The sequence below is a fragment of the Amia ocellicauda genome, chromosome 1, assembly GCF_036373705.1.
Source record: "Amia ocellicauda isolate fAmiCal2 chromosome 1, fAmiCal2.hap1, whole genome shotgun sequence".
NCBI lineage: Eukaryota > Metazoa > Chordata > Actinopteri > Amiiformes > Amiidae > Amia > Amia ocellicauda.
In genome coordinates this window covers 54,970,850-55,042,938 of record NC_089850.1, presented here as the reverse complement: position 1 = coordinate 55,042,938, position 72,089 = coordinate 54,970,850, and the positions used below count along the sequence as shown (strand labels likewise).

The window sequence follows — 72,089 nt, the reverse complement described above, 5'->3', positions numbered from 1 at the left end:
GTTCTACACAATCTGGTTTCCTCCTCGGTTTCCCTTTCCTCCCTTAAACAAAGGCAAGAATGCCCTGCTCGCATGACGGGGAGCAGGGGCGTATGAGGAGTATTTGTTTTCCAGCAGATGTGAGAAGTCGTGTGCCTGCAGTCTCGCACAGGAATGTGACCAAACCTGGACTGGAGTCGTGCTATGTCTCCATCAGTCGCAGATGCAGGGGCTGTTGCTTTCTCAGGCACATGGCGGTTTGAGAAAGGCAACCGCAGAAAACTGTCAACCAGAACCTCAAACACTCGCATTATGAGCAAACCAGGGCCTATTGTTAATATCATTAATATTATTTATTTTTGTTTATTCAAATGATTGTAGTATGTGTAGTATTCCACATTGTTTCTGCCCCCAGTACACAATACAGAAGGGCCATATGATTGACAGGGTAGTCCAATACTGGAGGTAAACTACTTCTGCATATATTTAGAGTGAATAGATGCACCAAGGAGACTGCATTGGCTTGAATTGAGCCAATCCTATTTTTAAAACCGAAATTATTATCTTTGAAAGACATGCAACTTGCCAATCATAAATTATGTGGTTCAAGCTGATATGTCACCAAAGTCTTAACGTGTAACAGTCGCAATCCCAGAGCTGAGCTTATCATTAAGAAACTTGTGCTGTTACGTGGCTATCAAAAGCTGGCCAGTTGGTATGGATTCTGGAGATAGTGTGTATAATGTCTGGTGTGCTGCGACAGTGTTTGCTTGACTTTCCTCTAATCAATCTTATGTCTGTCCAAATATGAGTGTGCAGCGGTCAGCTTTAGGAGTAGGCCTACTGTGAAAGTTACTTATCATAAGTTCCTGTAAAATAATACTAAGGACTATTATATTAATTTTAACCTGTAAAGTCGTTAAGTTGTCTGGGTTCCTTTTTGTGGGTTTTCTTCTGAGCTACAATACTGTCATTGAAAACACACCTACAGTTGATACAAATAGTAAAGAAAAAAATCCAGAAAAATGTCAAGAATGGAAATAAAAATGACTCACTGTACTTTATCCATCACCATTTCATTGCACCAGTCATATTTAATAAATGTTTACGTATTACTTTTTAATTTTATAGTCAGAAACTGAATTCAGTCTCTAGTCATTTGCTCTAATCTTCAGGTGTCTGTGAGCAATACCGAAGCAATAATCACCCAAATACAAAAAGGTGTACATCAGAGCAAATATCTGTCTGGGGTTTGCCTTGAACACACATACATTTGCCAGATAAACTTAAATATAGTGTACTATTTGATCATAAAGAACTAAAGCAAACTAGCCTTTCTAAAAAGTTAGGTCACTAAATCATATAATACATAGAATAATTTAATTGATAGAAACATTTATGTCCAGACTACATTTTTGCTCATTGTAGGAGAGACAATCTGGAATATGACAGAATAAAAAATATGAAAGGGTTCGGGAAGACCGTTCCCAGGTTCATTGCAAATCTTTCATTCACCTGTTGGTCTTCAAAGATCTTGTGAGATATCTGACATGATACAAGACTTTTTTTCTCTTTCTTCCTTTCTTTTCTTTTTATTGCCCAGCTGTCTACGTGGGATAAGCTCCATGAAAAACTGGACTTTTTTATACACATAATAAAAGTGCATTTATTAATCTTGAAAATGTACAGTTAAAAGGAAGTTAATGTAGCTGTTACCCATTTCGAGCCCCAAGTTCCACACTAAACCACTTTAATAGAAGGATTAGAAGTCAGGGCAGGGCTTTATATTAAAACTGTATTTCTTGTCTTCTGTCAGACGTTTGCTTCAATTTCCCAAGAGATGTCTCAACACTTTAAGGGGTATTTCTTAAAATTAAAAGCATTTTCTAGTACTTGATGAAAAAGTGTTTTGCATTAAGCATTCAGCACTGACTGGTGGTTAGCTAGTTTATGAATAGATTGAAGAAGCTTCATGTAAACAATGTAATGTGAGTATAGCTGTTTTTTGTTTTTTGAGGTACAGAATGTTTTCAAACATTAACTCTTACCAGAAACAGAAGCAGGATGACCATACCAGTCTATTTAACAAAGAAAGCTGTTGCACAAATATTTCATGTCCCATGTGTGTTCTGGAGATCTCAGATTTTTCCTGTGTTTTTAATTTCCACAGTATTGTTTTCTGCTAATGGCTGTGTGCAATTTGGCCTGTGAGGCTGCTGGAACAAATAGCGGTGCTGCGGTCTCCTTTATCCTGGGTTTTTACAATATAGCAATACTTACAGTAAAGAGGTTGCTTTGTGAAATAGTGAAGTGCAAGATTATCTTGTGAAAGACGGATGCTTGGTGTGGCATCAGTGCTGTGATGGCTCTTCATTTTAATGCTTGATTGTGACATGTTTGTTTTTACATTGGTGATTGATTAATTTGTGTATGTGTTTTAATCTTACATAATATTACAAATAGAAGGTTTAAAGCAAACCTGAATGAGCACAGGGAGAAACTCACAGTGTGTGAGGGCTTGTGGATTTCTAGCCCACTGCCTCATGTGGGGATTTCCAAATAAGATTGATTGTTTTATCTTGACACCATTCAGCTGTTTCCACAGTCAGATCCAAGATGTATATTCTGCAGATGTCTTAAAATCTTAATAATCAGCATATTCCACGAACTGATGTAATATTAAAATTGATGATGCATAATATTAACACGAGTTATAGAAAGGAGTTGACTATATATTTCCTTGTTTTTATTTGTCGGATTGCAGTTTTCACTAGTAAAGCACTTTGTAATGGAAAGCATTGTTATTACTCTAAACAGTATTAGGGAGTTTGTAACAGCTGATATAATTTGACTTCTATTGGTAACGCTTACTTTCTTACATAATTTCCACCAGAGCTGAACGAGTCAATATCGTATGTATCGGTGACGTGTTAAAATGTATTTTTTAACTTGGTTTTGCTCTGTGGTCCTCAGGAGGCGCTGTCGGTGGTGAGTGACGACCAGTCTCTATTTGAGCCGCCATACGCCGCTGCTGCCCCCCTGCCCAAGCCCGACATGACCGCCTCAGGAACACAGGACTACGGGCAGCCCCACAAGATCAACCCCATCCCCCCGCAGCAAGAGTGGATCAACCAGCCCGTCCGCGTCAACGTCAAGAGGGAGTATGACCACATCAACGGCTCCAGGTAGCCACCAACCCTGTAATGTAGACTGAAGGACTCTTCCTCCCTGCCTTTTATTCTAGAAGCAAGTTTTGATCATCCATTTGTTCTTATTTCACTTTTATTAATGTATGTTTCTTTCGTTTCTTCATCATCGTCTTCTTCTCCTTCTTCTCCTCCACTTCTATCACTCAAAAGTCCACTTTACTGCTTTATCTTCAGTAGGCACCATCTTTTCGCACTTCCACACTTGCCTTTAAACATTTAAAACAAATCTCTCAGTTTTACCCAAATTATGATTGTTCCATTCGGAGGCTTTTCATCTTTCGCGGTCATGGATCTGATCAAAACCCAGAGAGCAGCCTACCCCATTTAGTGGAAATTCCCAATCTGTTCTTCACTAAAGTAAGTCTTATTTCCAAGTGGATCTCAGCGTGCATGCGCAGTGCCTCTCACGCCCCCTATGGGTGCAGGTCTCTGTGCTGCTGCTCTCGCATCCCATCACCTGAGCGGCTCAGCTGCCCGGCTCTGCCCCAGCCCCCTCTCCCGGCCCTCCCCCGCCGGTAATGCTCTGCTCCTGCTTGCCCCTTCACAGGGAGTCCCCGGTAGACTGCAGTGTTGGGAAGTGCAATAAGATGGTCGGAGGGACGGAAGCGACTCAGATGAGCTACGGGAGTTACATGGACGAGAAGAATGGACCCCCACCTCCCAACATGACCACGAACGAGAGGAGGGTCATTGTCCCCGCGGGTGAGACTGTCTGTTTACTGGCACTGTGTAAACTTTCCCATTGGATGCGTCCCTTGAAAATATGCATAACATACAGTTACATTGCTGTATTTTTTTAGCTTGCCAAAAGTGTGTTTATTATTATTATTATTATTATTATTATTGGTGGTAGTAGTAGTAGTAGTAGTAGTAGTAGTAGTAGTAGTAGTAGTAGTAGTAGTAGTGGTATTAGTATTAGTATTAGTATTATTTGAACATGTATTTCGTTCTAAGGTATTATTACTGAAACGAATATGAAACGTTCTTAATCTATTCTAGAGGTTCGGAGAAGTCTGTAATCACTTTTGAGCGTATGTGACGGAGTGGTTATGTATTTATTGCATGATCAATATTAAAACATCTAAAACATCTAATAAGGTGAATATCCTTTACTGTGCATCTACACGCTACGTCTTTAAGCATTGTGGACGGAGCGCTTGATGTTAGCTCATATAATTAGATTCTTCCACATGATCAGGACCTGGTAACTGGTACCTTTCGAGCAACCCTCAGTCTCTACCCATCCATGCCAAGACAATAATATCATGGACCCACAGGGCATGTGTGTGGCCAATATATATATATATATATATATATATATATAGTTATTATTTATTATTGTTTTTAACAATGTTGAGGTTAGATTCTGAAAGGTGATATAAAGTGTCAGGTGTTGATGCCAGTGTATTATATGCAATTAAAAGTGTTCATAGTTTTGTTTTTTACTTAGTGAAGTGTATAATACTTAGTTTATGTTATACGTTTGTATAACTAATAACATTTTCAGAGAAAGAAAATGAAAGTAAGGAAGAAAGGATGCATCTTCAGACACATATTGGTCTCTTAAGGTATCAGTTTCATATGGAATATATAACACTTTAGCATATCCATTATGTGTGCTTTCCTGGGGGGCTTCTCTGGGTAACCCTGCTGTTTCATGTCTCTTCGGCAGATCCTTCTTTGTGGTCACAAGACCACGTGAGACAATGGCTGGAGTGGGCAATCAAGGAATATGGGCTGCTGGAGATCGACACGTCATTATTTCAGAGCACAGATGGCAAGGAACTCTGCAAAATGAGCAAGGAGGACTTTATGAGACTCACGTCGGTGTACAACGCCGAAGTTTTGCTGTCACATCTCAATTACCTCAGGGAGAGTAAGTGTCCACTATTTCAGTCTCGGCACTTACAGACATGAGAGGGGGACATAATGCCTCTTAATGCAATTGAATAGGAGTTGGTATTCATTTGGTATTAAACGGACCTTCTGAAGAATGTAATTAAGAGTTCACAGTGCTTTATCCCGTCTACACACACACATTGAATGCACAGGATGCAAAACTTGCTGTAATTTTGGAGGGTTCTGTGATCTCACCGCTTGTCACAACCCTGCTTTGTGACGGACGCCTCAGTCAGCAGATGCTTACCTTTGAATCCAGAAATACGTGGTCCAGTGGAGGTCATCATCACCTTCCTTGATGTTGCCTTGTCTTATTAAGCTCTTCGTTATTGTGTGTTTTGTTGAAAATTTGTCACTTTTCTTTGCTTTAGCTGTGGGAATAGGGCCCGCAGTGGGGGAATGTCCTCAGTGTAGTTGTCCACATAACATCTTTCTAAGCTGTGGCAGGGTCGCCTCTCCCCTCCCTGTTCTGTGATTGTAGACATTTGCCTTGTGGAAAAAACTTGTGTCCGATTGCAAGCTGCCATCCTGAAATTGAAAGAGTTGTGCTGTAATTTTAGTGCTTTAAGTGTTGTTTAAAGTTATTTTGTCTGTCTACACAAATATATCTGTACCATGTGAAATTTTATTTTAAAGTCTTATTGGCTATAACAAGGTAGGATTCTGATAGGAATGTTTTTTTGTGTATCCAAACTCTTTCACACTGGGCTCAAAAGTTAATTTTGTCTTGTGTTGGCTAAATAAGCACATTGCTTGAAATGGCCACGTCAAGGGCTGGGTTTTCCTTCTACCATCTTGCTAATAATGTTCTGATCTCATTAACTGTTCATGGGTTGATTATTAAGAGAACCTTTTTGAAAAGGAGTTCCACACGTTGACCTCGACTTCATCAAGCTGTTATACTCATGTAATCTGTGTTGTATGTGAGGAGAGGAGCATTGATTTGAAAGCTGTGAGCCAGTTTTTATAGCCAATGTTTCAGAGAGTGTCAAGCAGTCAGACCTCTCATATGGCAGTGGAGAGCTTTTGTTGACAGTATTTACGATGTAGTTATAGTATGTTTTGGAAAAAGAAACAATATTTCTGAAGCCTCAGTTCGACACGCTAAATTGTTTTGGAGTTTGGCCCATGCAAAAGGTTATTGTGCTTTGGCTGCCAAGTACAGTAAGCTCAGTCTTAAAGAAATACGTTGTGTAGACTAACTGAGACCTCTACCCTAGAAAAGACTTGGATCTCAGTGAGACCTTTAGAAAGATTGCAGGGTGTTCTGAAACCTCTGAGCGGAGAGCTGCGGAGCTGGAAATGTGAAACTTAAGCTGATTTCACTCGAAATAAAAACAAACACAATCGTGGGCTGCCAGGAGAAGAAAAATCTCTGAATAAAGGAATCTGCCTTTTCTCATGTGGGCTGGACTGACTTTTAGCTTCCCATTCAGAAAGAAAGCCAAACACTGGAGACCAGGCCCTGGAAGTATTTAGTGATTACAAGCTTTGTGGTGTCCATCACAGGGTCCCCTGTGCTGATAGATTGCTAAAATTGTGCAGCAATAATCCTCTGTATTTTATACGAATATGTCGTTAATGTCATTAATCCTATACAATATAGAACAGGTGTTGTAAACCCCATTTTAAGCCCAAAGTAAGTTTTCTTGTGGTTTGGAATATATATCCCTATATGCCTATACCTATATATGACTGTACCAGACTATTATGTTCTAATCAAAACGTTTCGTACTCCAGTGTTTAAATAGCAATGGGAAATCAAACCCGCCCTTTCCCAATAATCATTACATTACAGTAGACAACCATTGATTCTTTTAAGTGTCAACAGGGTAATTTAAAGCAGGTTTGCACAATGTGCAATAAAAAAGGGACAATAACTTGCAGTAAGCACAATACAATAAAGAAAATAATATATTTCTAGTTTTTACTTAATTATGTAAATTGCGTAAAAGCCATGATTCAACATTGACATTTCTTTCTTGATATATTAATCACATTAGTTAAATACTGGATAACATTTGTGGTAACAATTACATGCTGACATAACTAAAGTAACATTTAGAACAATACATTAATTTAATATCACTATAGACATACTAACCCATTTTATTCCAAAATATAACTGCATGAAATCATCCAGTCAAGAAAGTTCAATCCCCAGAAGAGCCTCATTGGCCACATTTAACATCCAATTAACACACAGGTTACAGATAAGCACTCAGATCAAGCGTTTCATTTGGGCCAGGTGGTCCCATTGTTTTTAAAGTAAAAATCCAAATGCTTCTCTTTTTAGCATGTTTGATCGTATTGCCTCGCCTTTGTGGAACAGATACTTTTCTATGAAAGACTATTGCCTTTGTTGGGACGCACCTCATGAAGGACTGAAAACACTGGATGCACAAATGTCCTTTCTTTACATTTATATATGTGTGCATAGAACTCTTCAATAGTATTATTGAAGGCTATTAACATGAAGGTGAAGAATGTTTATCAATGCAGTATTTCACTTAAACCTTTGGAAAGATCTCTATCCCTGGCCAAATCTGCTTTCAATTTGTGTGCAATTTCAGTCTTATTAAAAATTAGCCTGTCAGTTTAAGTCTGAGTACCATTTTAGTTATCAGGCCCCTGTTTATCAGTTTGATTCCACATGTTCTCTCATACCCCTGCACCGTGGGACTCCCGCCGCTAACTTTAATCCGAGAAAAGTGGTGCTTTATTGAGCGGTGTGGATTAGGGGCTTCGGACTCTGTTAGTGAGACAAATTATATATTAGTTTTCAGAATTCAGAGCATTCAGAATTGGCGTGCATTGAATTCTACCCAAACTCGTGATAATGCAACACTAATGTGAGCCAAATCTGGCCCCACTGCATGTACTGTTGCATGCAATCGGAAATCCAGCCCGGCAGCATCTCCTGTTATGAATTTCATTTTCAGGTTGTCTGTAACCCTCCTGAAAACTCCTTCAAAAATCTGTAACAATCCAGCCCTTTGGTAATTAAATGCTTCATTACAGAGGACTGAACCGACGGGACTAAAGAGAATGGTTAAAAAAATAAAAGATCCTGCTTTCAGCCATTTCCCTAAGCTGTGGTATTCTTAGCTCCTGAATGATTTGGACAGACCATAAATGTCTGTGTTAAATGTTTCTAGAGAGTGTCTGGCTTTTTTGTTTCCCTTTAAATTCCGTGTGTGCATAATTTATATTGCCAGATTAAGACTGCAGTGTAGGGACCGAGGGCTGGCCGGCTGCCCTGACTCCTGCCAGCGGAGCAGGTGAGGGGGCGGCCGCCGGGCTCTCCTGGGCTCGGCCGGACCTGCGACGCTGCGTCGGGGGCGCTGCAGCTCTGTGGAGTCCCTGGCCTTCAAGAGAATGGCATTGTGGGTTCACTGAAATAACACTGCGGCTTCAACCAGAAGCTAAGGAGATCTTTTTGTAAATATTTGTATGTTCATGTGTGGGGCAAAGCCAAGGCTTCCTCCATAATCTAAAAAACACATTGCTGATTTATTTAGGGAGTATATATAGTGCAGTAGGATTAAGGAATAGTTGTGGCTTGAGAAACAAACACACTGTGAAGGCTTTTCTTGTGTCGTTGCATGGGATAGCAGTGGAGTTTATACAAAAGTGGGTGCCATTATATATTATAGATAACTAATTATATATATATATATATATATATATATATATATATATATATATATATATATATATATACACACACATATAATTGTATAATGGTGTGTATAAATGTGTGTGAAATGTATAGTTGTAGCCAAAAACATTTCCATTCTTATTCCTATGAAACAATTTGGTGAGGTGTTTAGATTTAGTTTAATGCATATTATAAATTAAACTACACATATTTTTCTATGATCTTGTATTTTTAGAGTTTTTTGAATACTTTGTGAAGATTCTCTATTCAAAGTCAGAACAGAAGGTGTTTATACTTTTGAGGGCTACTCCTTGATTTATTTAAAGGGAAGGTTGTAATAACTGTGAGTTCATATATATATATATCTCCTGTTCCAATCTGCCCTCTACACATTACAGCACATTAGCTTTCTTTGCGCTGCGTACCTGTCTGGTGAATTTAGCAGTCTTTAATGTGGTTCCTCCGGGTTTACAGCAAGTTCTATAACATTGCATACCTCAGCGTTGTGGTTTCAGCTCCTCGGCAGGTGGGGAAGGGTTAAGGTCTCATGCAGGATGTGTCTCTGGCCCGTGCGCTCGGTATAAGTATGGAATTATTTTTGTGGAGAGTTGGGTTTGATTGCTGGACTGGGACTCTGCCTCACACAATGGCTGCCCTGTTCTGCCGTTGCAGGCTGGGGAGAGGGCTGCTGCTCTTTGGGGCTTTAAAAACCAGAGCAGAACTACACAGCCCCCCAATATAAACACCGGCTCAAACGCTGCCATAGACCCTTTTTCCAGTGCAAATTAACAAAAGACATACTGCTTTAGTAAAGAGCATCAAGTCAAATCTCATTCTTCATAGGATAGCCTTCTCCCCCTCAACTCCCCGAGTCCCTTTTGTGTTCAGTCCTGCCTTTCCATGTCATTTCCAAGTTTTCTTTTCGAGTGTTTCCTTACACGATGATTTATGCTTCAGCGCGACTTAAACTAAGATTTAGCTCCGATTCAAAGTGAATAACTAAACATGCTTCAAGAACTGCTACAGATGCTGATTTCAATGTTCATTTTATGCCTGTATTGATAAGTAACAAACATTTGAAGTTGACACCTAATATCTGTTATTACACTGCAAACTAAAACCTAAATTCGTTGTTCTCACTGTGGAAGACCAAATAAAAACTTTGCCCTGCCAACAAATTGCAAATTGAAGGTGTGCAAGGTTGTAATTGGTTGTTTTAAGGGTCGGTTAAAGTTTTGTAATGGTTTTGGGTCTTATTTGGAATGCAACAGATTGATTCCTAAAGGGAAACGAGAGTCTAATCATATTTCATATAGTATGTAGATGAAGTGAATGTTTACACTCAAAATCTTACAAAGAGTAGGCATGGTCTGACTCAAACTGTTCAGCATGTTAAAGTGTATTTTTATTGACATGGTTTGTTCTGTCTTGCAGGTAGCTCGTCATTATCATATAACACACCATCTCATACGGACCAGTCCCCTCGCATAGCTACTAAAGAAGGTAAGAGGACACCTGAGCATCTTTTCATCTTTTCATTTGCCTTGTTAAGTTGGTCACTACTGTATAAAAATAATGTACCGCTCTCTGTACTCAAACGTTTCTTACCGGACGTAAAGTGAATATGTCTCGTTTCCAGTATTGTTTAGGTGAGATCTTCAACGTTTGAGGTTTGTGGAAAGATATGTCTCTGCAGACAGGATAGATAGATAGGAGAGACTCTGGTGATAGGATAGATGGCTGATGTCATTCAGCGACTTTTGTCTACATACATTTGGCTTTGGTGATGTGAATGGGCAGTCGCTGGATTCACAGTAGAAATATTTTGCTACAAGTTGGTGTTTCTGAAGGTACTATGAAGCTTTTCAGTAGAGAGCTTTTTAATTGTTTTGCTGCTCCCAAAGTAAGCAATAGGTAGACATAGTATGGTTAAAAATCCATTATTTTAGATGTTCTCTACAGAACAAACATGTTTGCTGTTTGCAGTATTGTTCTATAGAATATATTTGACATCTAAGCTCAAGCTAAAAGCATTTTAATATAGATCTATAGCACCAGCTCACTGTGTGAATACATTGATTCTCTAGTGCAGTAAAACGTACATATATTATCATATAAGTACGACACATCATTTGAGAGATACAGAATCCATGGAGTCACAATTAAAATGTATACAGTCTGACGTGGTGGCTTATGAAAACCAAATGCTATATAAATGATACGATTACAAAAGGAGGGTTGCAGTGTTGTTCCAGGTGGAGGGATGTAAATAATTATTAAAACACATTTAGTTAAAATAATACAGGATGGTCTAATATTGAGAGCCCCTGCACTGCATCCAAAATCTTTAAGCGCTGCCAATACCTTTTTTCCCTCCCTCTCTCTCTCTCTCTCTCTTTCTCTCTCTCTCCTGGGAAGTGGATGCAGATATTGGTTTAAACAGAGCAATTGGCAGGTGCATCCTTTGTACGGGCAATAATAGCCCGGCCACTCCAGTCTCCTATTCAGGGCTCTCGTGCTCCTACCTGAACACGGGCCACCAATAACGCAGGCACAATGCTGGGGTATTAGCAAGACAAAAGATGAACAGAACCCTCTTCTTTTCTTCTCTAATGGTCGACTACATAGAAAAATAAAAAAAGATGGAAGTTTATTTGAACAGGGGCTAGAGCAAGCAGGCGGATCTCATTGCCAGGCTGTTTCCAGAGCCCCTTCGCCGGGTCCACAGAGGAGACAGGTGGTGTCTCTCACAAAAGGAGAAAGACACACTTCATTGTTTCTGTAAATTAATTCCGGGCTGCAGAAGAGTCGGGTGGGGTCGGGGGGGCGTTGAGAGTGATGTTAAGTGGTCAGTAATGTGCAAGGCTCTTGCTAATGCAGTCCGGCGCCTTGCGAATAAATAGGTAGCCTTTTAAAAATAATGTTAAACTGCGGAGATACCAGATTATTACTTTTTCAAAATATGATTTTCTTGGATGTATTTGATCAGCTATTAAGCGGTATGTCTTTGACAGGTCTGTACAAACGAAAATCTTGATTTCTTTACAGTATGAAGTGGAAATTGTGGTGTGTTGAGTAACACTTGCATGGTTGTTGGTCAGTGTGTCTTTTGCCATGATTTTGTCAGCGTAGAGAACAAACTGTGGAAGGATCTGAGAAAGTATATTAACGGACATGCAGTGTCTAATCAAACCCTCAGAGCTATGTTTTGCCTTATATTAAGGTAGGGATTGTAATTTAAAAGCCTGTTCTCATGTGAAGCTCTCTCGAATGTTTGTCGTGAACTGAACACTCAACACTTGGCACGTTTAGGGTACTTTTTGCGACGGAAGCGTGCTTATCTCCCCCACGCATAGTAGATACAATTGCCTGTCGATGTGGCGCTCAGTCCTCAATCAGAGCTGTGCATTGCAGTTGAAGGGGGACGAGGGTGTGGGTCTGTGCAGCGGCGGAGTACAGCGCGGAGGGCTGCAATAACAATGATAGGCCTTGGCTCTGGGAGTGTACGCACGAAGGGTGTCTATCTAGGTGGGGCCAGAGGACAGGAAGCCCTGATAAGAGGAAAAAGAGTTGATTATCGTCCCCAGACCACAGAGGCTTTCGAAGGGCCTGATATTTTCCCTTATTAATTCAATTAACCTAATGGGCACACTGGATAAGATTACACTGTGGATCCAATCTTTTTTCTTTCATTTTTTTTTTTTTTCACAAAACGGTGGGATACTTCCACTGATTTAATCGCCTCCCCTTCCCTTGAGCACAAACAGATTCGAAAAGGGAAAGAAATTGAGAAGGAAAGAAAAAGAGTCCCACTTAATTCCAACAACAAAAAACACCCCAGAACAAAATTCTGTTGCCTCTTTAACGAGAACCAGTCAGTACTAGAGTTCATTAATAAAAACATCACTTGCTTAATTGGAATAGGACTCAAAGAGGCACTCATTTCTGCATTGTTGTGGATGCTGTGGATTAACTACACACAGTGGGCTTCGTTACCTGTGTAATTATCAGGTTATGTTCTAATTATTGAGTTAGTATTGAGATAATAAGAAGAGATAGTTAAAATTATTAAATAATGCTCCCTGTTGAGATCCAACATTGTAAATGCAAACTATAGACCTATGTGTGTTAAGGTCCACTCTTCCTAATATACAGAGCATAGATGGAGGGGACTTAAAGATGCTGTAACTCTTTAATATCAACAGTTATTGTGCTTTGTAATAGCCCTGCTGCGGGATGGAGATTGAATGTGACTTTCTTGCCTGTGTCTCTTAGCTGCTTAGAGCCCACAGCTACAGAAAGAATAAAAAGATCTGTGAAGTGTTCAGAGATGGACTCTGGGACTCTTTCATTCTTGTTATGGCTAGTTGTCCCTCGCCGCCGTCTCAAAGGAGTGAGCTTTAATGTTTCGAGTCAAGGTTTATGATTTCAAAAGTACAATCGTAATCCGTGGCAGATTTGCATGCTTGTGATATCCAAACAATGAGTTGTTCAGCACGTTTGAGCTGTATTATTCGCTTCCAGTGTTGCGCAAAAGCGAAACTTCATTAGATTTGTCAGGGTTCATATTATCTTAAGGGCTGCGTTCTCTGGTATGTAGATCTTCTTCCACTCGAGATGTTGTAATGAAAGTCTAGCATCAGACAGTAGCAGGATGTATTGTAATTGTTTTCTTTCCAAATTCCGAAGTTCTGTTTGTGTCTGCTTGAGGTTTCTTTTTTTTCTCTTTTTCTTTTCATGACCCTTCACTCCTCTTGGAAGGAGGAGGCCTTGTGTGTGTGTGTGTGTGTGTGTGTGTGTGTTTTCTTTACGCAAAAAAGAAAAAAAGCCCAATGAAACAAAGAGAGGTTGTCTGCAGGCGAGGCAGGCAGGAAACGCAACTCTCCGAGGACCTCCGTTCAGCCATTGCACTGTGGCCTTCCCCCGGCCCACTCTGAATTAGAGCTGACAGGTTCGGCTGAGCTCAAACTGGGGGCTCGTTATTGCCCCCTCCTCCCTCACGCCCAGCCGCCGTTTTCTGAGGAAGGAAGAAGGAAAGAAAGAAAGAGAGGAAGAAAGATAGAAAAAGAAAGAAAGGAAGAAAGACGATAAAAATTTAACATAATATAGATAACAGCCCAATTCAGAAATGCTCATAGAAAGAAAGAAAGAAAGAAAGAAAGAAAGAAAGAAAGAAAGAAAGAAAGAGAAAGGTAGAAATATGGATGTTTTTTTTTTTGTGCTTTCCTCAATTTTATATTTCATTTATTTAAATTTGTTAAAAACACTGAAGGAAATGTACACCATCCAGTTGAGATGCTAGGTATGAGCCAGTGTGCCAAAACGGGACAGTAGACTATTGACACAAATCTATTTATTGTTTCTGTACCTTTTTCAATGTTTTTCTTAGACTGGGTTTATTTGTGAATGAAACAACATGTTTTGGGAGGGCCTGCAATTAGGTGGGGACTAATTATATACACTTCAGAGGGGTAGAGGTAATAATACTCAACCTTCAGTGCTGGAAAGCTTTTGAAAACCTAAAACAAGGTTCCTTCATTTCTTAATCTCTGTCCCCTGTGAGGGTGCAGTTATGGAATCTGTGGCAGATTGTGTGCAAATAGCACCACAGTCTGTGTGGTGTAACTTATAACGTCAGAATAAAATAAACCTGTAACAAGTAAGCTTTTAACTGTAGGTAAGGCTTGTGTATTGCAGAAACAAACAAAGATGTTCATAGTCTTTCTTCTATATTGTATGATTGATACACTGTTTTTAATTATTATTATTTTAATTCATTTCCACTGGAGGGCAGTATAGCCTTCTGATCTCAAGCAGTTAGGGGGCTGCTCAAAGCAAATAACAGGAGAAGTCCCACAGTAGTCAGTCTATCGTCCTTTTTTCCTTTTGTTTAATTATGATTTGTATTTTATTTTAATTGAACATTGCTGAAAAAAAATACTTTCAGAACATAGTTTTAAAAATGGGCTTGTAGCTAAAATAATCAGAATCAAACAAGAATAAAAATAAAGCTTTCTGTCCAAATCTAAACAGTCTGACACATTTTACCCACCCAATTTTTTGCAGTGTTTTCATTATATATTCCCCCTCATCTATCAAATTTAGCTTATGGGTTTCATACAGACTCTGGAGGTATACTTAAATATTCACTACATACATATGTATTTTCCCTCCCCATAAGCTAATTTCACATTCAAATTGTTTCACATTATAGTGCTGTTATTATTATTGACCAGGACTGTCTTCAAATCTTTCATTGACAAAGCCTAGTGATTGTAGATGTCCATCTCTGGACTGTGCGCATAGTGATTCAAATTGGGACGTGCGTCAACTTTATTTTTGTTTCTCTGAATCACGGAAATGAAGAAATGATCTTCAGAAGTAGAAGGGAGTGAAGTGGATGTTAGGGGTGATGTTGCAACCTGTACAAATATAGAAAACAATACGACTCGCACATGTCTTGCAGGAAAGCAATAAAAACAAAAGAAATGATCCGTCCCGACCCCGTCGTTTTGTGTTTTGTTTTGCTTTGCGTCCGGGTGCATGCCAGTTCAAACCACCGTGCCCAAGCCAGCAACTGAGAAGGCTTTTGGACGATGTTGACTGAGGATTTTTTATAGACAGCTTTTGGCCTTGACTCTGCGTGCGTTTTCCATAACAATCTGGTTACTCACAAAACCCAGAGAATGCTGCCGAGGGTGGGAGAGGAGGAGGGGGGTAAAAATAGAAAAAATTGAGAGAAAAAACAGAAAGGATTGCGACAAGCCATCATTTTTGTGGTGCTTGTTTGCTTACTTTCTCTCCTCCCCCACCACTAAGATACACGTCAAAACTATGAGCAAGCACACAGCTAACCCACTGATAGAGGCAGAATGTGCTTCACGGCACATTTATGTTTACCTAACATATACGGCTTGCCAAAAAAATGATTGTCTCAGTTTTGAGTAAATATGGAAACAGGGAAACTGTGTTTGTTGTCTTCTGGTGGAGAGCTCATTTTTATTTCCACGGAAATAAGATAAGAACATAAGAAAGTGTCCAATCGAGAGGAGGCCATTCGCCCCATCATGCTCGTTTGGTGTCCATTAATAAGTGATCCAAGGATCCTATCCAGTCTGTTTTTGAATGTTACCACATTGTCTCTTCAGCCACATCGCTGGGGAGTTTGTTCAGATTGTGACGCCTCTCTGTGTGAAGAAGTGTCTCCTGTGTGAAGAATTGTAATGCTTGATTACTTTCATGATAATTGGCCATGAACAGAGACCAGGTAGTAACCAGCTTTTCTCCTTCCTTTCTAGACCCTTCCTATGAAGCCGTTCGAAGGACAGGATGGCAAAACAGTATGCACAGTGGAAAAGGTGAGGGAGGGCAGTGTTGTAGTCATAGCTTGGAGAAGTGCGTCAGCATCCTTTGTTGATTGTGACTGAAGTTCCTGAGAACTGGACCACCATCTGCAGTTCAAAACAGCAAAGGGTTCTTAGAGGGAAACAAGATTCAACGGTTCACTTTTGAATGTTACATGTCACGAACCAGTCAGAGCAGCTCAGTGGGATGTACGGTATACAGTTATACAGCGCCTCTGTTATACAATCTGTGTGTTTGCAGTACAAACTTGATTTGGAAGTCATACATGTAAGAACAGTACAAATGTGACATCCAGTGTTTAGAGATCGACTGTTTGGACAGTCTTGGTTTGCACATTGTGTTTTAACATCCATTCATAGGTCTTACTATATCAAACAACAATTATAAACATAATCACAGTAAGACGTCTTCCACAGCAGGTTCATTTGTTATTTTTTATGTATGTTTTTAATTTGTCATAGGAAATCAGTACTTACACATCAAAACATCTGCCATGGAATAAAAACAACAGCCTGTTTCGTGTAAATAAAAGTTACTTGATATGACTTTCAGTTGTTTTGGTGTGTGAAGGGTTTTCTAATTGATCAGAATCAGAAATGTAATGTTTTCGTTATGCGCCGCACCAGCTGACGGTGAAATTTTAAAAACAAAAGCAAATCTCCAATATATCTGAATAATGCTGTCGTGAAGACTGAATGAATGCTGAATCCTGGAGCTTTTTTTCATACGTTTTGAGACCAAAGTGGTGTAGCTTTCACTGCCGTGTTTTCTTTGGTATGACGCTCTATTTTACAAGGGTTTTTTGTGGTTTTCGGCCTCTGCCTGACTTTCAAAAACGTTTCTCCACAGGCTCACCAGCAGTCACGCAAAATGTGTCCAAGACCTCAGAACAACAACGACCCCAGCCAGGTAAACGAACAGACCCAATCTTACAGCAGTGTTCATGTTGCTGTGCATGTGGATTGATGTAAAGTAATTAGGGTTGGTCCTATGGAGAGTACAGGCAATATCATTGACATTGAGTAGTGTCTTCCCTGGTACACTGGCTCGCCCATTGGAGCTGGATCCACTTTGGGTAGCATGAGGTCCTATTCCTGACTCAGGAGGGGTGTGTGGTCTTCTCTGCCTCGCAATGAGAACAACATCATGTTAACTGGACTACTTCTGTTTCCTCAGATCCTTACCAAGTTTTGGGACCCACCAGCAGTCGACTAGCTAACCCAGGTAAGACCATAAAAGTGTTATGTCTTCAGCAAGTGTCATGAATGGAAGTAGTGCGAAAGGAAGGGTACATATTTGGGAGACCATCGTCAGAGCCCTAAAATGTCACCATAATAAAGTTACAATGACGCCAACTTGACGTGTGTCTGTCTCTCCGCTGCCTCACCCGCAGGCTCGGGCCAGATCCAGCTGTGGCAGTTCCTGCTGGAGCTGCTGTCAGACAGCGCCAACGCGGGCTGCATCACCTGGGAGGGCACCAACGGCGAGTTCAAGATGACCGACCCGGACGAGGTGGCGCGGCGCTGGGGCGAGCGGAAGAGTAAGCCCAACATGAACTATGACAAGCTGAGCCGGGCTCTGCGCTACTACTATGACAAGAACATCATGACCAAGGTGCACGGGAAGCGCTACGCCTACAAGTTCGATTTCCATGGCATCGCCCAGGCCCTGCAGCCCCACCCCACCGAGTCCTCCATGTACAAATATCCGGCCGACCTGGCCTACGTGCCCTCCTACCACGCCCACCAGCAGAAGGTGAACTTTGTGTCGCCCCACCCACCTTCCATGCCCGTTACCTCCTCCAATTTCTTCGGAGCTGCCGGCCCTTATTGGAGTTCCCCAGCAGGAGGCATCTACCCCAATCCCAGCGTCCCCCGCCACCCCAACACTCACGTGCCTTCCCATTTAGGCAGCTACTACTAAAGGCTGCCCCAGCGCCGATATCTCCCCACCCCACCCCACCCCCACTGTCTTTGACCTGCACTCACCTACCCGGGATCTTTGACTCCTGGAAATCTCTCCGGAGCTTGTGAGAAAAATGCATAAATTAATAAAATGAAAAGGTGAAAAAGGATGTAAAGGAAAAGAAAACAAATTTAAAAACAGATGTATTATCCACTTATCAATGGAGTACTACTTACTGTCCTGTAAAGTGACAATTGGTTGGTTCTGTTCTGTTTTTTAATGTGTTTTCTTCGGCCTTAAAGAAAGAATACACCACAGGCCTGTAGGGATGGTCTTCAGACTCTTCTACTTGAAGATCACGCAGGCCTTCTTTCACCGCATTGAGCATCACCAGACATGGGCCCAAACCTAGCGGGTCTCAAGCAAGTCCACTTACAAACGCCAGCAATAGCTTGACCTCTCCAGTCGAAACCCTTCGGTCGCTGGGAACGCTGTACACCTCTCTCCTCTCCTTGCTCCCCGCTCTGTCTGTGTGCTTCTGTTTTCTGGAGAGCGATCTGGAATCCTTTGGGAACTCATACAAAATAAAAAGAGAAAAAAGACATCTCAGCTATGGAGAATTTTGGCAAACTGGAAGACTTAATGTCGTCAATTCTTTAAGTTATTCTCCCAACTGGAATTACCAGAAGCCAGCCTATGCCGAGCATTTCAGGAGACTTTTAAATGTCTACGTTGTTTTATTTGATTTGATTTTTGTTGCAGAAACTCCCAATAATGTTGCTTGTATTTCGTCGCTGCCCCTGATGTTAAAGTTGTAGACCAGTATAAATGTGAATGCTCTGTGTATCGTGGGACATCTTCCTCCTTCCAGTCGCTGTTCTGGTGGCCTGTCCTGGAGTTCCATCTTCATTTGAACTTGGCGCTGAAACCCTCACAGAAAAGCCACGAGTGATTCGAGGTCCAAGAGCAGTTGTGGTGGAGTTGTAGAGCCTCCGAGTGTCAGTGTGGGAATGTCTGCGCAGCTCACAGCTGAAGGAAACGCTGGATGGATTTTTACTGTGTTGGATATCTTAGTTCAAATAAATCTCCGGTTTTTTTTTCTACATTTATACAGATTTTCTTTCTTCTTCAAAGCGGTTTGATGTTCTCCACACCAGAGTGGGCATAACAACATTTTTTTTATATTTTTTTATATATCAGAGGATTTTTAAATGACTCTGGGGCCGAGTGTGGACATGGGGCCAAGCTTCTTTTTTTCCTTCAAAGTTAAGATATAACTAAATAAATGCAAAGAAAGAAATAAGGATTAAAAACAGAAAAGTCCTCGGATTCGCGAACGCTGTGCGTTTGTCAGACCTTTTTTTATTTTGTTTTGTTGGTGTTGTTTTTTAAAACATTGGTCAACTAGGCGTTAAAGCAACTTACTGTATAAATTATGCAGAGTTATTTTCATATGTGACACAGTATTAAAAAGATCAATAGAATACAAAACGAGTAGACCTCGGTCAAAAATGCATTTTTTTTTTACACAAAAAAAGGAGAAATGAGTTTCTGATTTGTAATTTGTACATCTTTTATGAAGTGTTTTGTATCTGTACATTTGGGCAATAAGTTTTTACTGAATTATTTTAATATTGATATTACAGGTTGAAAAACTCTCAGTGTTTTACAGTGCCACCCAAATATATAATCCCAAATACCTTTGTTACTTGCCTTCCCTACCCAGACCAAAAATGTCTGTTTGAGCCATGATTCTGAATGTTATGACAATCATTCGTTCTCCTTCTTCGTTCTGCTGTCTCAGTTTATAAAGGGAGATCGCTTCTTGTGCCTCAACAAATTCATCAGCCCTCCTTAATGATTGGCATCTTTCCCCCTGGTTTCTACTTAGAGGAAATACACTAAGGGTAACATACAGTGTCCTTAAGCAACAGCACACCTTCTTAAATAGTGTAAAGACATCAAAGCAATCTGTATTTGGTCACTTCTTGTTACTTAAAAAACAAAGATATATGTAGCATTACAGCCATAATCAGAAATCTCTACATCCCAACTCCCCCCCCCGCCATCCCCTACCGAAAGGAGGACTTTGCTACTTATATATGCAATGTACTTTTTGGATATTAAATATATATAATTTTGCAAGTAATCTTTTTTGTTTGTTTGTTTGTTTGTTATCAATGTTGTTCCTGCAATGTATGAAGTATTAAGCCAAACGTGTGTAAAAGGGCTGTTGTATAGGTGAAAGAAGGTGTCAAAATAAATGTGTTTTTTTCTTCTAAAATGACCTACTTTGCTTTATCCCTTGGTGTTGCTGAAATAGATGTTTAGCTTTAGTTGTGATTGTGCTAAAAGGCGCAACATGAAAGAAATGCATACATCTACTTTTGAAGTGGTATTTCATGTGATGTTATGAAAGAAAAAATAAGTGCCAGCATCGTATAACACAAACACAACAGCAGCTACGGACTGGTATGTGAAATGCCTTGAACTCCGAGTCTCGGGGTCTTTCACCAAACAGGAATGTTTTTCCCATTACTGTATCATAAAGAAGGGGGAATTGGGGAGGGTTAACGAGGATGGTATTCCTTTCCATGAATTAGCCAAGAGCAGTTTGTTTTAGGCTGGTTTTCAAAGTTTGGATTTCAGTTGGAGGTCTTAAAAATAAAAAAGGGAATATTGTTTTCAGCCCCAGACAGCACTTCAGACTTTGCGTAGAAACCTTTTTTTTTAACTGAGTGGAAACAGATTTCCAACACAAAACAGGAGGCCTTTTTTTTACACAGGCAGCACTATGGGGTATGAAGAAAGTTAACAAGTGTGTGGCTGTGGGATCTTTGTGCACCAGGCTGGATGTGATGTCATTTTTGGAAGAGGAATCTGATGACCGTCCAGGGCCTTTCCTGATATGCTTGTATTTTCCCACTGAAACTCAAAGCAAGATGCTGATTGAAGAGGGATGGAAGGATTTATTCAGCCCAGTTTTCGCAATCCCAGTAATAAGTGTATAAAACATAAAAACAATCAGGGTTCATCAACACAAGGGATTTAAGTTCATTTGTTTCAGGCAAGTCTCTCTTTGAGTTGCAGGTAAGACTTTGTCACAGGGATTCAATCTATACCTTGATAGGAAAACCATGCATTCATAGTTTTTAAATCCTTTTGTTCCTCTGTGTGCAAACATCTAATTTATTTCACTCAAATGGGAGGTACTAACTTGTCCTTCACAAGGATAACTGCTGAACCTTGGGATGTTCGAGTTTTCAAGGCAGAGTCACAACTTGTGTTAGTAGGTACCCGAACTACCGATACAAAATTCGAGTGACAAGTCATGAGAGGAATTGGTTTTGTTGTGCGCTGGAGGTTTTCTTTGCCCCGCTGCCTTGTGGGGATTATGCTGCTGTGGCGTCCTGCTCCTGCCTTCTCTCTCTGTCCAGCCGCTGGCACTGTCAGGTCTCCCTGCTTTGGGAACTATCCTCTCCCTCTCACGGTATGCGAGTCAGAGAGAGAGGTAGGTGGCAGGATGTGGGGTCAGCAGGGGCGTCCTGCACAAGTGGCACCATGACTCATGCACGCTCTGGTGCACTTCCTGCTGGGAGTGGCTTCCCCCATTTCCACCGCTTATTTCTTTTCTGATACCTGTTTATAATGTTTCTTTTCACATCACTAAAAATAAGTTATTTTGGGAGGGAATGGCTGCCCAGAAGTCCTGTGAAACCTGCCGGGAGGGCTTGTAACCATCCGCTGGTCTGTGGGTGTATGGGCTGAGCCTGTCATACACTGTGGATCTGCCTAATAAAATATCTGGCTTATTATGAAGTCATCAAAGAGGTGCAGTTTATGTGTAAATTGTGAAGCGCTTGCTAGAAGAGAGAGCAAACAGCTGGTATGTTTTCAAAATCATGTCGATAGAATACAAAACAAGACTTTACATTTACATTTCTTTTTTAATTATTCTTTGTAAAGAGGGTGATTCAGGAATTCTTCATAAAAAATAATAAAAATGCAAAAGACAAGATTATTTCTCACCAAAACAGCATGCATGTTTTGCAGATTTTCTTCTTAAACTGCACAGCATCACGGTGTTGTAGTGGTAGCACCTCCCGGACCGGGGGACGCCTGCCCGCGGCTGGTGTGGAGGGGTGAGGGAGTGAGGGCACAGGAGAGGGATTGATTTGTAAAACGGTAATGGACATTTTGGATGGGAACTTTGACTACGGCATTACTTGTGTGCTCTTCGTGGTAAATGGTAGAAGCCCCTCTGTCCCAGTTTCATCTTTCTTGCAGAGGGCAGCAGGATTTACCTCAAGGACTTCTCTGTACTTTTCTCCATTCATTTCCTCTTTTATCCTGAAATCATGTGAATCACTGCACTTAAATACAGGTGGGGGCCACATAACTTGGTGTGTGGTTTTGAAGGTTACTGGTTACACCTGAGTTAATTTAGGATTGCTGTTGCAAGGGGGTGGACTCGTATCCAACCAAGCTATTTCAGTTTTTAGTGACATTTTCTGCACATTTGTAGGTATTTTGTTTTCACTGGGAATTTGGGGGTAGGATGTCTACATAATGGGGGATACATTTAAATATATTTACATTGCAGGTTATGAAGCAAAAAAAGATGGTTGTTGAAGGGCGGTGTAGACTTTCTATGGGGACTTTTTGCTTCTTTTTTGTTTGTATGTTTGTTAGTTTTTTTGGCAGGCCGATAGAATATATTTCTGAATAAAGGGGAAAGGGCGCTCTCTGCGGGAAAAGAAGGGGAAACGCACCTTCTTGACTCAAAGGCCGATACTTCCCTTTATGTTGCGCTTTTAGGGAAGTCGGAATTTTATTTTTTGTCGGAAAACAATAATTTGAGTACATACAGGATGTGTGCATTGGAAGGAACCAGATCTCTGATGATGATGATGATGATGATGATGCGGTTCATCAGGTGAAAGAGGCAGGCAGTGGCCGGTACACAGACTGGATGCGCCCTCTTCTGTGCTAAATGCGTGAGAAAGCGTGATGTTTTCCTAAAGAGGTAAATCCATAGTCTTTACTGAACAGTACTGGTGCATGATTATTGTATGCAGCCTCTTCACTAACAAGTATTACTGGTATAATTGCCACTACTGAGCAGATTAAATGATCAGATTTGTAATCATTTTTTTCCCAAGCATTGTTTCACTAGACCGGCTGTAGTGTAGTCCCATTACCCTGCTTGTGTAGACCAGGCTTCATCTCAAGGACTGACACAAGTTATGAGGACTTCCCTTTTGATCTCCCCGGATCCCAATAGATACGTGATTAATTAATAATAATAGTTTCATCCTCCATTTAGACTGTGTCAAACCAGTCGTGCAGATCTAATGCTGCTCTCATCCTGTCAACAGTGACCTCCAGGCTAGGATTTGAGCAACACATCCCTGGTCAGATTATATGACTTTTGGCAATGCATGACAGCCTTCCTCCATTCAATGTCTAAGATCTAGTTTTTTGAGTCCCATGTTTTAAGGGCAGTTAGCGATGTGTCTTTGCTTCAGTGAGGGTGCGCTTTTAGAGACAGCAGAGTTTGCAGGGAAGACGTGATTGTTTATGGGTGAGAGAGAAGATGAAGTTTTAGCCTTCAAACATTGTCAGTGGTTTGTTTATTTATTTATTTGTATATATTCATGTAGAATTTAAAGATTTGTTTTTCACAATATTATGCTCTTCACTTTGTGTGTGTACAGTAAAAGTTGTAACTTTGTGGCAGTGTTGGCCATTGTTTGTGTTAGTATGTAATAGCAGAGTTGTGTGGCTGTTCCTTTTCATTTAGCATGACGTCAACTTCAGCCTTGTGGTAGACTTTAAGTCATTTACACTTCTTACACCTTTACGCTCCTAAACACTCTTTGGGGGAGACAAGATGCATTAACACACCATTGTCCTTCTCTCTCCCTCTCTCTTTTTGAAATTCTTCAAAATAGAGGACTAGAAAAAGTACTTTAAATGCTTCTAAAAGAATACAGAGTAAGCCCCATTATAATATAAATAGTGGACAGTCCTCCGTTGTGTGTACAGTCATACTGCCAAATCTGTTGGAGATATTGAAATGAAAACACTGCAAAGTTATATGATGGTGAAATAACCAGGACTTTAGGTTGTACCAGCATTGTGTCGATTCCGTTTAAACATCCCTCTTTGTTGACATTACATCTCTTCATTGATGGTTCAATATTGGCATCGCAAGATTTCACCCACTGTAGACACTGGAGATTGCTTGGTTTAAAGACAAGTTTTTATTATTATTATGATTATTATTATGTGTCTTCCACGGCACTTCATACTTTAATCTTTTCACAGACGTACCCAAATAAAGAGCAGAATTATATTACAAGCATTTGTTCTGTACAGCTTAAGCTTCACACCGCAGCCCACAAGCCAAAACAAGCACTTCCTTTGAATGTGTACTCCAAAACAAGCAACCGAGCAGTCTCTGATTTCGGGAGTCAATAAATAATGATACTTATAAAGGCCAAACAGGAGCACAGAAGAGCAATGGCAGCAGGTACCGCTTTATTTACCCGTAATCATCCAAAATAAATGGGATACTTTCCTAATTTTCTGCTGACAAAACAAGACTAATTCAATAAATCACCATTTCCTGCACAGAGGTAGAAAATCAAGCTCCTATGATATATCATTTGCAAAAATAGAAATGTATATGGATCAAATGGAAAGCTGTACATAACAGTCCACAGCAGTATTGTTTTATCATTATGATTGTGATCATTATCACTAATATCATTTAATGAATTGTTTAAGCTTTTATATTCATACCAGTGAAAAAAGGGTGTTCCATTTCAGCACCCAGCTGTGTCAGAATAAATCTTTCTTAATCAAACCCTTTGTTATTTTTCTGCAGTCCTGTCTTGAATATTTAATAAAAAAGGTCTTAAATCATAATCCTCTCCAAATTAATCTTCAAATTTATTGTACTCTGAAAGCCTTGAATCAGTTAACTGTGTCGTTTTTTTTTCCTTCTCTCTCCTGCGTCAAGTTTATGCCAATTGTCAAGGAGACTTAGCAACTTTTCTGTTTGTTTGTTTTGTGTTTTCAGGTTTGGGAATATAGAAACATCAAAGCTTTTCTCACTGTCTTCCCGGCAGAACCTGGTCTTTACATGCAAATAACGGTTCTGAAAATCAACTCAAACTGTTCTCACTTTTTTGAATGTATTGTTTTGGTGCTCGTGTGTGTGTGTGTGTGTGTGTGACAAAAAAAAAAAATGACCTGCACTTTGCTTCCTGGTTAACAATAATCTCACGCTGCACATTAACGAAGAGAAACGGTTGTGTCTTATATTCGGATCATGGCTCACAGCGCTACTGTTTAGTGACTTCTATAAAAGTAATGCAAAATTCTAAAGCACTACCATATTTAAAGATCTGTATTCCTGTATTTGTTCAGATATTGTATATAGTTTAGTATCCCCTTCAAAGTCAGTGGTTTATCTCGGTTTGGTAATTCCGTGTCTGTTATAATTACTTATAAATACACATATTCCCACAACAGGCCACCTCCAGCCTCTTCTGCCCAGCATCTCTGACATCGAATTCAGTACCTGAGATCTCTGAAATTCCCAGACTCTTACAAAAGACCTCTTAGGTTCAGTTCCTGTGGTGAACCCAAGCCCAAGCCTTGAATAGTTCAGTTAGTTATTGTCCCAGTGCTATGTTCTACTGCAGTACCCATCCACCAGAGCCACCACTACAGACTACAGTCCTTTAGATCCCGGGCTTCACATTTTTGTCATGTCGGCTGCGTCGTTGATTTCAATCACCTCAAAACCCAGGTTGTCCCTCCCTCTCTTTTCGCCCGGCAGGTGTTCGTCGACGTTGTAGAAGCAGTAGGCGCAGTGCGGAGTGGTCACCGGCGTGGTCTTGTTGAAGTTGGAGAAGTCCACCCCGTACTTGCCCTCCTTGGTCCGAGAGATGATGGGCAGGAAGGTGTAGCCCCACTGGATCTCCCGCGGGATGTAGGAAGTCCGTACTTGGCAGCTTGAGCTGGTGGACTCGGCCGTACCGTCCAAGAAGACCACCAGCTCGAAGTCCTGCATGTGCATCGTGTCCACGGACATCTCGAAGAAGGGACTGCTCTTGTCGATGACATGGTACAGAGTCAGGGGGCAAATGAAGAATAGGTTGTCCTTACCCGCATCTACCGTGAAGTCTATGTTCACCTGGTCCAAGATGATGATTTCCCCATCGGGAGTCACGGAGGTCCTAAGGAGCTTGCCGTAAATCTGACTCCCGATGAGAAGAGTCTTCCGCAGGTTGGCCACCCGGAGGAGCAGGCACAGCTTGTTTCCCTGTTTGGTGATGACCGCCGTGTGGCTGAAGGAGATCGTCTTGGCTCGTTTCTTGGGCAGGGAGATCTTGCACAAGAAGACTCCGCACATGAAGCAGTTGATGACAGCCCCGACGATGGACTGGGTAATGAGCAGGGTGACCGCGGTGCCACAGGTCTCTGTCAGGGCCCTGTAGCCGTAGCCAATGGTCGTCTGGGTCTCCAGAGAGTAGAGGAATGCTGAGGTGAGTCCGTGGACGTTGCTCACGCAGGGGGTGTGATTCTCAGGAGGGTTCTGCTCTGTGAGGTCCCCGTTGTTCTTCGCCACGGAGTACCAGAGCAACCCGAAGATGAACCAGCTGCCCATGAAGGAGGCGGTGAAGATGAACAGGAAGTAGCGCCAGCGGATCTCCACAAACGTGGTCCAGAAGTCCATCAAGAAGGCGAACTGCCTGTGGTACTCCACGTTGCCGAACTCGATGTTGCAGTGCCCATCCTTGGACACCAGCCTGGTCCTCCTGATCCGGCGCTCTTCCAGGTGTTCACGTAGGCGTTTCTGGAAGTACTGGATCATTCTCGGGTCAGGTCCGGGTCTAAGAAAGGAGAAACCAGAACAGGTAAGGTTGTGTGTCATGAATCGCATTTTAAGAATCCTAAGTGGGAAGGAACACAATTGTTGCCATTGCCAGTGACGTCTTAAAATTTCATCTCAGTCTGTCATGATCACTTCAATCACGTCAATGAAACATTCAGGTTATGTGAAGAGTTCAGAAGATGCCTTCACTAACATTGAGAGCATCACCTGATGATTTGCTTGCTTTGAATCACCTCGTTATTTTAATAGTGTAGGAATTTTAGGGAGTCCCACACTAAATGAATGTATTGCAAGGTATGAATTACATGTACATGAACTACAGGATAATCCATTTTAAATGCGTTTCTTGCTACTGTTTAATCATAGACATACAACTTATATTCACGGGTGTCGAGTAATTTAATCTATCACACCATGCTAAAGAATGCTTGTTAATACTTTTGGGGGGTCAATGACACTGAGCTTTATTTTAGTAATGACAACAGTTAGCGTAATCTATTTTAATTGTGATTTAGATGGCAAATTGTGCTGTATTAAAGAACTAAAAGTGTACCGTTTCAGAGTGATAATACCTAAAATCAAAAGGTGTCCTTTAGCATTAATAGCATGAGCTTAAATAAAAATGAAAAACCTTAGCAAATGTTTAGCACAGGTCACTGCTCTGGAAATAAAACTAATGAGGCAAAACCCTTTATAGAATTAAACGGCTCTGCTTTTCTGGCCTGGGAAAGAGGGATTGAACACTAGACGTGCTTTAGGGCAGCATTAGCTTAAAACCACAAACAAATGCTAGCAGGGTTAAGCAACTTCAATAAGTTGCAAATACACAAGAAAAAACTCAGTGTTATTTTGTCAACATGCTAAAAGTTAGTGAAAATCAAGGTTTTTCACATACCTGGTATTTGAGAACCCTCAGCCACTGTCTTCAGCGACTGATTTATTTAGACGTTTCGGATTCTTTGCCCTACCAAGTTTGCACTGCATGTGCAGCATGTTTTAATCCCCAGTGAAATTCTCTAATCCTGGGCACATGCAGCAGTTTAAACTCCCCGTTACAGAAAGACAGGCCTTGTTTAAAATGTGTCACTCCGTGGCCCAGATCTCAAACCCAGAAGCCACCCAACTCCACCACAAACAAGCCAGAGAAACAACACTTGCCCACAGACAGAAGCCAGCTCCTCATTCGTCCCTCGAGTCCGATGCCTAAACCGCGACACGTTTCTGTTAATACGCGGGTGATTAATGATTGCTGGGGAGATAAGCAGTGGCAATGCTTCTGTATTTTTCTCAAAGTTAGAACATTGAGCCGGAAGGTTGCGCAGCTATTAACTATGCAAAGGGACAATGTGACCGGTGGTGCGTTGTGCTGTTTTATCTGGGAACACCACCTGTTCTAGAATGCAGTGGAACTGCGAATTCCTCACACTGCCCTCAGTAAAATGTAACACTTTGGTTTCAAACACATGCCCTTTCATATTGATTCTGTGCTGGAAAGGCAAGTATGGCACAATTTCTAAATAGTGTTTCAATTAATTAATACTGCTGAGTTTGATGACTTTACTAAATATAACCCCCAAAACACCATCTATACATATGCTTGCATACGCACAAAATATATAAGGTTTCTTCTGGACTAAGGTAGCAACACAAAAACACAAAAACCAATGCATTAAATAAGAGGTTCACCTGAGAATATTCATCACTTATTTCAATCATTTGTGAAGTTCTTAACCAGCTTCATCAAATTGATTTGACTGACTTCCTTCAACAATTTCAGATTTATTGTTTTTCTGTTTAATGTGTATTTTCTGCTATAAGAATCCCCCCCACCAGTGATAACTAATTGTTTTAGACTAGTGGTGGACAGCATCAGTCTTGGAGGACTATACTCCAGCAGGATGCTGGAAGAGGGTTTATGTTGGTTAATTAGCAAGGAATTAAATTGTGCCATTTAAAACTCCAGTTGTAGAAGAAAAAAAATGAAATCGGAAATATTGTAATGATTATACATTGATAAAAACTAACAATAATTACCATATCTCCCTCTAAAATCATATTTCATGAGTAAGGAAAGGTACACACACATACACCTTTGCCTAGGCATCCATTCAACTGCTGCAGTTTCAAGAGACCAGAGTTTTCTCTTATATGTTTTACAATGAATATCCTTCTATGTTATAGAGTTTTGAATACAAACTATCTTTGTAACATTTTTAAAAGTAGCATTTTTCTTTGGGAGGTATTTGTTCTAAAATTGTCACTTTTTATGTACGCGTTACAGGTTTTAGAAAAGTTGTCTAACTTCTCAGTGTAGCAGCAGTTGGGAAACTAAATGTTGGCTCCAGTTCCCTGGAAATGAAAGGTGCCAGTAAGCACCTGTAAGTTGGGTATTGAATTGGTGTTCAGATTAATAAGTATAACCTTCTATTGTGTCCTTCCAGCCAGAGTCATTAATGAAATGGGAGTCACGCGAAAAGGTACGTGGAAAAACACCAGACTGGGGCGAGAGTGTGAATCTAAAGATTGGGAGATATGAACTGCTGATACTGTAAAGAGTTTTTGTCTCGAGGCTAAAGCTGCAGCCCTGCCATGCTTTCACACGGACAGGAAGACTTTACTGCTGCCATGAAAGAGCGGGACCACTGCGATGCTCATGGGTCAGTGACATATAAAACTAAAAACACATTCGATCCATCCCATTTCTCTGAGTCACCATTATATCTAAGCATATACCTTGTACATTTGAAATCATTATTTTACTTATTGGTTCTTGGATTTTGTAAACTTATACTTGCATTTGTTTTTTGTGTTTTGATTACTGGTTATGTGATATTTTAGCACATTTACAGTCAACTCACAAATCAATTTAAAAGAGAGTGCAGCAGAAAGGAGGCAAAATAATCTGAGAATCTAACCATTTCATTTCTGTTTATGATTCAAATATGATATTTATTTTGTATAAAAGCATCACTTCTGATGAAGAGATTGTTTTTATTGTCATATAAATAAAATATTTAAATGTAACAACATTATCTGGGGGCGGGGGGGGGATCCTACAAACTCAATTCTTATAACCTGAAATTAAATGTATAATTAATTCTCACTAATCTTGGACAATTAGTAAGTTGCCTTTATAACACTGCATTGCTCTTCTCAACTGCTTTATTATGTCAAACCACCACACATTAAATCAGCTTAGAGGATCTGCTATCAGTTACATTAGTTACTGACAGTATTCACAGAACTTGCAAGAATAAATTGTCATTTAAGTTGTATGATAAAACGGTTCTCCGAATCTGACAAGCAATGATCCAGCAATAACCGGCAGCCATTCAAATTAATATGTTGGTTTTACCTTTCTTTTCAGAAGAACGTCCCAAGAATCGAGAAGCTGACGGCTGCAAAAGGTGAGTTCTGGAGCTGTCCGGTGTGAGTCTTCTGGCTTGGGCTGCTCAGTAGGTCTTTTTGCCTCACGGACAAGTGAAAGGTGTTTTCACTTGCAGTTTTCAGAGGAGCTTTGGCACAGAGCAGGTAACCTGGGGCTTTTATACACCTATGAGGATGGTTTGGAGACAGTTTGGGCAATATTGTGTGCACATCACTGCCCCCCTTGCATCACCTTGATGTTTACACCACAAGCTAGGACTTCAGGAACAGGTACTCCTCTCAGAACCCTTGTGTCTCCTCGTGTTTTTGTAAAAATGTTGAGATTAAACTACAGGTAGCAGTCTGTTTACATTACAGTCATAACCTGTGGAACAATTAAATAAAGACTTTGAAAAGTGGCCAGCTTTTCCCTTCCACCTCAGGCTATAGCTTTAATGGAATTTCTAAATGGGTCTCCAAGCTGCATTATGTTAATGTTACAGGATGCAAATTAGCCAGAGCCCAGAGAAATCCATCTTGTGTAAAGTGCACAGAGGGGATACCGAGAGCGTTGCTGTGTTTGAAGAAGAGGGACAGACCTCTCGGAAGGCACAGTGCAAGGTTTATTTCCCCTCAGTGCGAGGGTTGGCAAAGTTACGTGTTGTTTTTTTAAATGCACTCTAAAACTGAGTGAGGGGAATGAAGGTATGAATATCGATGCGATGACAGAAGTGTATTCCAGTAGTAGCTTCCCTCTCCATTTCCCCTCAGCGCTTTGTTCCCCCATGCCTGGCACAGAACGAACTCTCGATCGACTGCAGTTGTTTGGCCTGAAAGCAAAATGTCTTTGTCTTTGTGCCATCTGGCCCTCCAGAACCGCTCTCCGGTATTTCTCTGGCAGAACTGTCCACAGTATTTTTAATTGCAGTTACATCTTACTAGACGAGACGTGGACTGTTAGTCACTTAGACACAATATGTCCTTGGAAGACGGCCCAAAATTCATTCTTGCAGAATTTTGCTCTTACACAATCACAATCTTTACAAATATTTATATTCTGAGGGGGGTTACATAATTGTTATGTTAAAATATGGTAAAATGGGTGACATGGTTTTCATTCCAATTTGTTCAAATGAAATTATTGAACCCGGAATTTGTAGCTTGTCCTCAAAAGGGGAAAAATATGAAGCTGGTCACAAGGTGATTTTTAAAGCATGATTTATGTAACTTTTTAACTGTAATTTTTATTTTTATTATTGTTAATATTATTATATATTTGTTGTTTGTTTGTTTATTGACAGACACCCTTATCCTGGCATAGTATTTTGTACTTGTTTTCGGATCTTATCTAAACTGTATATTGATGTACATTTAGCATTTATTGTAATTTACTGTATTATGTACATTTTTCGAAAAGTGTATTTTGAAGCAACTGTAAGTCACCTTGACTAACGATGTCTGCCAAATAAATAAATAAGCTAAATAAATAAAGGCGAAGTCTCCCCTGATGGAAATAGTTGCAAATAGTGAACAGCTGATCAGTATGCTGCCTCTACCATCGTTACCATAATAATAATAATAATAATAATAATAATAATAATAATAATAATAGTGGAGAAGTATTGCGTTTTATTATTGTTTATGTTTAAAATGTACAATCAACCCAACTCATGCACTAAAAACACCTTGGTAGTGAAAATTTGCTTTTATTTATTGAATAATTAAGTTGTGATTATATATATTATATAATTATGAAATCAATGATCAGTTCGATTGTTTTCGATTAGAAGAAAACAAACAGATACACATTTTTTTTACTGTTGGCATAAAATATGATCTGTAAAACCAGATATGATAGAAAACACAAAACTTGGTGTTAAACATGCCCCATCTGTCTCTCAACGACCAATTTATTTCTCTGATTGTGTGAAACAAGTTGTTATAACTGACCAGTTATTCACTGGCAATCCCTTTCAGAGAGCAGAGACACTGGGCAGTGTGGACACCAATTGAGCACTTTAAATTGCTACCAGTATATGTAGGTTCAGATAAAGAAGTAAAGGAACATAAATCTGAACAGTTGGAGAGATACCTTAATAGTTTTGGTGCTTAATTTCAGAGCTCAGTCGACAGGAAACACTGACCTGTTCATTATTTACACAACGCTTCTGATTTCATGAGGAGAGACTAACCCTTTAGTTAGTTAGTAAGGTAGCTAATTAGCACACACCCTTACCCAGGGCCACTTACTAAATCATCACAAAATAAACAATGTCACATAAATAATTTTCAAGACATGTACGTGTAAGGAATAAAACAGTCTGAGACTAGGTAAGTCAATTCCACTCCAGTAAAATTCCCGTTTGTGACAAGTCCAGTCTCCCCCCACATGTTCTTGTGTTGTCCCGATTCACGGGGGGGGGGGACACAGATGGCTGAGAGCGGGGGGTCTCTGGTATCTATAGCATAACACAAGGTTGATGAGGAGACGGTCTGTCTACCAGTCCTGTATCGCGGAAGCCATTAATAAAGACAACCTATCTAACTTGTTTTGGGGAGGGATGATTTAATCACCTTCGAGGTATGGGTGTGAGGAATCGGAGTCACTACCATGGAATAGGGAGAGGGGGGGAGGTCTCTATTGTCATGTTTTATTTTATGCTAATAGGCAGCTGCCATTAGCTACTCTGATGGGTAGGGTGGTAAGACTGGAAGGTTGGGCGCAGGTTGAACTTATGAAAGACTGAGTTGTCCATCAAGTCTTTGTACTAGCGTTGCCTTGCTGTACCCAGTGTACATGTATACTGTGCTCTATATTATTACTCTATATACTGAAAAATATGTATAAACACAACATGTAAAGTGTTGGTCCCAGGTTTCATGAGCTGAAATGAAAGATCGCAGAAATTGTCCATACGCACAAAAAGCTTATTTCTCTCAAATGATGTGCACAAATTTGTTTAGATCCCTGTTAGCGAGTATTTCTCCTTTGCTAAGACAGTCCATCCACCTGATAGGTGTGGCAGATCAGGAAGCTGATTAAACAGCAGGATCATTACACAGGTGCACCTTGTGCTGGGGACAATAAAAGCCCACTCTAAAACGCCACCGATGTCTCAAGTTTTGAAGGAGTATAATTGGCATGCTGACCCTAGGAATGTCCACCAGAACTGTTGCCAATTCTCTACCATGAGCCGCCTCCAACATCGTTTTAGAGATTTTGGAAGGACGTCCAAGTGGCCTCACAACCGCAGAGCACGTGTGACCACACCAGCAACACACGTGTTCCACTTCCCGCCAATATCCAACAACTTTGCACAGCCATTGAAGAGCAACAGCCTGATCAACCCCATGCAAAGGAGATGTGTTGCATGCATGATGCAGGTATCTGTGACCAACAGATGCTGATCTGTGTTCCCAGTCATGTGAAATCCGTAGATTAGGGCCTAATGAATTTATATCAATTGAATGATTTCCTTATTTGAACTGTAACTCAGTAAAATCTTTGAAATTGTTGCATTTCTATTTTTGTTCAGTGTATATATGGGAGACTTATACATTCTACACCAGTGTATCAAGAAGCACTTATTATGTAGATCATTTGCTTGTGTTCTGGATTATTTTAAAACTACATTCTTCTTTTTAGCATATTATTCATTCTGTCTTTGCACTTACGGTTCCCACTGGTATGAGCATTTAATGGGTTAACTTAAGTGTTACACGTAGGCTAATCCATGGAGTAAGTAATAGCTTGACACCAGGAACGGTAAAATATTAGTTTATCTTTATACCGAATGAAGGGCATTCCAGCAGTTTAAGTGTGCTATTAAGCATGCAAATGAGGAGCTCTTGTTGCGGTTCAAAGGGTTTTGGAAAACAGGGCACAGAGGTGATACTGAGAAACTTACTATGTTTGAAAAGGAAGAGAGAGAGAAAAGAAATCCAACAAAGGTTATAAAACAGACATTACTGCCATGGAATGCCTGATGCACACCAACACCCTGGGGTGACTCAGGAGACCTTTGACAGAGTTCGAATTGTGTTTAATGTTGTTCAAAATGTAACCATGGCCCTTTCCGGCGTTAGAGCTTCTGATCTGCGACTTCTGCTGCCTGGGCTAATTTCGAGTGCCGGAGAAAACGGGCCAGGCTTCTTTTCACAAGAGGTAGATGGAAATATTGTGCTGAGCTTCCATTTCTGCAGGACCACACCAGTTTCTGAATCACAGGATTATTCTCAACCCAGAAGGCTGCTGCAGATAGGGCATGCTTTCAGATCAGATATTTAACTCCGCCATTCCCTCTGTTGCAAAAGATGCCACTCTCTCTCTTCGTAGGGAAACATACAGAGCTTACAATTTAAGGGAACTGTCTGTGGGCTTTTTCAAAAGGTATATTGTTGCACTGTAATTTAAAATTTCTGTATGCATCTGTAGGAGCATTTGAGCTCATCGTGAGTTAGATGGCAGGGAGTTATGGAAAACATCAAACTGAATAATCTTTTTTTTTTAATCTTCTTAAAGAAAAATACAGTTTTACATTTCTTTACATGTTTGTTTAATCTCCCAAATATGTGCAGAGACTGTGACTTGAATGCATCATTTGTAAATTCACATCAAATTTACTTTAAAAGAAATGGGGACCACGTTATATTGCAGTACATGAAATAATGTAATGGTAATGTATTTTCCCCCCCTAAAATATAGATCTATTAAGTTCACACATAGTTCTTATTTGAAAATAGACACTTGGGGCAAATTAGTTAATAGTGTACTAATTGTGCTAATTATTAATAGTGTGAGGCAATCAGTGGGAAGTGTGACTGATGGAGAGTTTGAAATGGTCTATAGAGAGCACAGAAACAGTTATTCACAACTTTAATGAATCATAGTCAAAAATACCCCCAAATGAATAACGAAACAGTAGTGCATAAAGAGAATTTTAATGAAATTGTGCACAGTGAAATTATCTGTGTGTATCTTTGCAAAAAAATATGTTTTAAATAGAGAGAGAAAAGTCAAGGAGGTTTGGAAGTTACACTGTATGTGATTGCAACTGAATGCATCCAAGAAAACATACAGGCGTAATGTGTAACTATTAGGGCTGGTTTAACAGACATAAATTATCTCAAGTCACTAACCAGTGTTGTTTTAGGTAGAGGAATCAAAAAATAGTGCTAAGCAAATTCTGTGAAACCAACTGATAGTGTTTATATATTGGAATGTGAAATGGAACTTTAAAATAGTGTTAAAAACATGTCCAGGAATACTGAAGATAATCCAATGTTTGCTATTTTTCTTCCCACTCCAGGAATCACTTAGCACAAGAATATCCCTTCCCTCCACCTCCTTCCCCATTGCTAAATGTTATACCAGCTCTGTCCAGAAAGTGTCACTCTCCAGTCTTTAGTACAGGGACGTTGCAAAAGACGTGGCGCTGAATTAAAGCAGTTTCTCTCCATCAATCTGTCCCCAAGGTCAGGTAGAGTCCAAGAGTGAAGGCACCCCACGATGAGTGATGGCCCATGAATGTTTTCTTATAGTCTTGACACGCTGTCAGTGTTTCGAGTGTACGAACACGTCACCTTTCTTAACTATGCATTTAATTTCATCTGGGCTCTCTTATTCACTTATTAAATAGCAACTCCTGCTTGTAAAGTAGGTTAGCTGTCAATGATTAAAAGTAATGCGCATCTGACATCAGTGCAAACAATGGCATCCCCTGGGACAGAAGTCTGAAACTGTCGTCATTTTCTGAATTATTTGAGTTATTTTTTCTCTATTATTATTATTCGATTTACTTATCTAATTATGTATCTTTGTCAATTTGTCATATTCCTTTCAATACATAAATATTAAGTTACATATCAGTTAGATGTAGTTACAGAAAATACTGCAGATTACATTTACTGAGGAGGTTCATACTGAAAACTTTAAAACTTAAATGTTGTGGTGAAATGGCAATAATTCAGGTATCCATCCTGTGTGTAAAAATCAATTTAAAAAAATAAATAAATAAATGTCAGAACAATCCATCAAGTGAAATGCGTACCTGTTTATAATTATACTGATTATAAGGCTCAAGATAACTTTAAATTACTTTCACAAGAGCTGTTTATTCCAGGAATCTGTGAACATGCAGTGATCTTATCCTGTCGGTCATGTTTGGATAGTTTCACTTGACGGTCTCCCTTTTCTTTCGGCACATTTTGGTTAATTTTGAGGCTCTGCAATGGGAAACGCGTGGCTGAAGATAAGGCAAGACAGTGAGCAGTCTTTTGCTGCTCTTTTGAAATGAAAATCAGTTTTAAATGATATTTTTAAAAAGATGTGGTAAGAACAGCAATGTTTATTAGGCTGGGGATTCAGGTGACTGTCTCAAGCATCATGGAGCGATAGTTTTAGGCACGGGGTTGGACGTTTTTTGGACATTTTGGTGTTCTTTAGTATATCTTGATACCCACTTCTCAACGCCCTTTAAATGGGGCATGCATCTTCTACACCCTTTGGGGTGATAAAAGACAGATTTAACACTTTCTCTACAGACACACAAGACATCGTTGCTTTCATTCACACCAATCGATCCAAGACTTTACACCCATGGATTGACTATAGGCTATTGCTCTATGAAGGTGAGAAAAGCACTGTTACGACTGAGGTGTTCTAATTAGCTGTTTGTGCTCAGCAGGCATGACTTGTCTGTTAGCAGTAAGACTGGATGGGTCCACCTCCTTACTTCCCAGAGTCTGATAATCAATACACGGACTCAAGAACATAATTACTACAGGGTGCTCAGGGAATACCCAAGCTGGAGGAGAGCTATTTTGTTGTAGTTTCCCTCCTCGGGTCATTATGGGCACCTCTTTTACAAGTAGATAGCATTTTAACATTCAATTCGTTTCTCCATGAGCCACTTCGATGCATGTCTTGGCCTCGTGGTATAGAGGGGAAACCAATTCAGGCACAAGGATGCCAAAGTCATCAATTAGACCTCTTTGACCTGTGAAGTGGTGCTCGTGTATATTAAGACTGCTGCCATGCAATGTTAGATTTGCTGTACAGTCTATTATATAACGAAGTGTTGCCATTGTGTCTATTCAGCAGATAATGTTGAAGTGATTGATGATTCCACTATCTGAAATGATCTCTTTCAAACCGAAGATACCCTCAGCTCAGCCTGGCTTTGACTATTCCCCTCTCCAACTAAAAGACATGCACGCTCATCTTTTATTTTGATTTTTGATTTCATTTTTTGTGGTTGTTTCCATAAACCACTGCAGCCTTACAGCAAATTGATTACAATATTGCACCTCCTCTCTCTTGCTCTCAAACCCCCCCATCTTCCCTCTCTCTCTCTCTCTCCCTCTCTCCATCTACTTTTTTCTTTCTCCCTGCGGATCAAGACAATTCCTCACTTAAGCACGCAAAACGCACACGCACAAGGCTGCCGTGCTCACAGAGATGCACACACACACACAGACCAGCCCTGAGAAAGAGAGAGAGGAGAGAGGAAAGCCCGGTTTGAGAGCTAGATCTCTACGGGCAGCAGTGTGCGCAGAAGAAGGGGGGTGCGGGGGGGGCTGCTGTTTCACAATCCCAGCCCAGGATCGCTGAAGCTCGCTCAGCAGCCCGGCGATGCAACGACGAATGCCTGGAGGCTACATCTGCTGGAAACTGAAGGTAAGTGAGGGCATCTAAACTGCCTCAGTCAGGAGTGACTACAAAACGGGGATTGCTGTGCTCCCCATCCGATGTGGGATTATTTGCCCATTCATGTTTTTGTTTGTTTGAGTGTGTAGCTGCAGAGTTATCACTGCATAGTAGTAGCATTATCTGAAGGCAAAAGAGAAACGAACACACACAAGGTTCATATCTGTGCATGCGCTTAATGACAGTTTCTCTGATACAATGTTGCTTTTCGCCATGGTGGAACACTCTGCACTTCTCCACAAGCGTTCAGTCTTAAACTGCAATATCTGTAAGCTCTTTGTTGCAAACTTTCACGTCGTGCACTAGTTTCAGTGGTTGCTGTATCACGGAGGGGCTTACAATAAACCGCCTGCTCTAACTTAATACAGACCAGGGAGCAGAGGATGCATTTATCAAAGTAACTCTTCTAGATAACATGGGAGCCAGCTCTTGTTCTTTTGCAGGGCCGTGAACGAAAGAGCAGGAAAAAGGACGGAGAAAGATTATTATATCTTCATTTTGTTTTTCTCTGTTCACGTTGGAACTTTGACTGAATTTCTTCATGTTTATGAGGTTAATGATTAACGATACTTTGGGAAACAAAAATCTAATTATGAGTGCTAATAGAATCATATGAATAGTTTGTCACCCCTCACCCGTCATTGCATTGACATTAATATTCTGCTCTTGCTGTCATCGTTGGTTGGGACACATTTCCTAAACAATTTCAACTTCATATTTGACCAGGGGAATGCATGTGTTGTCTGTGGTATTGCCTAACCCAAAGAAAACAACCTAAAAACCTTTTTCTGGGATGGTAAAAAATAACCTAAGAAACCCACATCTCATTTGCTTTGAATGTGTGCTTTCTTTCCTGCTTTGCCGGTGTGTGTTTGTGTAACTGCTGGACATTAACTGCTGCAATTAACATGCAATCAGCAAATTGTAGCCAGACCCCCCTGTAAAAGAAGCACAATTGCATTTTTGCAGTGTAATTGCTGTTAGACAGCAGTGTGGTGTGGTGCTCAGGGCTCAAAACTCCTGAGCGGACAGTTGTGGGTTAAATCTCAGGTGGAGGATGCTGCTGTTGTACCTTTGAGTGAGGTACATTCCCTACGTTGCCCCAGTAGAAAATCCAGCTCTACAAATGAGTAATAATATGATATATTGTAATAATTGTGAGTGGCCCTGGATGAGGGCATCTGCTAAGAAAAATATGATAATAATAGACTGATATTCCTTTGATCTGAAATTATATTACCGTTAAAGCAACTTCATTTAAAAAGCCATTAATCTTGCCCTGGACCTGGAGCTCTGTGTTGTGGAGAGAGAGCATTTGCACATTTTTCCAGTCTGGTCTCAGGGAAGGCAAGGCAGTCCATGATTTTTAAGTAAATAGGGGGGGGGGGGACTCTAAATAGGAACTGAAATCAGATTATTTCCTGAATTATTAATTGCAGATATTTATTTGACAAGCCTGAAGCTCTGGGGATCACATTCCTCATTTTAAAAGTGGTCTGGGCTTTTTTTTTCCTGTTCTTTTTTCTTTTTCTATTTTGCAGCAGTGCAATTTTTCTGTCAGATGTTCAGCCATCCATGCAGACCTCTTTATAAAAGTAGTTTAGTTAAAATTACCAACATAGATCTTTTACTGCTGCTTACATTACCGTTGTTCATCTGTAGGGATTTTATTTTTATCATTATCACTGTTTAACCAGGCATTAGAACCGATGAAACGAGGAAGATTTGCTTTGACTTTCAGTGAAACTGTAACATGAAATGTTGTCTGTTTAAAACCACCAGTCATAGAGGTGGCAGAATGGCAGTATAGTGGAACAAAATGTAAAAGGTCAGCATCTAAATTCAATGTTTCAAATGCTTGAGGATAATATATTTCAACACTGTGCTTTTATAATTTTGTGGTGTCTTACAGCTTTTGTTTAAGTGTCCACTACAGTAATATTGTAGATTTGCCATACCAGCGGATGTTTCAAAAGATCATCATCTGCATGATTAGCATGGAAAATTAAGCATTCGAATAGAAATTGTGTTAATCCTGCTTCAGCTTTCACAGGCTTCAGAGAAAAGTTTGGATAGCCTTTAAAATTACCATTATTTACCAGCATTTAAAAACTACCACATCTGCTTGTCATCTTGAGTTTTTAAATACTTTATGCACTTGTTATACAGCAATAATTTATTTTCATACCAGGAATAAAAATACAAGTTTACTTGTGACCATTCCAGCAAGATTCACATGTATGGGATGTGTATGACAGGATTAAATCTGCGTCCCTCATTTGATTTGCAAAAATAAAAAAGATTTGCGTTGCAGTCCTTAGGTTTCTGTTTGGAGCTGTTGTTGGTTGAGAAGCTGCTAACACTTTAATTCAGCAGGCTCATGTTTGTCACCGTCTCTAGTGCAGTGTTGTGTTTGTAAATAAATAAACGCTGGACCTCACCAAATGAAACTGCAAAAACAATCTATCTGTTCTTGGTCTTTTGTAACCACAAGAGTCCGGTAAGTACTTAATGGGGAACCTACATTACTAAGGTTTGACTCGGACGCAATGAAGGGCAGTTAAAAGGCAGAGGCACAGCTGGGGACGATCCCTGAAAGGTGGGCTTAGCAAAGACTTTCAAATCCACCTGAGACTTTCCATTTCTCTCATGCTGGCGTCACGACTCTCTTGTGCCGGGAGCTGACACAGTGTATGTAAAAGGATTAACTATGCAAGTGCTCTGGGGTTTCAAAAATGATCCCAGCTGAACTGAGTAGTCAATGGCTGTGATTCATTCATCTCAGTTTGATATCAATAGTAAAACTCCACACTTAAGAACATAAGAAAGTGTACAGACGAGAGGAGGCCATTCGCCCCATCGTGCTCGTTTGGTGTCCATTCATAACTAAGTGATCCAAGGATCCTATCCAGTCTGTTTTTGAATGTTCCCAAATTGTCTCTTCAGCCACATCGCTGGGGAGTTTGTTCAGATTGTGACACCTCTCTGTGTGAAGAAGTGTCTCCTGTTTTCGGTCTTGAATGCCTTGAAGCCCAATTTCCATTTGTGTCCTCGGGTGCGTGTGTCCCTGCAGATCTGGAAAAGCTCCTCTGGTTTGATGACAGTGCCTTTCATGATTAGCAAGTTTGTTTCGTTAAAGGAGCTTTCCAATTTCCGTTATCATCTTTAAAATACTGTAACTGACTTGATTGTCCTCACAGGAGAACTTTGTAGTTAAGAGTTTTCCTTGGGTTTGTTTTGAGGGTAAAAAGCATTTGAAGGAAGATCCACCAGCAAATCTGGTGCCAATCAAATGTCGTTCAGTTTTGTCGCAATACAACAAATGAGTATTGTTCTGTTAACCTGAAAGATTCCTTTCTCTCTTTAATACTACTATTAAGAAAGCTGCATTGAGTTATTCGGTTGCTTTGCAAAATCCCTACTTTTGTACTTTTGTACTTTTGCACCAGTGCTAAACCGTTCTGAATCTGTTTGCATTGTTCTCTGGAAGATCCTACCATACTTTGGCCTGTCGCTCATCTGAGACGCAGTCCTTACTGTACAGCTACACCCAGGCAGACAGTAATTGAACAGTGAGACCTGGCCTCCTAATGTTGATGTATTGCTTTTAACTACCAATCATAAATCATGATAATAAGCGAATAGGAGCTCGATAAGGACTGCGAAGTTTCAGTCCTCAGTCTTCATGAGGCCATATTGTAATGAACTAAAAACACCAGTGAGGGCTTATTGAGATTCCATTACCTCTCAATCAATCTTCCCTGAAGCTGCTAAATTAGCCGTGAATCTGGCACTGAGATTTAAACTGTCCACTCAGCGTTCGGTAAAAAGGACGGCCTGGGAGGAATCGAGGACTGAAATGCAGGGAACGCCGTTGCTAATTATAACAGTTTTGACAGTATTTGATGGCGTGATCATTTCATCTGCATTACTAATTGGAATGTGATGGAGAAGCCTCGCGGAGTGACATTACACAGTCCAGATGATCTTTCACGGTGTGCCATTTTCCCATTGGCGGAGGAAACCGGAGGACTTTACTATTAGTTGGTAGACTAGAAGAATCCTCAGTAAGGGGGCCAAGCTTGGTGTTTACTCCAAAAAATGTTAAGTAATTTGCACTGTGACCTTAGAGTGTTGTTACCGAGTCACAGATAAGACTGAAGCGCAACTATGCCGGACACTTGCAGAGGAGAGATATGGTCGGGAGAAGCAGGTGGTGACAGTGACATTTGTTCTGTTTAGTGAAGGGGGTGGCGGGGATAGATGGGTCCAGCTATGAGATTGCAATGTGGGCAAAGCCAACAACATATATCAGATCAACCCAATAAAAAAGATCTACAGCACTCAACGCACTGGGAACCATAGAACACTTCTCTGTCTCAGTCGGGGAAGTTTAAAATCCATTTTTAACACTTTCTCCAAGATATTGCTTCTTGTCTGAAAGCAGCTCGTTGGGGTAGAAAGGAAACAATGGAAATGAGATGTTATATTCTCTGTGATTTATAGAACTAAATGAAAATGTGGTTGTTGTGATTACTACTACTATTTATTTATTTTTAATTGTATTGTTATTGACAATGTCAACACAATTAGCTTTTGACTTCAATTCTAGCAGTTAATTGTTTAAAATCACGGCAGATGATAACGAGGATTTTGCTGCATTAGTGAAAAAACTTTAACAAAAGCTGCACACACTCTCGCACATTTATTTAATATTGTGTAATACAAACTGTACAATGTAATCTGGAAAAGCAGCGACTGTTTGTTAGTGAATTTAGCCAGTAACTTAGCGCACTCGACACGCCCTGTCTGCAATCAGAAGCGTTACACTATGTAGGCTGTGATTATTTAGCATTTGTTTAACATTACTACGAGCTATTGTTCAGTGTAACTGCGTGTATCTGGCACTGTGTATGTCTGTATTCAGATATTAAGCGGCCAGTAATTGTGCTATTAGCAGTCCTGCGTGGGAGGGAGGGCCATCTTGACCAGCCTTGTGTCATTCAACGCAACACAGGTGTGCACTGTCCTCGTTAGTTACAGGTGAAGTATTTAACAGCCCCCCACCCATCTGCGCCAGCAGTCAGCGCCAGCAGCCTTCAGTGCCCCCCTGTCTGAAGGGCCCCATCTCCAAAGGGCAGGGACTCTAGCTGCGGGGACTCAAAAGGGACCCATCTCCAAAGGGCAGGGACTCTTGCTGCGGGGACTCTAGCGAGGAGAAGACTGCGAGGAGACGCTGCACAGCAACAGCAACAACAGGCAACCATGACGATCTCTCCGATTGCTTTCCTGCTCTCTCCTTCCTCTCTGCATGCACCTGCGCGTGCACCTGCCCGTCCCTCCCCTCCTCAGCCTTGGCTCTCTGCTGTTCTCCGCGCAACCTGAACTAGTCTGCGTGCCGCTGAACAGAAGTGGAAAAGGACCAAACTCCCAGCTGCCTTTGAACTCTACCGCTCTCTACTGTCCACATTCTCGTCCTCTCTCACCTCAGCCAAGAAATCATACTTCCAATCTCTCTTCGAATCCACTGTCAACAACCCTCGCAAACTCTTCTCCACCTTCTCCTCCCTCCTTGCCCCCCCTCCCCCATCTCTCACTGCTGATGATTTCACCTCCTTCTTCTCCTCCAAGATTGCAGACATCCGCAGGCTCTTCAATACTCCACCCTCATCTCCCATCACACCGAAACCTCCCACCAACCAAGCTTCCATTTCTTCATTCTCACCTCTCTCAGATGCTGAAGTTTCTGCTCTCCTCCTACGTCACAAACGTGTGACCTGGACCCTCTCCCTTCTTGTCTCTTCCAAGCAACCGCTCCTGATCTTCTCCCCTTCATCTCCTCCCTCCTCAACTCCTCACTCCTCTCTGGCTGCTTCCCCTCTGCATTTAAACAAGCTGCTGTCATCCCACTGCTCAAGAAACCAACCCTTGATGCCACCTCTCCTCAGAACTACCGCCCTGTCTCCCTACTTCCCTTCCTCTCCAAGACTCTCGAGCGGGCGGTCCACCGTCAGCTCTTGGACTTTCTGTCCCAACACTCACTCCTTGATCCAGCTTCCTCACAGCTCACTCCACTGAGACGGCTCTCCTGGCTGTCACTGACTCCCTCAGCCGTGCTCGGGCGGCCTCCCTCTCCTCAGTCCTCATCCTCCTTGACCTCTCCGCAGCATTTGACACCGTTGATCACTCCATCCTCCTCTCCTGCCTCACTGACCTTGGGATCTCTGGGACTGCTCTCACCTGGTTCTCCTCCTACCTCAGTGACCGGTCCTACCAAGTGACATGGCGAAGCTCCTCATCCACCCCCCAACCTCTCCTCACAGGCGTTCCCCAAGGCTCCGTTCTGGGCCCCCTCCTGTTCTTTCTCTACACTTGCTCCCTGGGCCCCCTCATCGCTTCCCATGGTTTCTCCTACCACTTCTACGCTGATGATGCCCAGATCTTCCTGTCTTTCCCTCTTCTGACCCTCTCATCCCCTCACGCATCTCTTCCTGCTTGTCTGCTATTTCCGCCTGGATGCACTCGCACCACCTCAAGCTCAACCTCTCCAAATCGGATCTCCTCTTTTTCCCCTACTCTTCCTCACCTTCTGCTGACCTCCCCATCTCGATCCCCTTGGAATCCACCACACTCTCTCCTTATTCTTCCGCTAAAAATCTAGGAGTCACCCTCGATCCTGCGCTCTCCTACACCCAGCACATCACCACGCTGACACGCACCTGCAGATTCTTCCTGAGCAACGTATGCCAGATCCGTCCCTTCCTCACCGACTACTTGACTCAGCTGCTCGTCCAATCACTGGTCCTTTCCCGCCTGGACTACTGCAACTCCCTCCTGGCCGGCCTGCCTGCATCTACTACCCGCCCACTCCAGCTCATCCAGAACTCTGTGGCTCGTCTGGTGTCTCTCTGCCACGATTCACACACGCTACTCCACTGCTCCGCTCCCTCCACTGGCTCCCGATAGCGGCACGCATTCAGTTCAAGACTTTGACCCTCACCTACCGCTGTCTTGACCACACTGCACCAAGCTACCTTCAGTCCCTCGTCTCTCCATACATCCCCTCCAGACCACTGCGTTCCTCCAGTGCCAGAAGGCTAACTCTGCCTCCTCTCCACTCTCCTTCCTCCAGAGCCGCTCCTTCTCATCCCTGGCCCCTAAATGGTGGAATGACCTGCCCACCGAAGTCAAAACAGCAGAGTCCTTGACCTCATTCCGGCGCTTACTCAAGACGCATCTCTTCCGACAGCACTTGTAATATTAGTCCTCTATTCCTGCTAGATAGCACTTCACAGTTTTTATTATGCTTCTTGCGTTCTTGATTGTTTTCCTCCTTGCTCCCATTCCCGTAGCCCTTGTCTGTGACCCTACATCTTGACAGCACTTAGCTTTCACCGTCCAGGATGTAGGAAGTCTCTTACTGTACTTGTGTAAATTGTAAATTGGAATTTGTAAAATGTATTTTGAATTGCTGTTTTACCCAAATTGAATTTGTAATGATTGATGCCTTGTACTTCTCTGTATTTTTGCACTTTGTTTGCACTTATGTTGTAAGTTGCCCTGGATAAGGGCGTCTGCCAAGAAAATAAAATAAAAAATAATAAAATAAAAAAAATAATAAAAAAAAAAAATAATAATAATAATAATAATAATAATAATAATAATAATAATAATAATAATAATCTACTGTTTTTGTTTGTTGAGATTTTTTAAAAGGGAAGTGACTAGAAAAACTAGATGGAGGTTTTTTTTATTAGCACCATCAGCTGAACAGTAGCAGTACAGAAATATTGCACAAGAATCCTAGTGATTTGGAGAGGTATCTTTGTTGTCACACTTGTTTCAAGCCTGGTACAGCAAGTTAAGTAGATTAGCTTTGTTATCAAGGAACCACAACACTCGACTGCTGCAACATCCCGTGTCTCAATGACACGATAAACACTGTTTGTTTCCTTTGGTTCTGGTTTCTTTATAACAAATAACCTTTTCTTTTCCCCAACTCTTGCAGCCAGATAATATTTCATAACAGCACGAAATTATGAATCTGCTGTCATATTTTTATTTGAGATCTCCAGCGTGTGCGTATGTGCGTGTGTGCGTGCGTGAGTGTGCGTGTGCGTGTGTGCATGTATGAGTGTGCCCCAAAACCCCCCAAAAAGGAATGAACAGTAACATCACTCCTTCCAGGTCACAAGATCACCAAAACTAAATTAGTATGATTTATAAATGAGAGCGCAAAATCCATTTGTGAAAACAAGGGCAGGTGATGGTGTATTACATTTCTATAGATTTTTGAGGCCCTGTTCATTTGACATTTTGGTTCCTTGTAAACTTTTTTTTTGTATTCTAGGGGGACAATCAGTTCATGTTATGAAGCTGACCAACACATACTAACAAAACAACAGCTTTCATTTGTAACATTAATGCAATTCCTTCAACAAAGACCACAAAGTCATGTGTTACAAACCATGCCAACTCTGTTTTCTTAAAAATCACGAGAGAAAGTGATTCCTCTTTCAAATATTGTGATTTTGTAAAGGATCAAAAGGTGCTGTATCTCAAAATGAAAAAGAGGAAGAACCAGATTCCTTATCAAGTCTGACGTGCTCTTCCATAGGTAAAGATTGTATTTGTTTGTGTTTTGTAAATACTTACTGAAATGACATAATTTAGATATAACAGCAACATTTGCAATTGCATCTGTTTGTCTATACGAGTTTGTCTATATGAGAGCTCAGTAATATAAGTGCAATGTCACTCAATAGCAATTCAATTATATTAAATATATAAGAGATGTTTTGCAAAGCATCATTGGCAAAATCTCAAATTTACATCCTTCTCTAAGGTAGATATTACCAGATGGTTTCCTCTGCCCCATTTGGTTTTATTGCTAAATTACCGCAGATTTAATTTGCACTGTTGTTTGTCGGGGGATGGGGGTGGGGGGGTGTAATTAAATGGCTTTGACTGCAAGACTGTTCATGACGGGACTGATTTGCACTTTCTGTTCATGTGGCATCTCCCCGAGGAAAATGATAAGGTGAGCTGTGAAGATGGGCCAGCTGAAGCTTAGTGTTTGAAAAGCAAATACGAAACTAAATCAGGGGGGTAGAAGAGCTTTTCATTTTCAAGTCAGGCATCTTTCTTCCCCCCCATAATTAGTCATCTATTCTTCCTGCTCTTTTTCTCATTTCATAACCAAGATCATGCATTCTTTCAAAGTGGTGCACTGTCCTAGTAAACAGTAACAGGGGAACTGGTAATTGGTTGGTCTGTCTCTTCCCTCAGGTGTTGATTGATTGATTGGTTGTCTGTCTGTCTGTCTGTGTCTACCCCAGGTGTCCATCTCTAGATGAAGATGGCTGGAGACTCGCGAGTTCACATGGACCATGACATGGAGATAAGGGTGACCCCCAGAGAGGTGAGTTTCTATGCTCATCAGAGGGAGAACGCACGGCACAGAGAAGGGCCTGTTCACTCAGACTTGCTAAAGACTTTCTCTGAAGGGCACGCATGCATACTGGATACAGCAATGTGAATATTGAAGTCAGAACTCAATTTCAAGCTCTAAATCAGCTGGTAAACTTATGGAAAGATATGGTTACGTCACCTCAATCTTTATTTTGAAGTTGGTTGGTGCCCCGTATTCAGCATTAACATACAAGTGTACAAAGCTTGTAAAAGTTGATGTGGCTCACTACTGTTTATCAGTGCCAACCAAAAAATATGAATTATATTGTAATAGAAGTGAAGATGCCCTGAATTCCTTTCATGGTTGAACGTGTTCATCTTGAGTTTTCTGTTGTTCCTGTGTTTATTTGTTCCCTTGAAAATTGGGAAAATATGGGTGCTTTACAGATCATGGGAAGAACTATGTTACCAGCACACATTTCTGAGAAGTTTTGAGAGAAAACCACAGCTGCCTTGACCATACGCCTGCATGTGCACGGTCTGCTGCTTTGGCCAGCCAGGCATGTCAGTCCCCCACTGGGAACTGAATACGTGAAGGGTACAGCTGCCGATGCAGGGGAAGGCTGCCAATCTGTGACTTTGGGGATCCAGCTCTCCCCTCGTATTCATGGATTCTCAGGGGAACCAAATCATAGGAATAGCAGAAAAGTTTTGTGCTGTTATCATCTTGGGACTCATTTGAGGTCTCATTTATTCCCTAAAAAAAAAGAAATAAAGATGTCTACCTGTGTTGAATGCAAACATGAAAAGGTTTATTTTTCTTGTCACTAGGGTATAGGAATTTGTCTTCATGGTAACTCTTGAAGAAGACAAATGTGACGCTGGCAAACATGCTACTTTTCCTTGCAGTCTATATTTTTCATGGTGTTCGGATGATCAATGAGGGTTGTCCTGGAGAGCACTTGATTGTAACGAACGTATGTTTCAGTAGCCTCTCTCCAGTTTTGTTTCTAGAAGTTAGTATCAGTACCACGAAAAGACCGGCAGAAAAATCCCTTGGGATGTCTATTATTTTCTAGGCCAATCCCATACTTCTGAGTAGGGAGCAGCTCAAGCCTATTTGAACTTAATTCTTGAGTCTTAAGCATCTCGGTCATTGCTGTCCTTAATATTGACTACAGGTGAAGAAGCTCCCAAAGCAAGCTAGGGAAAACCTGGGCCACATCTCCACAGACAGAACCCGTCTGATTTCCGATCCGGTTAAGAAACCCAGGCAGCGCTATGTCCAGAAAGATGGCAAGTGCAACGTCCACCACGGTAATGTCCAGGAGACCTACCGGTACTTCAGTGACCTCTTCACCACGCTGGTGGACCTCAAGTGGCGCTTCAGCCTCTTCATCTTCACCCTGGTCTACTGCGTCACCTGGCTCTTCTTCGGTTTTATCTGGTGGCTCATTGCCTACATCCGGGGAGACCTGGAGCATAGTGATGAGGAGGAATGGACTCCCTGTGTGGAGAACCTCAACAGCTTTGTCTCTGCCTTCCTCTTCTCCATAGAGACTGAGACCACCATCGGTTATGGCTACAGGGTGATCACTGAGCACTGCCCGGAGGGGATTATCCTCCTGCTGATCCAAGCCATCCTGGGCTCCATCGTCAATGCGCTGATGGTGGGTTGTATGTTTGTAAAGATCTCCCAGCCCAAGAAGAGGGCAGAAACCCTCATGTTCTCCCACAAGGCCGTCATCTCGGTCAGGGACGACAAGCTGTGCCTCATGTTCCGGGTGGGGGACCTCAGGAACTCGCACATTGTGGAGGCCTCCATCAGGGCGAAGCTCATCAAGTCCAAGCAAACGAAGGAAGGGGAGTTCATCCCCCTCAACCAGACGGACATCAACGTGGGCTTCGACACGGGCGACGACCGCCTCTTCCTGGTCTCACCACTCATCATCTCGCACGAGATCAACGAGAAGAGCCCCTTCTGGGAGCTGTCCCGGGCCCAGATGGAGAAGGAGGAGTTCGAGATTGTCGTCATCCTGGAAGGCATGGTGGAGGCCACAGGTAAGCGTTGATGTTTAAAAGGTACTGATCACATTGGAAGTCTCATTGGTCAAAAGAGAAGTTGGCATTAGAATGTCTGTCCTCTCTGTCTCTTGGTGGGCCACAGAAATTTGATTTATTTCATTATATGTTTGAACAATCAGTGTACAGGGCCTCACTGTAGCCTCAATACAGGGGACAAGGAACACAATGCATTAACCTGAAACTTTCAGGAATGATTAAAACCTTGGTAAGCTAGTGTTATGTTGTGACTGCAGATTGAGCAGTACACACTGGACATGAATGCACTTCCGTTCATTTTTGTATGCTTGTGGGAGCCACTGTGTATATGCATTGGTTTTGGCAACAGTTCATATGATATTTGTCAGTTAAATGACCTGACAGGAAAACTCCAGGTCGGCTTAAAATCTAATTTGAAGTTGTGATTTAAGATGAGCATCTCTGTATGCCTAATTTAGCAAGAAAATATGGACTTTAATTTTCTGCACAACGATAAAAATTTTTTTGCTAATACATTTTCCTTAATAGAGCATTTTTTTATATTGATAGATAGCCCATGGTTACATATCAGGAAAAGCAAAATTGTGTGTTTAATCTTAATGAAAAGCTATGTCTGTATTACTGGATAAGCACTGACTTATAAACCCCCATTTTTCCCCTGCTATGCATTCTAAACATCTAGAGCTATATACTTCACCTTAATTGCCATTAAATGTTGTATTAAACATTTGAATACCCTTTTTATTTATTTTATTTGAAGGCTCCTCATATCATTATGTGCTCCTCCATTACATTTGTTCAAATAAATGTTCTGTTAGAAATGTTTGGTGTTTAAATTATTGTGAATTTCCCCCTAGTATTAGATATAATGAGAGATTATTTTTATTTTGTGTTTGTTTCTATAGAATTTTATTAAATATGTTTAACTTTGACTCTGTATTTACTTTATTCATACAAAGATTAAGAAAGAGATTCCCTGGCTACATAAAAATGTGACACACTGTACAGAAACAGGCTGTTCCTTTAAAATGTGCCAAATATATCAAATCAATTGGTTGGAGTTTCCCCGCTGCAGGGTAATATAATGGTACCTGTTTTGAGATTCACTTCATGAAAAATAATGTATCATACCAGACTGTATTCATTTGACTTAATTGGTCATGAAATTTGTAGCAATCGGTGGTATTGTATTGCTTAAATACAGCCGTGTGCAATTAGGGTAATGAATACACGTCAAAGTACATACTTGTCCTTGAAGTGTCATTGTCAGGTGCTTATCTGTGAATGGGTGCTTCTTTATTGGCTGCCCTGTTCTTCTTTTAGACATCACGTGCTCTTGTGACAGTTTGGTATCAAATCCCAGCCCTTATTTAGTATCTGTATACAGCTGAGATTGCCATGGCTTCGTTTGGCCTGGCGTTTTGCTCGTTTTACAAATCCTGTCTATGCTTATATCTTGTAAGAGCAGTCTTTTGTTTCATGGTTGACCAAACCCCGTTGTTGGCTTTACCTCGGCACTTTCAACCTTTTCCAGATGTATGTTTAAAGGGATAGGAGCTCCGCGTTATTTTTAATTAACCGTAGGCAATCCTAAACGAAATCTTTACAGCTTCGTTAAAAAGTCGATTGAAGGGACAGTTCAGTTTAAATGGTGCACTTGTGTGGACTCTTGTTTAGCTCATTTCTGTTTTGCATTGATGAAAATACACTTTTGTCCAATTATGATTGTCCCTAACAGAAAGTGCGGCTATAGAGATTTTAACTCAAGTGCCCCAAGTGACTTTGTGAAGACCTAATATGCAAGTCTAAGAGAGAACTAGTAAACATAATTCAAGACTTACAGGCTCAGTGAAAGCATGTACATTTAGGAAACATTGGATGTGTATTTTGTTCTTTTTTATTTGTCTTTTTAACTGTAACTTACAAAAGCAAGCTTCAAATAATTATGATAGTCCCAACTGCCAACACACTTGACAATCATCACAAATTCCCCATCCAAGATACAAATAATTTCAGTGTTCGGTAACTAACGGTCAGGGACAGATCTGTAAACAGATCATCCACAAGGCATGGCCTATGATTGTAATTCCTTTTTATTTTGTGCATAATATTGTCATGTAAATGAAAGACTTCATGTTTATCTGTATTTAGCCATCGCATTGAAGACAGCCTGAGGCAAAGTGGATTTCTTTATTTTCTCAATATACATCTGTCGAATGGGGATTTAACTTACATCCCAATCAAATCACTGATTAATGAAGAAACAACAGGTTTAACACCCTAGGAAACAGATTTCAAGGACCCCAATTGATTATGAACATCTCCGGCCGGGGCTAAGGCAGCTTTGGAATGGCCTGGACAAGATATTGATTGGAAAATCTGTATATTTATAGCTGAGGGGCCTAGAGAATAAAAACACATTCACAGTCTTAACCCTCAGAGTTAATTGCTTTTTATTCCTATTTATTTTTCTTTTTAACCAACGCTACACTGTGCTGTTAGCGTGTCCAGCAACAGTATAAACAGATCAGGGTTCAACAAAATTAGGGTCATATTATTCTTTTATCACTTCCATCATTTTCCATCAAACATACAGGATAAAAATAATCAAGTCAGTCAGGCTGAGAGCAACAGCAAACACTTATAATTATATTTGCTTGTGTTTTACAGAGAAAGATTTGGAGTACGTGTATATGGATGTGGTCAAACATATGCCTGTCCTTCATTTGAAACCGTTATTCGGTGATTCATTAAGTTTAATTGATTGAGTGGGAGTCCAGAGGCTACAGACTGCCTGATTCATCTCAGTCCAATCAACTGGAATCATTACAGTTTTCTCGAGCTTGAGCGAGTGTTCAAAAGTCCCTGAAAAGACGTTGACATAGAAGCACAGAATGAAAAATATTTGTTGAACAACATTGTAAGCATGTGGGAAACATTCAACTACAACTCTATGAAACCAAATCTGTACTACTACACTGAAGAAGTCATAATAAAAATATAAAACACAGAGTAAAGTAACTGAAACTGCGCTACTGTTCACTCCTGGACTCCTGGCTCTGTACCTATACTTCTCTCTATCCATTACTGAGAAAGCAGATTGTGAGAACATTGTTGTCACAGTACATTAACTCTTTTTTCAAGCAGGAAGTAAAAACTCCTAATTTTAGGAATAATGTCTTACATAAACTGCACAGGGAACAAAATCGCACCCTGAGCTGTTCACAGTGGGATACAAAATGGAGCATCGCTGTATACTGTTCTGAGTACAAATTATTACATTCATTAATTAAGAACAGTGATGAATGCTTTGGCCGTGTAGCTCATGAAGAAAGGTTGCCTTGAGTGTACATTTTAAGTGATGATGCTTGTGTTCTCATGCTAAATCTGCTGGAACACAATTAATCTCACACAGCAAATTATGCCTTTGCAAACATTCATGCATCAGCAGGCTTTATTTTTATTTTTTTGAAGACCTCCTTCACCTTTTCCTATGGAGATGGGATCATACCGTGAAATTGCATTACACTATGCTTGACCAGTGGAGACGCGACAGAAAACACTTTGCTGCTGTGGCACTGGGCCGTCACCCAACCCACTCTGATTCCCTACGTCAGTCACGGCCGGGCAACAGGGCTCTTGTCAGCCTTTGTAAACGGGACTCGGTGTGGCCATGTGCCGGTGAAAGCAGGGAGATTTTGAGTTGTGCCTTTCCTTTTGTGGAATCCATTGTGTAGTGAACAAGAATGAAGCCGGAGAAGTAGACGTAGAAGAAGAAGATATTCCATTAATCAAAAGCCATGTTTGTGCAACAGACTGTGGAAGACAGGACTGTTGCAAGTGACATAATAATTACTAGGCCTTCGCCCCAGGGCCCTGCCGTTTGTCATAACAGGTTTGTGTGCTTCCCTGCCAAAGCACTCGGAGGCATCAAACAGGCGAGCTGAAACACCGCAGATCTGAGCCGAGGGTGGGGAGGTGTCGCTAACACGCAGACGAGAGACGAGGCCATCGCAGCCTATTTTTACTGCTCATAATCTGAAACAGAGATGCCAGGAGCCGCAGGTCAAGGCACAGATAGACGTAATGCAATTGAGAAGTGGAGCAAGCGGAGTTATGAACTGCGTATCCTCGTTCCGAAACTGGTGTCCTCTGTTAGCTTGGTTATACAATGCACTACAATACAATATAGATTCCTGAAGCCCAACCAATGGAGGTCATCTCAAAGGACTGTTTAGAAAACAAGTTTTGGGGAAAAACACCGGAACCAGGACCGGACAATTGATGGGTTATGAAAAGAGTTCAGGAGGATTTTGGACTTCAGAGTTTCACATGTACAGAGCACTGTATGGAATTAACAGTGGAGGGTTTAAAGAAAAAATAACTTAATTTCCTCCATGTACATACTAGTGTCCCCAGATCCTGCCAAATCCACTCTTAAAACTATGACACCCCTGAAAGAACTTTAGACTTCACAGTGAAGGAAAAGCACGTTTTCATTTCATTTTCATTCATAAAGCATCGCTTCTCAGACTGAAAACCGAGTCAGATAGCTGGAACTGGCGTTGAATGGCTTTAGCTTTTTATTTATCTTATTATGTTTAATATATACAGCTGTCCAAAGGAATCAAACAATATTTAGTGTATAAATACAATTAGACACTGTATGCGTCCACTTCAGAAATCTGTTCCCTTAGTAAATACCAAAATCGATATTGGGGTAGCCACACAAAAATAAGTCAATGTGAAGCTGTTGTTGTGCGATATTATTATTATAGTTGCCATTATTGAAAGTTGAAAGTTGTGAATATAAAACATTTGAAATTGTGCCTGAAACAAATATAGATGTTTGCTTTCTACACTTAAATTAGCAATCACATACACACACACACAGTGTATTTAACCACACCTTCCTTTACTTCTTAAGAATACAAACCAGGAAATGCCAGCAATGAATAAATAGTTGTCAATTCCCAGATTTGCACAGTTTGAGTACAGTAATAAAAATAAAATAAAAAGCTAAAGATATGGAAATAGTCATTATCACAGAGCAACTCAATCTCATTAGCAACAGTGCCCTGTTAAACCCCAGAGATAAGCTCTGCAGATCTGCAAATGTACACTTGGGATTCTACATGTATTCCTTATATGTTTTGGTCCCTATCATATTTTCTATGTTTAATTCATGCTGATTGTCTCCTGCACCCCTATGATGAGATTGAATTAGAGTGCAGATGTTTAGATTTGCTTTTGGATTGTATTCATTCAATTGCATCAGTCGTATGTGCAGCTGCTACCAATAGTTGCGTTTTGGACAGAGGAACAGAAGTCTGGTTGAGCTCAACAGAGACGTAACCCGTGGCAGATTACAGATCAACCATTCAAAACATTGGCCCCGAAGAGAGAGACCTTCTGGCCTGTTTTGGAGTTAGGAGTCAGTAGCTTTGAGACACAGTAGTTTTGAAAGTCTGTTATCATTACAGAAGAGAATGACCTGCCCTGGGTGTTCAAGTCTCAAGCGTGCATCGTGACAAAGTGGACTTTTCCCATGATCTCTGTTCTGGCAAGTGAAATGTAGGAAGAACTGCATTGAAATTGTTCACATATCCTATAAGACTTTGACTTAAATGCATCATTGTTTTGCAGAGGTGTGCTAAGTTATGTAATTTTAAAATGTCTCAATATTGCACGTGTTTCAAAGGTGAGGTTTGTAGACTAAACTATTATTGCTTGCTTGGGCAGAGAAGAGCACTGCTGGGAGAGAGATGCAAAGTTTAGCTTTTTAAATCCTCAATATTGGCCTCCGTGGCTTTTGCTTTGATTGAGGTTTTTGTACTGAACTTGACGGAAAGGTGATTATTATTTTTTTGCCTTTAACTGCAGAAAAAGGCGTGCAGATAAACGCACAAAAGACCTCAGAGTCTCTTCTCCGGTGGCCACTAATTTCACGCGTAATGCTCTGCATTTCCATTACAGGTTATTTTGTGCTTAAGCTGCACAAATTTATCTCTAAGGCTGTGTTTATTTTCCCTAGACCAGACTCATTCAGGGGTTTTGATCAAGTCATATACAGCCTTTGAGTCCGGAGAGAATGAGCCTCGTATTGAATCAAAGCTCGCTCAAGACAGTGGGCTGACAAGCCTACAGCGTGACAACACCTACGAGTGAGATGTGGTGTGGCTGCTGCCTCAGTTCATTTGATTTTTCTTGTTTAAGTGTTACTGTGAAGTTAATCAGAAAGGCAGTTTAAATTGGACCTGTCAGTTGGACTGCATTTTCCTCAGATAGATTAACAAGACTCTTTATTGTTCTGTTGATCAGAAGATGTTTTCAGATTGAGTGTTTTTTGGTGATTGGAAATAGTATCTATGTTATATCTATCTCAAAGTTATACTGTCCCTGCCCTTTCTGCACAAAATGTTCCCATCAGGAATATTTCCCATCAGCTTTATTTAGTATCAAAACTATTAACTACTAATAGAATATGGATCTCAGCACAGATCTGAACACCCATATTTACTAGTGGGCTGAATCCACGATGAAGCATGACTTTGCTTGTTTCGTTCAGGGAGTAGACGATTTTTAAGGATGGCGTTCGAGTACGGAGAGTCTGATGCTTTTTAAATCCAGCTCGTGAGAAGGAAACCTCACAGTGTTTAATTTGTTTAAGAAAACCAAAGTTTCATAGATTACAGGAGTGGGTTGTACTTTTTTCCTGCATTGTTTTGGGGCGACAATATCTCTCAGTAAGAGTGATTTAAGCGATAGTAAATCATGTTGTGACTGCTGCCAGTACAGTACCCTTTTCATAGGAGCTGAAATGAGTCCAGTGTGGGTAGAAAACAATCACATTGGCTTCCTGACTTAACAGGTTAGGGCGGCTGAACTGTAACTGAGAGGCTGGTGCCACTAAACTGCATGTTTTCAGTGTGGCTCTCTGGAGTGGAGCAGAACTTTGATGTTGTACTTGGTTTCCTGGTTGTGCCTGACTCTCTCGTTTCGTCCCCACCCCCATCCCTCTTTCAGGAATGACCTGCCAGGCTCGCAGCTCCTACCTGGACACAGAGGTCCTGTGGGGCTACCGCTTCACCCCCGTGCTCTCCCTGGAGAAGGGCTTCTACGAGGTGGACTACAACAACTTCCACGACATCTACGAGACCACCACACCCAGCTGCAGCGCCAAGGAGCTGGCAACCATCATCAGGGTGGGCCACCTACTTCCCCAGCTCTCTCTCCCCTCCCCGGAGCCCAAATGTCTCCTGCCTAACTTCCACGTTACCCTCGCTCCGGGACAGCAGGTCGACCCGGGAGAGGTGGAGGGCGAATGGGTGGAGGAGAGAGAGAAAGGAGAAACCAATGGATCAGCAGCCACTCTTGGAGAGGAATAGTTCGAGGAGGTCTTTTTAGTTTTCCATTGCGTTGTGAGATAAATAATTTTGCGGCACATATTTGAAATAAAAGAAAAGCACATAAAGTTTACCTTTTTATATATATATTATACATATATATTTTTTGTCCATTTACATTGTAGGTGTATTTTTGTTGATGTTGTTTTTTTGACTGTTGCCTTTTATTTTCAGTTTCTGTTAGTTTTGGGTCTGGTTGTGCACTACACAAAGACGGTGTGTTAAGCTGTTAAACATTTTCAGCCGTTGTTTGTGGGGTGTTATTCCGAATATGTAGTTTGACACCTAGATATCAACACACATGGTCAAATCCCACTGCCAAGCTCAGAGTATTGACAATTTACATCCGATTCCTTAATTCCCAGGTCCCATTTTGTTGGTAAAACCTAACTTATTCCAATTAACATCACCGCAGGTCTCCACTTAATGTAGTACCAACCTGAGGAGAACCACTGCAAGCAAATAAAATGTTGTGAAAGGCCACTGTTTTACTAGACCAGTTTGAAACGCCAAGGTACGGAAATATTTAATGCATTTGACTTTACCTTACCTTACCTTATTACCCAGTCCGTGTGTTTGTCACAAATTCGACTGTCCTCACATCCAGCAGACAGCCCCTCACTGGAGTACACTTCTTCTGTGATGCAGCCGTCCATTCCTCACACACAGCCCTAACCTAATCACGCCAATTTAAGCCTTGCCGAATGCAATAAGTACAATCCTTGATGGCCTAGCTTGCATGCCCAAGCTTAAGTAAAGTCGGGAGGAAAGATTCAGATTGATTGGTAGAATTTCTTAAAACTCTGTAGACATTCTGGCCTGGATAGATGAGTCAGATGCATGGCTTTTGTTTATGAGGTTAAACAGGTAAAACTGTTGTTGTTTTCATTGTCATCTTCACACCTGAGCACAAGTCCATTTAGGTATAAATGGGCAAGAGGAAATGAAAAGATTTGAGTGGGATGTTTGGGGGGGGTGCTTATTTTCAGTTACTCCATTTCATTTGGAGTAACATTTGACTGGTTGTTGTACAGAAAAGTGTGTTTGATTGCTGATTTTGTTTTCCCTCATTTTACACTGTGTGAAACAACACTTGTTTTGGTTTCCTTATTTTAAAAAGATATGCATATTTGTTGTCCGTAGTATCCAATGAAATATATTGTTTTCATTTACTATTCACCAGACCTCCTTCAGTTTTGCAGTGAGCCACAAGAAGATTTTTCATAGACAGAGGACATTCAGGGTATTTAAACTTGCATGATTTTAAAAGACATTCTTGCTAATGCTACATTGGATAATATATCTTTAACACTACCAGTACAGGGTATGTACCATTCCTATATATTCAAACTCCAAAGAAAGTTATTTACAAATAGTATTTACAAGCTTAAGTCCGACACTATCATGAGATGGCCTCTGCAGGCACGTATGTACATCGGACACTTTAGGTCTATTCAAACTGGTGTCAAAAGTGCTAAGCTAACCCATTTGTGAATAATGAAGATGCTCTGAAATATTAAGAGGAAACTAATTACATTTTACCTTGATATATGCTTTTTGTTATAAACGATAGCATGAGATATGCATTTTGCTAACCAGACTTTAATGTTTTACTTCTGAACCCTTTGAGATCACCCATGTACTTTTGTAAATTACCTTGTGTAATTGAGAGAATCTTTTAAGATTTAATGGCCCAAGGCATTCTTTTACAACTGAAAGAGTCTCCGGTGTCTTAAAACTGAAGTGAGAACATGTCAAGGTGTTATTTCTTTATGATTTGTAATGTTGTAGTTAATTTAAATCATTGGGGTAGAACATGTTTTCCTTTGGAATAGTTAAATCCCCTTTTCACTCTGTATGTTAGCCATCTATAAATAAAATGTCTTTCTGCTATCAGTAATGTGTTATACCTATACTTTGAACTAAATGTATATAGTAGCCTTGAATTTCCTACCCCAGAAAACATTCGTTTCTGAGCTGTTTTTGGGTAGGAGAAGCACAGTTCAACTTGTTTTTTAAGAGCTAGGGGTTACTTGTTCAGAATTTGTTCAGAACAGTCAGATGTACAATATGCCTTGAAATAAGTATACACACTCACAAGCATCCATAAGAGTTTCCTATAGTATATCTTCGGAATTTTATTTTTTAAATTCATTTTTTGATACCAGAGCTATTTTATATATATATCATGGGGGTGCTAGTACTATCAGATGAAAAGCTTATGTTTTTGCATGTGCTGTAGCAGGTATTTTAATAAGGTCAAATAAACATAGTAATAATTTCCAACATCTTTAAGCCTGCAACCTCCATTAACCTCCATTTAAGTTGTTTAAATAACATGAACTGGTATTTATTTTCTTTTTTTCCTTTTCTGTTTTGGATAATAAGAGGATGGAATAACTGGACCATGATGCATACAAATTCATCATGTCACTGTGAATCAATGCTTTCACAGAACTGGCTTAGGGTTAAAGTGGATGAAGGTAGTGTCTTATACAAATGATGCTCGGAAAATTTGAACTCTTCTTCTCAATTATAATTTCCTTGATCTGGTGTTCATATTTATTTTTAAATGTAAGTGAGTGCCATTGTTATTGCTTTGTTTGTGTATTTTGATGTGTGCGTGCATGTACTTAAAGCCCTTAAGGTGTTGGCAGTGTGGAATATATGGGATACGGGATTGGGGAAAATATAAATAAATGTATTGCTCTGTTTTAGGAAAACTAATATCAGGAAGTATATTTTGGAGTTAAAAATGTCTCTGTAAGCTATTCTCCTCACATAACTCCTACGGGATTTGTGTTACCTTTTCATTTTCAGGGGATTGGTTTGAACAAGGAGAATGGAATGGAAAGAATGGAAAAGATATTGCTCTGATAGACAAGGGAACAAAATTGTATTTAAAAGAGATTTTGTGTTTGTCAGCATATTATTATCTACTGCTGGTATATTTAATCTAGGAAAGGGGAATGTTTGTTAACATCTTGTGATCACACATCATATATCTCTGTATGAAAGTGTTCCTTTTCAAGTGATCAGTCCATGCAAATCAGTGTATCTTTACTAAATTACCACAAGCCAACCTGTACGTGTTATTTAATTACAATCCCCCCACACACACACTCACACACAACAAGAATGGAGATACACTAAGAAGCTAAGGTGTTGAATGACAGTTTGGGTGTCAAGACTGAAATGAGGAAGGATCCAAGTGGCAATCGTGCAAGTTGGACTGAGTACTGGCTCTTCTTCACACAAAGAGCCGTGTGTGCGGCGCTGCTGAGAGGCCGGTGGTGTGGAGGGGTGTCTGGAACAAACTATGCAGTCAAGTGGTGTGAGCTGACGGACTTCTCACTAAAAACATCTGTTTGAGATACTTTGATAAAGAAACATCTGAGCCAAGAGGAGTGAATTTACCTTATTTGTTTATAATGTTTATAGGATAAATCCCAGTAGGGTTGAGGTTTTATTTTCTTTCTTACTGCTGTATAGGGTGGGAATCAACCACACCTTTCAATTATTGAAGTATAAATTGCCAAATATAAGCACAATTTTCCCTCAGAATTGGAGTGTGCTGCATTGAAGGAGCTTTTGGGAGTGTTCTGGATTTGTTTGTCATTGTCATTTTGTGACATTCCTCAGCTGTGAGAGTTACAGCAATTTGTTTCTCTGCTATGCAAGTGTAATGAACACAAATAAAACAAAACGCTTCAGAAATGGAAAGAAATCTGTTTTTAAAGTTTCACAGGACCATAGTCAAATGAGAAGACAATAACTGGTTAATTTAGGTGATACTTTCCATGGTAATATACAGTTAAACCTTTCTGAGTTTCACTAAACTTTGCAGAAGAAAGTACATGATACATTGGTTGAATTAAACTGAGAAGAGATAATTATTGTTATTCATGAATGCTATTCTTTTTTTAGGGACCCTCAGCTAGCGGTTTTATTGCAGGTGTTGAGAACAGAACAGAGGAATCCGAATATCAACATTTCCATATCTTAAACTGCTGTCTGTATGTGGAGAGCATACATCATTACAGACCAGGCCTTTCAGAATCCTAATGGAGGTTGCAGGAGTTTAAACATGCGAGAAGAGCAAGAGATATTTGTCACATTTAAAAAATATATATTCCTGAGTATTCCCAAAGGCTTGCATGATGTGAATATTAACTATATTGCCCTAATATGGACACTTAAGTTATAAATACTTAGATCGCAAAAATAAAGCAAAAGTTTCTTGAGTTCTCATTATTTTTTTTAAACTCATACATGTTGTATCTGCACCTCAGAAGCACTTCCATTTCCTTTTCAATTTTTTCCCCCTTTAATTTTAGCTGTCAAACGTGATTTATTTGTATTTTTTTGCATTGTGTTCAACACTTGTAAACCACAATGTTATAAAGCATGGTGAAAGAGTTGTACCCATCTCCTTTTGCACCGATTTCTTTGAGGCTAAAGGGGCAGCTTCAGGCAAGACATAACACTGCATATGTTTCTGTGAAGAAATATGCACAGGTATAAAGATGAGGAATTGGGATGCTTGTTTCATGAGTACAATGATATATAAATGGCACATATTGGTGTCTTGGGAGAAACATTAAATCATTCTTGGGAATTCAAAAGAGGGTGCAATTGCTTTTAAAAAATGAAATAGAAACACAATAAACAGTTAAAGATCAATGTCTCTGTACTTAATTTATGCTATGATGTGTATAAAACACTGAAATTACGATGAACGCTTCTAAAGCACCCACTTGCCTATTAAGAGATTGTTCAGGAATCAGGTATGATCTTAAATGTGTAACTTCTGCAAAGTTATTAAGGAATTAAGCTTACATTTAAAATAGTCACAACAAAGCTTGATCAAAAACATGAACTTGTTCTCCATATTTTAATCTTTTCAAAAGTTTTTTTTTTTTGCTTCAACATCATGTGGCGTATGCATCAATACAGAGCAGCACGGTTCTAGTTTCTGAGTACCGGTAGGGTAATTGAAAAAGGAGACAGCTACAGTGTGCAGGAGACAGGCAGCAGGCATTGGAAGATAATGAAAGTGTTTATCTGGTATCAAATTCTTGGGCTTCTGTTTGGAAATGCTGAATAATTTAGATAAGTAAATAACAGGTTAGGATATGAAACTATCAATAAACCTGAACCCAAATGCGTTTCAGAATCATAGAAGGAGGCAGCAAAAAGTACCAATGTTTTTTATTATTTTTCAGTGCCGCTAGAAATAATGAAATTCAGAAATAATCATGAAAAGGGGAGATTATTCACAATTCTACACACGACTTCAAAAGACGAGCCAGACATTCACTGTAGTCTCAACACAGAGACCAGAGCCAGAGGTCATAAATGAGAATCATGTTGTGGACTAAGGCTCTTTTTAGGTTAGGCTGTGAGTGAATGGAAAATATACGGCCCAGCCAAGTTCTGTAAGCGGAGTAAACTTGAGGCGTTAAAGAAGAAAGTCTTGACTGGGATCTTCAGTTGTAAGTTGCTAAGAACCAGGTGAGCAAAATGGGCCAAACAACCTTCTAACATCTATGATCTATGCTAAAAGATCATTAATCATTAGTAGTGATGCATGGTGAATCAGGTATTGTATATGTTGTGTATGCAGCTGTCATATGCGCTATGTTTTAAAGGTTAGAGTAAAAAAATAACAATAAAAAGCTTCAATTGAAGGAAACACTCACAGTTAGACTTAATGGATCTCTGAGATCACAGTCTAGCCAATCAGAATCCAGAAGACCAGTTTAACTTTGAATAGCAATATTGATCCATATGTATGAGATGATGACAATGCCATTTGCTCTGCTTTAAATTATGCACACTTATGAGTAGTAGTTAACTAATAATACTAAAGTCACATATGATATAAGTGACTTACAATGAGGGAACAAAATGTAGGTCTGAATATTTGCTATGAGTGGGAGGTATTTATTTATCATTACAATACTATCATTAGCACATGTTTTTTTTCTGCTCTGGTCTCTTCCTCCTGTTTTAAAGCCAGACCTCCTTTCACAGGCGTCTTGCACATAGGATTCGCCGGCTAGGAGGCAAGCAGTTAATTATTCATCAGGAGTGAGAAAACGGGCTTTTACAAGTCCACCTTTGAGTTTACTCTGCATCCACTTGGCGTGAGTCCATGACATTTTAATCACGAGTTTGGTTTTGAGGTTCACCGAGATGCTTCTGCTTATCTCTGCGGTACGGCACTCATATATTATGTATTATTAATAATAATAATAATTGTACAATGATGGTTGTGTAACTTCGGCAAATGAGACCATGCAGAAGTTATTAAGATAAATGATGGTGTAAGTGTTGTAATTGGGCAACAGGAATGTCAGTTGCGTCAATGCGCCTCCCCTCTTGAGTTCTCCAGTGTTTAAGAAACGATAACTGAGGGAGTCCATGTTGGTTTTTTGGGATGGTAAGTTTCTTCCTATTGTTTTTTTTTTGTTGTTGTTGTTTGTTTGTTTTTTCTTGTGGTTGAGTGGTTTGAGAGATTTGTTTTTAAAGTTTGAAAGCATAATTGAGTGGAGTTTGTCCCTGACTAGTCTGCGGCTACGCAGCCCCATACGCAACAAACTGCGATGCACTGTGTGTTCTGACACCTTTCTATCACAACCAGCATTCACTTTTTCAGCAATTTGAGCTACAGTAGCTCGTCTGTTGGATCGGACCACACAGGCCAGCCTTCGCTCCCCATGTGCAACAATGAGCCTTGGCCACCCATGACCCTGTCACTGTTTCTCCGCTTTTCCTTCCTTGGACCACTTTTGATAGGTACTGACCACTGCAGACCGGGAACACCCCACAAGAGCTGCAGTTTTGGAGATGCTCTGACCCAGTCGTCTAGCCATCACAATTTGGCCCTTGTCAAAGTTGCTCAGATCCTTACGCTTGCCCATTTTTCCTGCTTCTAACATATCAACTTTGAGGACAAAATGTTCACTTGCTGCCTAATATATCCCACCCACTGACAGGTGCCATGATAACGAGATTATCAGTGTTATTCACTTCACCTGTCAGTGGTCATAATGTTATGGCTGATCGGTGTAGCTACTGTATTGTACATAGAAGGGTTGGAGTAAGCTGATAGAAGGGAGAGCAGGCCTCCAGTTGGTATGGGAGCAGACATACTGGGGTGTTGGGCTGACCATGAAACATGCTGCCCTGCCTGCTGCTTGTACCAAATGGAGAAGGGGGGTGGGAGTCTGGTAGCCAAGGTCTGTATGTGGCTGGTGTTGGACTGCAGTGGAGCCTGTGACCTATAACCTTGTGGCTTTTTCAATTTCTGTGGCGCCTGAGCAGCATTAGGAGAGTTGAGCAATGATCTTGTTGGAGGCTTCTGTAATGAGTGGTGCTTGTTAAGACCATCCACTTATCGATCCCTGGAGAACGTCTACAAGCAGAGCCCTTGCTGACGGAGGTGACCCTTGGTCCTGCTGCTATTTGGTTGTGTAACCGTTCCCAGGCTGAACTAGGAGACGCGATGCCTGCAATGGCACAGTTATGCAAAAAGATTCTGTATGTTTGTTCAATGTTGTCAATAAAATGTTCTTTGGTTATCCTTTTGGAAACATTTTTTTTTTATGGAGAGTATCATAGAGGTGGGAACTAATTAATTGAATAGGAAAGGGGGGTTATTTTCTTGGGTGTAGGAAAGGATTAGTATATGTTCTCCCCGCAAACACAGAAATTAAGCTTTTCTTTCCCCCGGAAATAAATTACCCCTTTTGAATTGAAGAAGGACAGTCTGCTTTCTTGAGCACATCTAAACTGCTACATGCTTCAGTGAAATGGACTGTATTTCACTCCATTGAAGTGTGAAGGCTGAGTCTCCGCTAACACCAGGTCATTCAATAACCTACAATGATGTTTGCATCATGTCTGCACTTGTCACTTCCTTCACCTAGAATGTACATATATTGTAATTTTGTATTGATTGTTTTTGTGTTTTTTTAACAGTACTTCTGTTTTTTTTTTAGTTTTGTATTGCTGCACTTCTGCAATGCTTGCATACCCCGTAAGTAACACTGCATAAGGGCATCTGTTAAGAGATTGTTTGGTGCAATTCACTGACTTGTTTATTGAGGTTTCTATATAAAGGATTTCTGCGGCTTGAGGACAGGAACGGTAACTGGGTGCTTATACCAACTGCTCCAAGCATTATGTAAGGTAAAATTTTAAGGTTTAATTAATGTGGAGGGTGAATGACAAATCCTGATGTAGTGGGGGAGTGCAGAGACCTCTTAAGAGTGGGAGCAGTTCAGCTGAAGTTTAGGGGGCAGCAGTAGCTTTAATCTTGTTAATCCACACTGAACTGGATCCATTTCAGGTTTCATTGCAGGCCTGGGTCAATCTTGGTCTTAACCATATTTCTATAAAGCAAATAAAAACTAAAAGAATTCTAGTGGAGGAATACATTGGTTTGTAGTGATGTAATATAGCAGCTGCAATGAAAACCAGAAACAGCTCCCTTAGTAACAGAGGGGGGCACGCCAGGACTAGAGGTTATCTGGTTTATTTTGCAGTAAGTCAGTGGTCTCTAGACTTGAGCTATCAGGTGTCCGAAGGGTCTTCAGCTGGTGGCCCAGTCTGAGTGCTGTGGAGTCTCCAGGTTTGCATTCCCCCAGTGGTCTTCATGACTACCTGCAACAGCTGCTGGCCGGTGGATCCACCAGGACTCTAACTAGATCAACTGCACAATTTCAACATCTCAGTATGGTTTGGTGTTCCACTAAATTTAATTTCCATAATGCTGCAATCGGCAGTTGCACGATTTCCTCTGTCTAGCCCCAGGCCGGTGCAGTAAACATCCAAGTTTTACAGCAGCCTCATTTTTTGGCAGTAAAGGCTGCTACTAACAATTTCAATCTGTGTCTAGCTTGGTGTGGGGGCTATTTCTATATTATTTATAGTAATGCCTTTGTTGTAAAGCTGTTCTTCATTGATCTAGCTCAACACTGAAGCTACACTTGCCTTTGTGTTGCTTCTATTTGGGATCTCTCTCTCCATTCCATGTATAATTGAACCCAATCAGTGAAGTGCTCTTGCATTTCTTGGTTTCTCTGAACAGAATGAAGTTTCCTTTTTCTAGGTATTTAAAGTCATGTATTTAACAGCATATCCCCTTAGTGTAGTCACCTAACAAAATGTTGCATCAAAACAACTCCAGTATACTTCTTTATTGAAATAGCCCATTACCTAGCATCCTGTGTCAGGGGAGAGAAAATTAACCAAATTCATGTATTTCTTAACAGACACTCTTATCCAGGGCAACATACAAATGTTACAATATATCCCATTATTTTAAGATACTATTTATACAGCTGAGTTTTTACTGGAACAATCTAGGTAAAACACCTTGCTCAACACCAGTGTCCTCCACCTGGGATTGAAGCCACAACCCCCTGTTTCAGAATCTAGAGCCCTAAGCACTATTCCACACTCATGCCCTATTGACATACTGGACACTTTTTAATAAAATAATGACGTCAATATATCACTGCATACATCATTAGATCGATATGGTTTCAAAAGAAAGCTCAGGAGAATCAAATGAAACTCCTCCCGCGCTTTGGCCGTCCCAGGAGAAGCGGCGCTGGCCGTGGTGCTGAAATCTCCAAGTCCCACTTCTCCGCCTTTCAAGTGTATTTCAGGATCTTGCGGTCAATCATGAAAAGCACCAGACAAAGACCCAGTGAAATAGGTGGGTATGCTTTACTGCAGTCTCACTTGAATGTGTGTATAATAGTGTTTCATTTCCTTTATGTATGTTGTTTTGCTCCTCACTCATTTCGTAAAGGAAAGCAATGCTTAGTATTACAATGTATTTAACATGTATAATTTAAGGAAGCAGTTAAATACTTGATCATATATGTTTACGTATTTAGCATAAACAGTATTTGTGGTGCACATGGTTCAGGACCGACTCCAGAAATCAGGTTGTCTTTTTCACTGCGAGTTTCGCATTTGCAAATGTTAAAGCGCTAATTTTAGGATCGCCGCCTCCTTTTATCTTATATACTTTAATGCAGTGATTGAGGAGTTGATGCTAACCATGAGAAAAACATTAAACATTTTTTTTTTCCTTTCTTGGAATTGTATTTGAGTGTATTTTTCCTTTGTCATTGATTAGTGCAAATCAATATGCTTCTTCACATCTGGAGTGGTAGCAACACAGACAGCACGCCGGTCTCTGGAGTAGACGTCCTGCGGCTGAAACTTAAGCTTTTATACAAGCTGTATAGATCAAATAAAATAATTGATTATAGATGCATTACTTCTACAAAATGTCTTAGTATCTGTTTTCATTAAGCTCTGATGTGTATTTGTTAAGGGGGTGAATGTAAGTAGGATTTCAGTAAAAGTCTCTAATAAATAGACATAGATGGAGGTGACGTCAAAACAGTGCATGCCGTGTCCTATCCTATTCGGTTCGGTTCGGGGTTGCAGTTCGCTGTGGATCCGCAGGAGGTGCTGAGTCGAGTCTCACCTGTCACAGGTAACACGCCCCGCCCCATGTAACCACGCCCCCTTTCGGCACTGGAGCAATGGTTTGCTGCGTTTTCGGTGAAAAACATTGTTGTTGTTATATTAGATTACTGTTCTGGTATTTTCCTTTTTTATCGTAGACTCGCTTGGTTGCCTTTGCAACAAATTATAATATAAATATAAGCTATCCTTTTAATTAGCCTGTTTGTTTGTTCTGGCGAGGTTTCCTCTGGACTCTGTGTAAGGTGTAAGAGGTGACTATAATTAATAATAAATTAATAAAAACGAATCTGAAAATGTTGTTGTTTATGCAAGATAAGATGTAGTAGTAGTAGGATACTAACAAGGGTGGAGGGTGTTAAATGCGAGCTGTGTATTTGGAGCATTTGAAAGTGTAGTTTTATCCAATATCCAATATTGCTCTGTAAAGCTTGCAGAGTTTCTGTATGGATTGAATATACCTCTTGCTCAATTGCCTCTTTCAAGTCATCAATTGTGCGCAGATTAATGTTCATCATTGTGTTCTAGTATGTACCTAAAGTCATCTGAAATGTAGTTCAGATGTGTGGTCGTGTCCCTGTAGATGATCCCAAATTGAGTTTTACAATGTGAGCGAGCAGTCCTCCACTGGAACCTGTGGCAATAAACTGTGATGTAACATCAGTGATGGTATTGACAGTGTGCTGAGAAAACAACTGCACAAGCTGTGATATATTGTAAGGTGAAATTGTATGCAGGTAACCCAGTAACATATTAATGACTGTAAATAATTCTGACTTTCCTAACATTACAATGAAATTGAGCTCTAGAGCAAACACAGTTGACCCCTTTTTTTATTTTTTTTATTTAAACAAATATTTGTACAGCCATATTGAAAGTATTTATTAATTAAAGTGTTACAAGAAAAGTGTATGTTGATGGCAACAGTTATTTAATGTTGTATGCTGCTGAGCCCATCACAAACCCAATCAGTAGGTTTAATGTGTTTGGGACGTGTGAGAGCTTCAGTGTATAGCATACTTTAACACTGTCTGTCTTTTTCCAGGTTTTCCACAGCATCTGTGGGTGGATGTGTCATGCAGAACCCGTGGCAGACGTGGTGGCTGTTTCCAGCTGATTGCAGACAGCTGACAGGAATTGAGAGCGAGTGTTGAGGTGAGAGTTGCCTTCCAACGGTATCTGCTCTGTTTTGCTTTGAATGGAAAATGTAAGCAGTAGAAGCCAAACATTTGGGAGTGTGCAGTCATTATAGTACAATGTGAATACAGTGCTGCTGTACACAGCTAGCAACATTGAGGCATGGTTGTGCTTTGACGATTACAATGTGCAGGACCCTTCTAGAAATCCCGTCACTGGAAATGAGTAATTATGTTCTTTCACCAGCAAATAGCAGACCTTTAAAGTGAGACCTTTGCAAGTGCAGATTTCACTTTTAGTGTGGGATTTTCTACACAAACTCATTTGGGTGTTATTTTGATTGTTTAAATAGTGTATTTTATATCAGATTTAAGCTCCAAAATATATCATAGGCTACCCAGTGGATAGCATCATCAAAATAAGTATTGCTTTCATAGTTGTGTGTTGTGTAGTGTACAGAATTATGTCAATGGATTACATAATTTACAGAATCACAATAAAACTGGGTCACGTGTACAGAGAACCTGTTGTGCGTCACAGTGGAACGTGTGTAAGGTAATGGCTGGATATCTGTGGTCCGTGGGCACTCTTGTGCCATTGCGAAGCTGGGTATACAGTGGATTACTGTGAGCAAGTGGGCCACAAGTCGAAAATGTCTATGTACCCTTTGGTGTTGTGATGGATCTTGACACCTGTGGTGACATGCAGCAGGACCCATGGGTAATTGTTGGAATTTTGTTTGTCTTGCTGAAAAGTGTTGGTGCAGGTCTAGTGAAGCTGGGTTTTTACTGGTGGAAACAGGCCCATCTTGTGATGTCTTGGTCAGTGTGTTGAAGCCCTTTGATCTTCAGCGTATACTGGAATGTTGTGTATTGTGTAGTTTAATAATGTCGGTTGGCCACTGATTGATGGTTGTGTTACATATGGCTGGGGTGGGAGGGGGCAAGGCATAGAAACTTTAAAATAATCTATAAACAATCCATAGACCAAAAATAATAGATACATAATTCAAAGTGACAACATTTTCAACTGAATCTGGAATTAAATTTAGTTAAAATAATGGCAATAAATCAGGCACTTCTTTGAACATAACCACTCGGATTTGAACCCACACAGAGACATTGCAGCAACTGAAACCAATAATGCTTTTTAGTATTATATCATGACACCATGAAGTTGCTTGCAAGTGAAGGGTATTGGAATAAAATAAAATAAGTTGGTTACAACAACTGAGTGTCTTATATCTATTAATACAATGGTGACATTGCTTGGGAGCCATTGAAATGAAATAAAATGATGCAGAGTGTTTCTATTCAGATAATTAGATACTAGAAGAACAGAAAATGCATTATGAATATATATGAATATATATGTATAGGACATTTATGGGGGAAAGCTTGCACCATTTCACTCAACAATTTTTATTGTTGCTGTGAAGAGTTCCTGTCATGGTTCATAAATTGTTTGTTCCAGCACCTTGAACAAACATTGTCTGCCTAGTATTCTTGAGATAAGAAATGTTGAGGTGCTCTGTAGCAGTCCCTAAACTGTGAGTTACATATTTTATTATAAGAAAGAATAAGACCAGCATGTGAATAAGAAGGGGGGCAGGGGGAAATAGCAACATGTATAATGACACCCAAATGTGAAATTAATTTCATCCTCTAGCAATGCAGTATCAATTATTCACTGCCAAGAACAGCTTTGTCAGGCCTGTGCTTTGCAGACAGTTAAAGAGTGAATTTTGTGCTGATGCACACCTTGCCTTTAGAGTTCATTCATCTTAATGGAACACAAGGATGTGCAAGACTAAACCTGAATGGCCACAAATAAATAAAACATTATTGCATAATTATATAGCTGTCAAAATAGTTTATTTTGAACCTGGCAATCAGTGGTTTGTGAATCCACTGACTTTCATACCATGGAGGGGATGCTTCCTGTAGCCTTTAAATAAGTTAATCTGCATCTTAAGTGTAATTTGACAACTCCTCCTTTCAGATCCTCTGCAGCTCCTCCAGGACACATGGCTTTGGCTGGTGGACTGCTAGTCTAGTTCACAGCACACATTTAGGCTTGGAATGGAGTCTGGCGATTGTGGCCATAGAGCTGTAAACGCCCCCCTAGCCTTGTCATATTGATTTTAGTGAGAAGAAAAAAGCAGGATGGCAAAACTCCATCACCTGCAGTGAGACACCAGTCCCCAGTTACTGTCCCTTATTCCTTCATCTTCAGCCATCGGAGGCTACAGTGGCTTGCCTGGGTGACTTGTCAAAGGCAGAAACTAAAGCAGAAAGGTTTAGACATTTTCATCTAGTCATGAAAATCAATCTTGTGACAGCAAACATTGCTATGGGCTGAAACAACTGCCGTAACTCAGCTAAATAAAAAGTATAGGGTATATTTGAAGTGTAACATTAGATTCTCAGAGGTACTTCGATATGAGAAAGCTGGAGGTTGAAAGAGAGTGAACCTGCAGGAAGATATTCTGACCTCAAACAGAGTAATTAAGCCAGCTGTTTTGTCTTCTATACCGATCTTCTCAACTGTCTGCTTTTGAAACATTGCCTGTCTCAGGGGTCAGGGGATAAAGGCTTCTGCTGTGTGCCATTAACTAGGACACACACTCTGGGAGATCGTGTTTACAGCTGACTAAAACAATTATTCCTTCAGGGATTTCACTTTCAACACCCAAAGTTACATTTTCTTTATAATTCAGATTCAAGGCTATGGAAGGGTGCAAAAAGACACACCTACATTTTTTTAAATTTCAAGTTGCTGGATTTGTATGGTATACTTCCTAAAATAAATTGTTTATATATATCATGTAGGTGCAACTTATCAAACATGCATCCTTATGTTGGGGATACATTGCACTTTTGCTCTGGAAATACACTCACCTAAAGGATTATTAGGAACACCTGTTCAATTTCTCATTAATGCAATTATCTAACCAACCAATCACATGGCAGTTGCTTCAATGCATTTAGGGGTGTGGTCCTGGTCAAGACAATCTCCTGAACTCCAAACTGAATGTCTGAATGGGAAAGAAAGGTGATTTAAGCAATTTTGAGCGTGGCATGGTTGTTGGTGCCAGACGGGCCGTTCTGAGTATTTCACAATCTGCTCAGTTACTGGGATTTTCACGCACAACCATTTCTAGGGTTTACAAAGAATGGTGTGAAAAGGGAAAAACATCCAGTATGCGGCAGTCCTGTGGGCGAAAATGCCTTGTTGATGCTAGGGGTCAGAGGAGAATGGGCCGACTGATTCAAGCTGATAGAAGAGCAACTTTGACTGAAATAACCACTCGTTACAACCGAGGTATGCAGCAAAGTATTTGTGAAGCCACAACACATACAACCTTGAGGCGGATGGGCTACAACAGCAGAAGACCCCACCGGGTACCACTCATCTCCACTACAAATAGGAAAAAGAGGCTACAATTTGCACAAGCTCACCAAAATTGGACAGTTGAAGACTGGAAAAATGTTGCCTGGTCTGATGAGTCTCGATTTCTGTTGAGACATTCAGATGGTAGAGTCAGAATTTGGCG

At 40.6% G+C, this 72,089-nt stretch overlaps 3 protein-coding genes across 6 annotated transcripts in view; 2 read left to right on the top strand and 1 right to left on the bottom strand.

Annotated features, from left to right (window-relative positions):
- Positions 1–20,302, top strand: part of fli1 (Fli-1 proto-oncogene, ETS transcription factor) — a 33,184-nt gene extending 12,882 nt beyond the window's left edge. For all 4 annotated transcript variants that reach the window (XM_066709714.1, XM_066709723.1, XM_066709732.1 and 1 more), the window contains 8 exons: positions 2,953–3,164; positions 3,736–3,890; positions 4,861–5,064; positions 10,183–10,251; positions 16,047–16,106; positions 16,963–17,022; positions 17,290–17,337; positions 17,507–20,302. In XM_066709714.1, the coding sequence (XP_066565811.1) occupies positions 2,953–3,164; positions 3,736–3,890; positions 4,861–5,064; positions 10,183–10,251; positions 16,047–16,106; positions 16,963–17,022; positions 17,290–17,337; positions 17,507–18,036 (1,338 nt within the window). In that variant the 3' untranslated portion in view covers positions 18,037–20,302. The remainder of the gene's footprint in view (positions 1–2,952; positions 3,165–3,735; positions 3,891–4,860; positions 5,065–10,182; positions 10,252–16,046; positions 16,107–16,962; positions 17,023–17,289; positions 17,338–17,506) is intronic.
- A 3,963-nt stretch (positions 20,303–24,265) lies between these two features.
- On the bottom strand, positions 24,266–30,472 carry LOC136753513 (ATP-sensitive inward rectifier potassium channel 1). Its single transcript, XM_066709702.1, has 2 exons — positions 30,285–30,472; positions 24,266–26,927 (listed from the first exon to the last, which is right to left on the bottom strand). The coding sequence occupies exon 2, from the start codon at positions 26,906–26,908 to the stop codon at positions 25,787–25,789; it is 1,122 nt and encodes a 373-aa protein (XP_066565799.1). The 5' UTR covers positions 26,909–26,927; positions 30,285–30,472; the 3' UTR covers positions 24,266–25,786.
- Positions 30,473–37,801: 7,329 nt separating this feature from the next.
- kcnj5 (potassium inwardly rectifying channel subfamily J member 5) lies at positions 37,802–58,777 on the top strand. Its single transcript, XM_066709687.1, has 4 exons — positions 37,802–37,973; positions 47,342–47,424; positions 48,596–49,475; positions 56,502–58,777. Exons 2-4 carry the CDS (start codon positions 47,356–47,358, stop codon positions 56,861–56,863), a joined length of 1,311 nt encoding a protein of 436 aa, XP_066565784.1. The 5' UTR covers positions 37,802–37,973; positions 47,342–47,355; the 3' UTR covers positions 56,864–58,777.
- The last annotated feature ends 13,312 nt before the right edge of the window (positions 58,778–72,089 follow it).

Coding starts and splice junctions, on each gene's coding strand:
- LOC136753513 (XM_066709702.1), bottom strand. CDS start 26,908: ATGATCCAGTACTTCCAGAAACGCCTACGTGAACACCTGGAAGAGCGC.
- kcnj5 (XM_066709687.1), top strand. CDS start 47,356: ATGAAGATGGCTGGAGACTCGCGAGTTCACATGGACCATGACATGGAG. Junction 47,425..48,595: donor TAAGGGTGACCCCCAGAGAG/GTGAGTTTCTAT, acceptor TATTGACTACAG/GTGAAGAAGCTCCCAAAGCA. Junction 49,476..56,501: donor AGGCATGGTGGAGGCCACAG/GTAAGCGTTGAT, acceptor TCCCTCTTTCAG/GAATGACCTGCCAGGCTCGC.